Below are 60,948 nucleotides of genomic sequence, written 5' to 3'. Positions count from 1 at the left end.
AAAAGCCTTGCTAGTGTGTGAGTGACCAGCTCCCAAATTCCAGTCAATATCTGTAAAATTAAAATCTCCCATTATAAGACTCTCTGATTTACATATTTACTTATGTATATGTATTTGTTCACGTGCAGGGAGTGGCGCTGTGTGAAGTTTGTTGCTTTCGCGCTAAATGTGTTTCGAAACGAGTTGTCAGTTGATAAAACTTCATTCTCGTAATTTCTTCCAACTCGTTTACTGGTGTTCTGTGGTGTATGTCTGCTGAAGGAAATAAATATGGGAGATGCACCAGAGAAAGCGAAAGATGAAAAATCAGAAGATCCAAAAAAGGCAATACACATGTACCCTGTGATACGCGTGAGTGGAATATATGTATTTCAATTTTGTCTGTGTTGCTTTGGCATAGTACTTATTCATCGCACATTAGTTGAATTTATAAGTGTGTGCATGACATGTTTCATTTGTACAGTGTGCATTTATACGTGTGTGCATGACATATTTACGTCAATAAGCTGATTACCAGTTTATATAAATGCGTAATAAAAGTCCATATTCTGTTCATTAAGAATAATACTTTTACGACGATGCGTTTGTTTATATTATTTATAATCAATATAAACGAATGTGTCTTAAAAGAATGTGTTCTTGTTAAACAACGGAAGATGATGGATCAATCAGGCAGCTTCGTTTACTGGATAAATGGAGAATAGGTAAGTAATGGGTGCATTATGTTACACTTGAGGCGCATTTCGTTTCTGTATTCTACTTGAGAGTAATTTTGGTAAGGCAATGACCATGTGGTGGATGCCGAAAGGTGGGATTTCTGTAGAAAGGTAAAACTGCATTATTCAGAGATAACTACCAGTTCTTTCACCATGATTATTAGCTCTGCTATTTCCTTCATATACACAGAGGTCACTTGTACCACTTCAGCATTTCCAGGGACAAAAAACATCCACTGAAAATCTAGTGTTAATTTGACTTTTTCTTTTGAGTAATGCACAAATACCTGAAACTGTCTATAAATTTTAATTGGAATTAATGGTAAAACCCTCACAGCAGCTAACAACATGTTCTAAAATTTTGTTAGACTTTTTTGAGTAATATCCAAACATCCAAAACATACTTCCAACTTACTTGCAAGGGTTGGTCCATAAGTAATACCACTTTGCTCATAAAAGTAAAGACAGTGGAAGTTCAAAATTTTTATCATTTGTTAAAGAAACACTGGGAAGCATCATTAAGAATTTGCAGATAAAGGAACCACTAGGTGGCAGTGATCACACTGTACTGATGTGGGATTTACTTAAAGATATAATTACCATCAGGGGTAAAGGAAAGGGTTTTTGCTTCCGTAAATGTTTGTTATTTGGTTTTTAGGAGCATTAGCAACTAAGGCCATATTGCTCGGGGTTATGCGGTGGTCATTACCTGACCTTTCCGCATCCTCCGTATTTGGTGGTGATGGGCTCGAACCCCGGATCAAGAAGCGTGTGCTACGCACTGCTGCTCCTTCCCACCTGGCTACGGAGGCGCCCGCTTCCGTAAAGGTGAGTACAGTGGTCTCAGACAGTTTTTAAATTCTGTACAGTGGGATCAACTGACAATGTTACCAACAGTAAATTCTAAGTGGGAAGCATTCAAGGAATTAATCATGGATGCTACTAAAAGTTTCGTACCTATTAAGAAATATTGTTCAAGGTTTAGGCCTAAATGGTTATCAAATGAACTAATGAGACTCGTGACAGAGAAGAAAAATGCATGGGATGCATATAAATTATCAAGCGACTCAGAAGCCTATGGCAGATATAAGCTAGTCTGTAATCAGATCACAAAGGAGGTTAGGTTAGGCAGGCGAAGGGAGATTACGAAAAATCTTTGGCAAAAGATGCTAAGAAAAATAGCAAGGATTTCTTTATTTGTATAAACTCTAAAAGGAAGGGGAAGAATCTGATTGGTCCACTTTGACATTGATGGTTGATGATCCTGCTCAGATAGCAAACAAACTGAATGAGTATTTTGAATCTACATTCACACATGACGAGTTATTAAGGTTTGAAAATGGCAGAAGGTTATCATATTGTAGCAGGGTGCTTAATAATTTTGTAATAACTGACAGCAAAGTGGAGGAGAAATTGTTGAAGTTAAACATAAGAAAGGCACCTGGGGTGGATGGAATCTATCCAGTTATATTAAAGGCGGCGGCAAAGCAACTAAGCAAATCCTTAGCCATAATTATGAGAACATCCTTGGACTCAGGGGAGATCCCCACGAACTGGAGATGTGCAAATGTATCCCCAATTCACAAAGGGAGATCGGCGCCTCCATAGCCAGGTGGGAAGGAGCAGCAGCGCGTAGCATACGCTTCTTGATTAGACTGGGGTTCGAGCCCGTCACCACCAAATATGGAGGATGCAGAAAGGTCAGGGAATGACCACCGCATATCCTGGAGCAATATGGCCTTAGTTGCTAATGCTCCTAAAAAAAAACCAAATAACAAAGGGAGATCGAAGGGTGACGCGAGTAATTACAGACCACTTAGTTTAACTTCTGTTCCAGGTAAAATAATGGAGTCACTGGTTAAAGATGCATTGCAGGATCATCTAGACAAGACTGCAGCAATAATTCAGACACAGCATGGGTTTGTTAAGGGAAAGTCTTATCTGACAAATTTGATAGGATATTATGATGTAACAAAGGAACTGGATGCAAAAAATAATTTTGATATCATATATTTGGATTTGAGGAAAGCTTTTGACACTGTTGTGCATGGAAGACTGCTGCACAAATTGGAGCAGTGTGGCATTGGAGGCAAATTGCTGCTATGGATAAAGGGGTGGTTGACAGAGAGTGGTAATTAATGGGTGCTGCTCTTCGTGGACTAATGTTATTAGTGGAGTCCCACAAGGTTCGGTGTTAGGTCCACTGTTGTTTTGTATATTTATCAATGATATTGATGAAGGTATATCAGGCTTAATGTCGAAGTTTGCAGATGATACAAAGGTTGGCAGGGTTGTTAATGACAGTAATGGCAGTGTGCTACTGCAACAGGAACTGGATAATTTGGGCAGATGGGCTAAGAAGTGGCAACTGAAGTTTAACCTTGACAAATGCAAAGTACTGCATATGGGTAGAAGTAACCCCAGAGAAACGTACCAACTGTGTGGTACTACACTTAAGGTGGTAGAAAATGAAAAAGACCTGGGAGTAATTTTGCAGTCAGATATGAAGTTTTCTGAGCAATGCAGACAGGCTGCCAGGGCAGGTCATGGGGTTTTGTCAATGATATATAGGAATTTTGCTAGCAGGGAAAAGGAGGCGATTGTCCCTCTGTATAAGGCAATGGTCAGGCCACGCCTTGAGTACTGCGTGCATGTCTGGAGGCCTCATTTTAGGAAGGATGTAGATTTACTTGAGCGTGTACAGAGAAGGGCAACAAGATTGGTGAGGGGAACGAAGGGATCCTCTTACCAAGAGAGGCTTAAGTTCTGCAAATTGCAGTGGCTGGAAACTAGGCACCTGTGCGGTGATCTGAATTTCCTCCCCAACTTCCGGGGAGGGAATTACAATCCATTATTTCTAAGGTGAAAACGCCTGTTCTTCGTTTCCTACAGAGTGGTTCCGTGTACCATACTATGTGTCTGGATTGTCGGGGATGTTGTGTAGGTGAGGCTGGTAGAAGATTGAAAGATCGGGTTTCTGAGCATGAGGTGGCTCTGCGAACCGCTAATTTTGAATGCTCTGCAGTCACCGAGCATTATTGGGTTGAGCAGGACAATCTTGATCCCCAAGGGATATTGAAATTGTTGACTATTCACTTGATTACCACCAGCACTCATGGCTTGAAGCACTGAACATAGCCACCAATAATAGTACCATGAATTGCACAAGGGGAGTACACTTACTCCTTATTATAGAATGTACTGTATTTCAATGCGATGAGCGCTGGCAATCATCACGTGTATGTAATTCTGCTTTACCAACACCAGACTCATAATACGTGATCATGCCCAGCTGACTTGTGCTATTGTAACCATCAATATATACTGATGTACACCATCCACAGACTAGCTGATGAAAGGCACTTCGCTTCAAAAGCTACTATGTATTTTAACGCTTTTACCTTATTTTATTTTAATAAATTTATTTTAACCAGTTAGTCGGTCCTCGCAAGAAACTTGGATGATATAATGCAACCCTAGGTGGTAGATGACTCTCATCAACCGGTGAAATTCCACCACTTTGCTTATTGGAGGCTTGAAGTGGTGGAACCCATGTTTAGTCTCTAGAGCTAAGTTCCGGTCAACCCTTCCCTATCTCTTCCATCATGCAGTATGATTGATGACTTTTGAGGTTATGATGAATGTCGTGGCGAGATCCAATATTCCTTACATTTCGAGGGTACAGCTCTAAAACGGTGTTCACAGGCCAGCCGCTAGTTAGTACACCGGACTGAACCTATTGGTAACTCTTTAGGAGGCTTCCGGATCAGCTAGTGTATAATCTTGCTACCTCTACTCTGCCAGATAGTGACTGGAGGGAGTCCGAGTAGTGTGTATGCGGGGAGCATTGTCGAGGCCACGTTATGTCAAGGATCTGGGTATATTCTTACCACATGTACGCCATATCCAAAAATTTCATTACTTCATACAGCATGTCCCACCCACTTTTTCTTACTATTGAATACACCATGAATTGTCAAACTAATAGAACAAGCTTATCTGCGAAAAGATCTAAACCTCCCAAGGACTTCCTAATTCATTTCACAAATATACGTGGTCTCAATTCTAATCTCAACGATGTCCATTTCCACTTGCAGTCTGCCAAACCCCATGTACTTTTTCTGACAGAATCTCAGTTTTTGGTTGATTCATCTACTGCCCATCTCAGATGCCCAAATTATTCGCCGTATGATTCCTTTCGCCTCAAAGGTGGTACTTGTGCATATGTCCGTTCTGATATTCCCTGTCAGAGACTTGGCAATTTGGAATCTCCTCTCTTTGATCTTCTCTGGCTTAAAATCTCTCTACCTCAATGTGTCAAATTCATCTGTTGTCTCTACCGTTCTCCCAACTCCACTAATCACTTGGAGCTCTTTGACTTCCTCTCTTTGCAACTTGACTTTCTCCACTCCAACTTACCTAACAGTGAGGTAATTTTCCTTGGTGATTTTAATGTTCACAACTCCAGCTGGCTGCCGTTTTCTAGTCACACCGACCCAGCAGGTCGAGATGCTGAGGCTTTTGCAATTACTAATGACCTAGCACAGATTGTTCATTTACCTACAAGAATACCGGACAATCCTAATCATACAACCAATATGCTTGATGTTTTTCTTACAAACAACCCTTCTAAGTACATGGGCGAAGCGAGAGGTCCTTCAGTCACTTCAGATCACAACTTGGTGATTGTCTCTTCTCCAATGGAACCTTTATCTCATGGCTGTTCCCAACCTCGTGTTTGGCATTACAAGAATGCAAAATGGGATGACCTGCGAGACTTCTTTTCTTCTTTTCCTTGGTCGGATTACTGTTTCAAAACTTCTGATGTCAACGTTTGCTCAGATCGTGTCAGTGAAATTATTCTTGCAGGAATGGAATCCTTTATCCAACACTACACTTTAAAATCTCGTCCTTTATCTAAACCTTGGTTTTCCAGTAAATGTGCTAAGGCTGTACAAGAGAAGAATGTTGCTTATCGTAATTGGCTTGTTTCTAATTCTTCAGTTTCATTTTCTGCCTACACCAAAGCTCGCAACAATTGTAAAGCAGTTATTAATCAGTCCAAACTAGAGTTTGAACAGGCTAAGAGTAGAACACTTGCTTCTTGCCCTAATGGTAGCCGAGCATTCTGGTCTCTTGCCAAAGCTATTGGCCGCAACTTTTGCCCATCTTTACTCCCACCTCTGTCCAAACCAGATGGTTCTGTTGCCACTTCAGCCAAGGATAAAGCTGTCCTGCTAGCATCCCATTTTTCTTCCAGCTCATGTATTAATGATCTTGGTAAAACACTCCCACCATTCCCAACACGCTCCATTCAATGCCTCCTGTGGTCTTCCATCAAAAGGATATCAGAAGGATTTTGATGAATCTTGATGCTAAGAAAGCTCCAGGTCCTGATGGTATTTCTCCACTTGTTTTCAAAACCTGTACTCCTGAACTTACTCCTATTCTTTGCCACCTTTTTTCACTTTTTCCAAAGGTGTTTTTCCTTCTGCTTGGAAATTTGCTCATATCCAGCCAGTTCCTAAAAAGTGTGACAAATCCCTCCCATCCAATTATCGTCCCATTGCAATTACTTCTACTCTTTCTAAAGTAATGGAGAAATCAATTAACCGCCAACTCTTAAACTACCAAGAACCCTTTCGTGTGATCAACGATCACCAGTATGGATTCCGTCAGTGTCGATCCACTGGAGATATTCTGGCTTATGTTACCCATTTATGGACTAATTCAATGGAAAGGTTCGGTGAAACACAAGTAGTTGCCCTTGACATCTCAAAGGCTTTTGATTGTGTTTGGCATAAAGGTCTTCTAAACAAGCTTCCAGCTTATGGTTTGCCAACTGTTTTTAGTAATTGGTTATCCAGTTTTCTCTCTGATCGCTCACTGAGGGTGATGGTAGATGGCTCTCTGTCTTCTAACTTCTCCACTAATGCCGGTGTCCCCCCAAGGTTCAGTTCTTTCCCCCACTCTTTTCCTCTTGTATATCAATGACCTTCTTCCATTGACTGGAAATCCTATCCATAGTTTTGCTGATGATAGCACATTGCATTCAACTTTCCATTTTGAGAAATCTTGTCCTGCTCAGTGAGCTTCAACTTCTCGAAAATCTGCTACCAATTCTTTAAATGCCGATCTTCAGGTAATTCTCCAGTGGGGCAAAGACAACTTAGTTGATTTCAACCCTTCTAAAACTCAGTCTTGTCTTATATCTCGCAAAAAGGATTCTTCTGCTCCTACGCTTGTCTTTAGTGACACTCCGATTTCTAGGCAAAATGATATATCTCTTTTGGGGATTACCCTGACTTCTAATCTCTCTTGGCACAAGCACATTACAAATATTGCTTCCTCTGCATCTAAAAAACTTGGTTTTTCTCTTTCGCTCTCGGCGTTACTTTTCTTCCAAACAGCTGCTCACTCTGTATAAATCACAAATCCGCCCTGCCATGGAATATTGTTCCCACATCTGGGGTAGTTCCCCCAAAACCTCCCTCAGGCTTCTTGATTCCATTCAGAAGAGGGCAGTTAGGTTAATTAATGATTCATCTCTAATAGAGTCTCTCCACTCGCTTTCTCATAGATGCACTGTTTCTGCTGCATGCCTCTTCTACAGATACTTCCATGGGCACTGTTCTTCTGAATTGGCTTCTATAATTCCTGCTCTCCCTTTCAAAACAGTCCGAACACGTGCCGCCACCAGCCAACATCCATTTACTGTCCAACTTCAAACCCACAGAACCAACTTTTCATCTTCCTCATTTATTCATTCAACTGCCATTTTCTGGAACAACCTTCCTTCATACGTATTTCCTGAAAATTACAATCTACAGAAGTTCAAGTCCGATGTCAACAAATATCTTCTTTCGTCTTCTTAACCTCCAACCCAAGCACGGTACTAAGTACTATAGGTCCTAATACCTCTCGTGTTTGTGGTTCACATAAAAAAAAAAAAAAAAAACCGACACACAAGGCCTGTTTTCTAATACTAATATTAATTCAATTACAAAAAAAAAATTGTTTCTCAAGAGGTATTACTTGTGGGCTGTTCCTTATCTGTAGTTAACTTGAGATTTTATGAGAGGGAATAAAAAATTTTAAAAAAGAAAAATTTCTACTGGTACAGTTTTAATGAAATTCATGGTTGGCATGACAAATTAAAAAAAAAAAAAATTGAAATGTAAAATGGCATGAAAATTTCCCCTCTGATAACTGTGTTGTTACATGTAAATGAATGGGAATCTTATGCATCTTCAAAATTGACCAAAAAACATACAGTAAAATAGAAACAGTAATTAGTATTAATATTCATTTAAGAGCTTTGAATTTGATATTTATTTAGGAACATTAACATTTTATTAATAGAACGTTAATGTTTCTTTCAGAATTGTCCAGATTTTTTTGAAAGTCCAGTGCAAGTCTTGTTCCGAATAGTTCCTGGCATGCTTTCACATGACTAGGGTTGGGGGCAATATTTCCATTTTTTTGCCATTTATTTGTACAGACGATTATTACATTTATATACGTTAACTTTCTTGTTATACATATAAACATATACTATATTATATATGACCTGGTGCATTGCATACATGTATCCCAGAATCTAGGGTGGCTCCTAGGCAAAAGCCCATCTCCAACTAGTTCATCTGTACAGCCGTAGAACCTCTATGAAGTTGGCCTAAAAAAACGTGTAGTATAATACCACCGCCAATACAAGGCAGCTGGTGCCCTTCTCTAGGCCTGGGTTTACATTATCTGTTCGTGCCAAATGTAGGTTTATGTAGGAAGGCATATCAGAGGTATAGGCGGTGGGGGCTGAATGAGGCTCAATTTTATCATGGATGTTATAGGAATAAAAATAAAATTTATTATAGGGCTATTTATTGTGAGTAAATTAAAGGCTTGGAGAAATCTAGTTACTAGTGTGAGCAATACAGATCCTTGGGGATTAATTTATAAACTAAGTATGAATAAAGTAAGACCTGGAGAGATAATGAATACCGTAATTGTCAATGGAGTGGAAACAACTGATTGGATTACAACAGTGCAGGCAATAACATCGGAGTTGTTTCCTCATGAGGAAGAAGGGGGGAGACAACAGAGCAAGAAGGCATCAAGGACTCTAATGTAACATACCTTGGGTCTGTTGATATTAGCTTATTTACTTTAGAGGAATTGAGAGCCGTTTCTAAGAAAATTAACATTTCCAAAGCCCCAGGAATCGATTTAGTAGAGAATAATGCTGTTCTTAAAATGATTGAGCTTTATCCTAACATCTTGTTAAACTTGTATAATAAATGCTTACTTCAAGGTACCTTTCCTGGGATCTGGAAAGTTGGTTGGATCAAGCTGTTAGTTAAGCCGGGTAAAAAACCAAATGACCCAAGAGGGTATAGACCAATTTCGTTATTGGCCAAGCTTGGCAAAGTTTTTGAAAGATTGTTATTTTTAAGATTGAACCAAGTCATGGATAAAAATGGTTTGACCCTGCCTTATCAGTATGGTTTCAAGAGAGGGCATTCTACGGAGGATGCCATTAATGATCTCATGAATTTCACCAACCAGGCAGATGATAAGTATGTGTTAGCCATCTTTATAGATTTTACTGGAGCTTTTGACATGGTGTGGCATAAGAGTATTCTGTCTGCATTAAGGGGTATGCAATGTCCAGACTTATTGTATAGGACGATATAGAGTTATTTGTATTGTAGGAAAATTATACTGAAAGCTAAGCATCTACAGTTTAATAGGAATCTTTCAAGAGGGTGTCCTCAGGGGTCTGTATTGGGCCCACTTTTTTGGAACTTAGTACTTAATTTATGGCTAGAACAATCAATTGAAAATCTGCATAAGATTGCTTATGCAGATGATTTGGTTTTATGTATTACTGGTAAATCCAGGGCTGTGCTTGAAATAAGAGTGGCCCAGGTATTAGAAAGTCTAGTGTCGTGGGCTGATCTGCACAAACTATTGATATCTACAACTAAAACTGTTATGATGCTTCTTAAGGGGAAACTAAATTAATCGCGACTGCTAAAAGCTTTAATTAAGGGGAAGCAGATTCCCCTAGTATCTGAGGTGAAATATCTAGGTATAAGAATTGATGATAGATTATCGTTTTTCCCACATTTAAATTACTTACACGAAAAAATTAAAAAGTTTAGTGCAGCAATAATTCGATTAACACGGTCAGATTGGGGGTTGAAAAGGAAAGTTTTAAATTTATACTACAAGGCAGTCTTCTTACCCATAGTTGCGTACGGAGCATCAGTGTGGTACTTCAGAGTTACTAACGTTAAATTTAAACAGAAATTGTTATTGATTCAGCGCTCAATGCTTTATGTTATTTCTAATTTGTGCAGAACAGTCTCAACGAATGCTATGCAGGTTTTTGCCGGGCATTTGCCTCTAGACTTGTACATTGTGTATCAGGCCCTTTGTTATTACTTAAAAAAAGGCATAGTGGTTTCTTTCATGAATATTACATCTGATGGCACTATAGAGATAGCTAAAGCTAAGAAAAATGTTCTAACACAGTTGATTGGTATGCAACAGAGATGGGATCTTAGTGCAACTGGGGAGGTGACTAGATTGTTTATTCCAACAGTTAAATTTACTTATGATAGTAACAACAAATGGTTTTTTCCTTCTGTGGTAACATCGTTTATTTTAACTGGCCATGGCTCATTAAATTTTAAACTACATTACTTTGGTCTAGTCAGCTCTCCTTTATGCACTTGCGGTCAACCTAAGACTTGGAGTCATTTATTATATGATTGTAGTTTGTATGTTGAACATAGAGAAAGGCTAAAAGTGAAGATTGGTAATTTAGTTAGAGGCTGTGAAAGTGACCTTATTGCTAATCAGGATAAATTTCAAGCACTGCAAGAGTTCTGTGTAACTGTTTTTCAATGGAGAAGACATTGGAATAATCTAATGATTACTAATTAAGATTTGGTTATAAGCTAAGCTATACATACGATCTAGATTTGGTTATATACATTTTGATTATTTGTGTTTTTTTTTTTTTTCTTTTAGTTTGTTTATATTATGTGTGTGTATATATATGTATTTTATTTATTTATTTTTTTTTTAATTTTTTTATTTTTTTTGCTGGCTCTCAGGTGTGGGCAGCTTGGGAGCGGGATTGCTGGCACCCACCGGTATAGCACTACTTCCGGTGGGTGGGGGATTTTTGTGCATGAGGCACTTAAAATAGAAGACCAGGCCCAGCACCAAGTGAATATGGGCGGCCATTAGGGTCTATCCGCCAACGGGGAGCGGCTGTGCAGGTGACAGCTTCTCCCTGATGGCGAAGAAACCTTCCATACAGGTCTATTTTGCAGAGGTTCTGCACAAAGTCAACTTTATCAGGTGGAGATAGACGGAAGTCTAGGTGCCACCTTAGACATAATAATCTTCTTCTTCTTCTTTAATGCTGCCGAATGGCGTTTGCGACTTCGTTTTGATATTGTTCTCTGTCTAGCGCTGTGTGTAGGATTTGTGCTGTTGTCATGTGAAGCCAGGTGTTGATGTTATCTAGCCATGCCATTTTCGGTCTGCCTGGGCGTTTCTTGCCTTCGATCTTTCCCTCCAGGATGAGTGGGAGTAGGTGATATTTTTGTTGGTTCCTAGCGATGTGACCTAGGTATTTGCATTTCCTGCTGATGATAGTTTTGAGCAGGTCCCGTTCCGTGTGCATGTCCTGCAGGACCTGTGCGTTGGTTATCTTGGCTGTCCACGGAATTTTCAGCATTCTTCGGTAGAGCCACATTTCGAAGGCCTGGAGCTTTTTTGTAGTGGCTGATGTTAGAGTCCAGGTTTCTACACCGTAGAGCAGTATTGGCCAGATGTAGCATTTCAATGTGCGTAATTTGAGCATGATGTTCAAGCTTCTGTCGGTGAGGAGGGTTCTCCATTTGGTGAATGCCTGCCTGGCTTGTTCAATTCTGCTTTTGATTTCGGCCTCATGGTTCAGCTGGTCATCAATGAGCACTCCGAGATACTTGAAGCGGTGTATTTGCTGTAATTTTTCGTTGTTTAGTTTGATCGTGATTTTGCTTGCAGTCCTGCTGACCTTCATCACCTTTGTTTTCTTTTTGTTGATTCGTAGCCCCCATGCTTGGCTTTCTATGTCCACTTCGTTCAAGATGGTCTGTAAATCTTGTTCTGAATCCGCTATTAGTGCTGTGTCATCGGCATATCTTAAGTTATTGATGTAGTGTCCGTTAACTTTTATGCCGATGTTCTTGTCAGCCAGTGTTTGGTCGAAGATCATTTCCGAATAGATGTTAAAAAGAATGGGAGATAATGGACAGCCTTGCCGGACGCCTTTTTTTATTGGAATTGGGTCTGTCAGGTCGTTGTCATAGCGAAGCCGGGCTGTTTGATTCCAGTAGAGAGTTGTAATAAAGTTGATATCATTGTTTTCAAGCCCAAGTTTTCTCAGTCGGTCAATTAGGCGGTCGTGGTCTACTGAATCGAAGGCTTTCTCGTAGTCAATAAAACATATATACACGTCTTTTTGATGTTCATAGCACCTTTGTAGCAATATTTGTAAACAGAAAATTGCTTCTCTGGTGCCTAGTCCCCTGCAGAATCCGAACTGTGTGTTTCCTAGTGCACTTTCGCACTTACATCTTATCCTTTGCTGAATCACCTTGAGGAAGACTTTTAGCACCTGGCTCATTAGACTGATCAGCCTGAAGTCTTCGCATTTCCAGCTGGTAGCCTTTTTTGGTAGGGCCACAAAGATGGATTGGAGCCATTCGGATGGAATGTCGTTGTTGTTGTAGATTTGATTGAACCATTTCGTTAGTTGTTGGATGTTGCTGTAGTCTAGTTGTTTCAGCAATTCCACATGAATCTGATCAGGTCCACAGGCCTTGCCTGGCTTTGTTATTCGGATGGCATGTTCCACTTCAGATGTTAATATGTGGGATTGTCTTCCTGTGTTTGTTGTTGCGTTTCTGCCGGTTTTCTGTTGGTGCCGAACAGATTGTATATATATAGCTCTTCCAGGTGTCGAGTTTGGCTTGTTTGCTTAGTATAGGTTGATTGTTGTCCGTATATAAACTTGGGATAGGAGCCGGTTTGTAGATGTTTCCAGCTTCTTTAAGCTTCTTGTGCAGGTTATAGTTGTCATTTTTCTTGATTAGGCATAATAATAATAATATGTTCGTGCCGAATGCACAAGTCCCGCACCCACCAGAGGCAGTGCAATTCCGGTGGATGCCTATCTCGCTTCCAGAATACCCTGACCTTGGAGCAAGCGAATAATTAAATAAAATGAAATAAGAAATGAATGAAAAGTGAATCACTAGTGGAGAAAATTCCGCAAATTATCCTCAGTACCACCAAGAAACAGTAATTATTATATACAACACTTGTTTTAAATGTGCTCAATCTCAGAATTCCCGAGAATCTGGAAAACAACATATAATTAGTTTACATACAATGAACTAAGTTTAAAGGACTGTTCAAAGAAAGACCATCTCCAAATTCAGTACACAGCACCATCTAGTCTTTCTGCTAGAACTTCCAAACCTGCTGACATCTTGTCAATAGCAATTGACCTAAATCACCATTGATTAACATAAATCAACACAATAACAATTCACATAAATCTTCTGTTTCCACATTAACCTTTTGTCTTTTTGTGAAGTCAATTCCCAGGAGAAGCTCAAGTTCTTAGCTGAGTCCTCAATGTAAAGACAGTTCTCAAGAAGGTTTGCAGAGCTGTAAAGTTATCATGATCTTCAACTAGGATATTTATATTGGTCTCCAATAGGTTTGGAACCACAGACATTAAATCCACTCTAGGTTGAGAGTACAATGGACAGTTCAAAAGTACATGAATCCACTATTTACAAGGCTTCGAATAACATCCCAGTTAGAATATTTCATCTATTTTAACCATGATAAGAGTGACATCTATGTTGGATACACCATTCACAGTGGAGAATGTGAATGGCTTGTTGGGCAAGTTTTGCTCACTCAAGTTGTAGGACAAAATTAAATCCTCGAGGGCTTATCCTCTATGGTCAGTAAAACCGCTGTGCCAGAAGTTGGATTTGGCAATCAGATCTGCTGTTATTATAAGATTTATAGAAGCAAAATTAGTACATCTATTGTCCAAATGATAGAGTCAATTGTATGTCCTCAGTTGGCAGACAGTAAACAGATGCAGTATAAAAACTTATGAAAGGTGTGGAGATCATTAAACAGGTCACGGTGTCTATACACAGACCTGTAATGTTGGTAACCACCAGATCATTATTTAAAACAACTGTTGCACTTTTTGGAGGTTTGTCAAGTGAATGGCTAATTCTTGCCGAGGTTGGAAAACCCATAACTTTATGGGCCCCACCTCCTACCTCAACGAATGGAAGAGTTCATGTATGCAAATATGTCAAAGTTATTTTCAAATGCTGCTATTCTAATCTCACCCATTGCCACTCTTGAGTGCTGACCATTTATCTGAAGAACTTTTACACCCTCATATATAACATCACCCAAAATTGGATTCTTATCAGCCAATTCTGTCACTAAATTAGAACCATTATCACTCATGTTTTGCTCTACTGTCCGTAAGCTGTACCGCTTTCAAGTATTCTGAACACTTAGCATCCCTTACAGAATGGTTATAATCTCTACCACGTCTCTTACAGTTGATACATTTTGGAGAATCTTCTTTATTGTGACGCTCTCCATAGACATGACCATCCTCTGCACAGTGTCCACAAGGCAGCTTCTTGTGACCACCCTCTTCACAATCACAAGAAACTGCCTTATGGGAACAAAATTGGGCCGAGTGGCCATACTCCAAACAATGGAAACATTTGCTTACAATCATAAATCTACAGAACCTGTGTGATGTGAATCCAAGATAGATCCTATCACTCTCCAGAATATACCTCATCATACAAGGACTAAATCTGATCACCCAATTAACCACTTTTGTACCTGATCCAGAACTAAATCTGAAAGGCACCTTGTCTTTAACTTCATCAAGAATCCAAAATCTTAAGTTTTTAACGAATAGATCTTCAAATATATCCTCCTTAACATAATCATGAGGGACACCATATGTTAACATTGTTGGATCTGATAACTGAGGTTTCTCCATTGTAAGACATCTCTTTCAAGGCAGTAGCAGAAGAGTTCTATTAGCATCTGCTGAATTTTGTGGTCTCCACAAGGATCCCCTTATTCCTAAGGAGATGAATACCTTTTACTTTCATCTCCTTGTGGTCACACTTAATGACTTGAGTCACTTTCTGCTTTATGTTCTGACTCAAACTCAAAGAAGAGTGGGCCTGAGAATAACCAGATTCTGAGGGATTAGGCACACCTCTAGGAACTGATAAGGATCTATCCCGACTAGCACTGCCAGTCCCCTCTTTGGATTTTGGTTTATTCTTGTCCACAGGATCAATCAATTTGAGATCTTGCTGCACTATCTCTGCATAAGACTTCTTATGAAGTTCAGTATGGCAATCTAAAATTTGATTTATCTGACAAGCACTCTCCTCCAGATCCCTGACTCGTACCTTGAGGCACTCATTGCCCATGACAAAAGCTGTTGTCACCGCCTCCAAGTCAGCCCAGAGACCAAAAATTCTATTGGATGCTGGTTTTGTTATTTTACTTGATTCTTTAGACCAGGCATGTCAAACTGAGGATCCCCCGAGGGCCATATGGGTCACATTTGTGTTGTCATGAGGGCCGCACACAACAACTAAGTGAAGTCATTTAATAAAAATTATTGCAGTATATTTTTATTACTTAAACTAAGAAACATATAATGTGCATACAAATGGTTTAGCGGCTAGCCACATTCATGAATGCAAAGTAATGAAGTAGTTTAACAAAAGAAAAAAAAAAAAAAAATTACAACGGCAACATAGACTTGTATGCAACAGCAAAAAATACATCGTACAAAAATTACAACAGTTCAAAATGAACATTTATTTACGACTATTTTTAGTGTTTTGTCCTGAGGCTTGACACCTTGTTTTAATGACAATTTTTGCTACGTCTGGCTGAAATGTCTGTGCAGTTCCGACTTTCATCAGAGATGAGAGGTGTTGATCAGTCAGTCTTGTTCTCTGAGAAGTTTTTGTTGATTTCATGAAGGAAAATAACTGTTCACACACATAGGGAGAACCGAACATTGCCATAATCCTTGTGGCAAACTTTCTGAAGTTTTTAAACTTTTCAGGAAGGTATGAAAAGAAACGAGGTATCCCCACTTCAAGATGCTTTCTCTGAGTGTAGAATCCGACTGCATTTCTTCTGCCTTGGCAACATCAAAGGTGAATGGTCCTGAGAATAATGCAAAGTGGTGTTCAATAGATGAGAAATCATGAAATCTTTCCTGAAATTCTTTTGACAACAATTCCAGGTGACTGTCATACTTAGCAAAGCTAAGTACAGACTCAGTATTGGCAGTGTTTTTCAGCTCTTTGCACTTAGGAAAATGAACTAAATTTTCATTTGAAAACTGTAACTTCCATAAGCTTAGTTTTGTAATGAAGCACTTGATGTCATCGTACAACTGAGTGATGAGTTTGTTTTTACCTTGTAATTTCAAATTAAGATCAGTTAATTGTGCAGTAATGTCCACAGCAAAAGCCAGATCCTGGAGCCAACTTTCATCTTTTATTTCATCTGTATTTTCACCTTTCATCTCCAAAAACATAATTATTTCTTGTCTCAACAAATAAAATCTTTTCAGCACTTTTTGACATGACAAGCAGCAGACATTCTGTGTAGAATGGAACATCGGTAAATTGATTATCCATATCTAACCAAGTTACAAAGGAGGTTAGGCAGGTGAAGGCAGATTACGAGAAATCTTTGGCAAGGGATGCAAAGAAAAACAGCAAAGAGTTCTTTACTTATGTAAACTCCAGAAGGAACGGGATGAATCAGATTGGTCCACTTGATATCGATGGGTCAACTGTTGATGATCCTGCTCAGGTAGCTAACAAACTAAATGAATATTTTGCATCGACATTCACACATGAGGAGTTATTCAGCGAGGGGAATGCCAGAGGTGTATTCAACTCTGGCAGTAAGCTAGAGAATCTTGTAATAACTGAGAGTAAAGTGGAGGAGAAATTGTTGAAGATAAACACAAGAAAGGCACCTGGGGTGAATGGGATCTATCCAGTTATATTAAAGAAGGCAGCAAAGGAAGTAAGCAAACCCTTAGCCATAATTATGAGAGCTTCCTTGGACTCAGGGGAGGTACCCACAGGCTGGAGATGTTCAAATGTGACCCCAATTTACAAATGAGGATCAAAGGCTGACACAAGTAATTATAGACCTGTGAGTTTAACTTCTGTTCAAGGAAAATTAATGGAGGCACTGGTTAAAGAAGCACTGCAGGATCATCTAGACAAGACTTCAGTTATAGCTCAGACACAGCATGGTTTTGTTAAGGGGAAGTCTTGCCTGACCAATTTGATTGGATACTATGATGCAGTCACAAAAGAACTGGATGCAGGGAATAACTTTGATATTATATACTTGGATCTTAGAAAGGCTTTTGATACTGTTGCACATGGAAGACTGCTGCACAAATTGGAGCAGTGTGACATTGGAGGCAAATTGCTGCTATGGATAAAGGGGTGGTTGAGGGGGAGAAGACAGAGAGTGGTAATCAATGGACACTGCTCATCGTGGACTAATGTTATTAGTGGAGTCCCTCAGGGTTCAGTGTTGAGTCCATTATTGTTTTCTGTATTTATAAATGATATTGATGATGGTATATCAAGCTTAATGTCCAAGTTTGCAGACGATACGAAGGTTGTCAAGGACACTACTGACACTATGCTGCTGCAACAGGATCTGGAAAGGTTGAGCAGATGGGCTGAGAGGTGGCAAATGAAGTTTAACATTGACAAATGTAAAGTACTACATATGGGAAACAGCAACCCCAGAGCAACGTATCAACTCTGTGGTACTACACTGACAGTGGTAGAGAATGAAAGGGACCTGGGGGTGGTTGTACAGGCAGATATGAAGTTCTCTGAGCAGTGCAGACGGGCTGCAAGAGTAGCTCATGGTGTATTGTCAATGATATATATAGTTATTTTTCTAGACGTGAGGAGGAAAAAAGCTTACGAAGAAAGGCTTAAGTTTTGCAAATTACAGTGTTTGGAGACTAGGCACCAGCGAGGTGATCTGATAGAGGTGTATAAAGCCTTGAATGGTTTGAGCATTCTCAAAGCTGATGGGATTCTTCTTCTTGCTCAGAATAATCACCTGAGAGGGCATAAATTCAAATTGAGGAAAGACAGATGTAGGATAGACGTGCGGAAATTTGCCTTTAGCCAGCGGGTGGTTGGTGGAACAGACTTCCATCCCTTGTGGTGGAAGTTGATAGCCTAAATAAGTTTAAGGCTCAGCTGGACAGGTATTTTGAACGAACAGAGGGGTGAAGTGGAAGTGGGTTTTTTTTTTTTTTTTTGGCTGATGCTGCATAAGCTTGCTTTCTTGCATCAAATGCCTCTACTAATGCTAATCTTCCAACAACTGGCTGAATTGACGATGGTTGAGAGTATGGCCTCTGATATAGTTCACTGTCTTTGTGACTAAACTAAGCACATGATCCAATTTTAAAATCTTTGAACACAAATTTTGTTGATGAATAATGCAGTGAAAATGTGCAAATGATGAATCTGGATGCGAGTTTTTTATTTTTGTTCGTAACATGGCAGCAACACCATTATGTTTGCCAACCATATTCACAACACCGTTGGTAGATAAGCATGCAAGTTTACTCAAATCCAAACCATAGTCATGCAGAACCTGCTCGACTTTCTCAAAGATATCCTGGCTTGTTGTAGTGTCGTGCATGGGGATCAGTTCAATCAGTTCTTCATAAATATTAAATTCACTGTCACAAGCCCTGATGAAAACCACAAGCTGTGCTATTTCAGTGACGTCAACAGTCTCATCAATAGCAATTGAAAAATGTTCAAATTTTGATGATGTGGCCTTCAACTGTTGTTTCAAATCACTTGACATTTCATCAATCCGTTCAGCAACAATGTTCCTGGTTAATGAAATATCTTTGAATAAGTGTGCTTTCTCTGGACACACAATTTGAGCTGTTTTTACAAGGCATTGCTTTACGAAATCTCCTTCACTGTAAGATTTCCCACTCATGGCGATCATTCGGCTGAGTTCATAGCTTGCAGTAACGGAAGCGACATTCCCTTTCTCAGTTTTCGTAAAACAAGTCTGTTGTTGTTGTCTCACGTTAGCCTTCAATTCCTTGAGTCTTGAGACACGCATTGGGCCTTCATATTTATCGTAAGATCGATGGTTCGTTTCATAATGTCTTTTCAAGTTGTACTCTTTTGCCTTGGCAATGCTTTTGTTGCAAATTAAACAATGTATCTTTCCATTCACCGTTGTGCAAAAATACTGTAATTCCCATTTTTCTTGAAACACTCGCCTTCTTCGTTCAGTTTCCTTTTTCTCTTAGCTGGAGAAGCACTAGCCATTTTTAAAGATGATGATGTGCAATCTGAAAAATAATAAAATTAAATTAAAAATAAAATCACCGGTTAAAAAACTGAAACGAAATTTAGGCCAGCTTATGTATTGTTACGAGCGAGATAAACGGGTTTTTTAGCATTAGCATTAGTAGAGGCATTTGATGCAAGAAAGCAAGCTTATGCAGCATCAGCCAAAAAAAAAAAAAAATTAATAAATAAAAATAAAAAAAATAAAGAAACCGCTTCCACTTTACCCCTCTGTTCATTTAAAATACCTGTCCAGCTGAGCCTTAAACTTATTTAGGCTATCAACTTCCACGACAAGGGATGGAAGTCTGTTCCACCAACCAACCACCCGCTGGCTAAAGGCAAATTTCCTCACGTCTATCCTACATCTGTCTTTCCTCAATTTGAATTTATGCCCTCTCAGGTGATTATTCTGAGCGAGAGGAAGAATCCCATCAGCATTGAGCATGCTCAAACCATTCAAGGCTTTATACACCTCTATCAGATCACCTCGCTGGTGCCTAGTCTCCAGACACTGTAATTTGCAAAACTTAAGCCTTACTTCGTAAAAGCACCCCTTTGTTCCATTCACTAATCTTGTTGCCCTTCTCTGTACTCTTTCCAGCAGCTCTACATCCTTCTTGAAATGAGGCCTCCAGACCTGTATACAGTACTCTAGGTGTGGCCTGACCATTGCCTTATACAAGGGAATAATCACCTCCTTATCCCTGCTAGAAAAATTCCTATATATCATTGACAATACACCATGAGCTACTCTTGCAGCCCGTCTGCACTGCTCAGAGAACTTCATATCTGCCTGCACAACCACCCCCAGGTCCCTTTCATTCTCTACCACTGTCAGTGTAGTACCACAGAGTTGATACGTTGCTCTGGGGTTGCTGTTTCCCATGTGTAGTACTTTACGTTTGTCAATGTTTTTACCTCATGCTCGTTGGTTCCACTTTCTCACTCAGGCCGAGTGGTTTACCTTAATGAGAGAGGAACCTTTTTCACTTGTGGGCCGTGGAATTTGGATCAGGACCAGGTACCTACACCAATAAATTGGCAAGAATGCTAGAATTCGTGTCGTCAGGCAGCCGCGCGCAATCTTCAAAATTCTAAATTACCTAAATTAATTAACAAATTTTGTGAATCGCTACAGTGTCCTTTGTGCTGGCTGCAGGTGTGCTTGCAAAGGGCTGCATGCGGCCCGCATGTTTGACATGCCTGCTTTAGACATTTTCTCCTAATGCCCTCTTATCTTAGCCAATGCCACGTACACCTCAGAGGCAATTAATGATTCTACCAGGTTTAAACTATCTATAAAAGAAATCTTATGGTCCTTACTACAAACAGTAATTATATTATCCCCTACACCACTTGGGGAATCAAAAACTCCATAACCCTCACCATTCTCGTCTTTACTTGCTTGAACTACTTGAACGAGAGATGGCGGTTCATATCTTCATCATTCAAGGTCATAATTTTTTCCATATTTGTTTTATCAAGTTTCAGTTTGTCTTTTTCCCATATTATAATAGTTTTATGGGTCTTTGATTTCCTTTTACCTTTATTCCTTACTGGTGTCTGAGAAGATTCTTTCTCAAGAGACACCTGTCTTGTTGCAAAATCCACAGAAGGTGAATATGCTTCAAATTCCTGGGACCAAGTAATATCTCTGTCTTCTTCTGACATTATGTTATTTAGAAAAGTAATCTAGACAACAAAAACAATTAATTCCCACAGTCTATCAATATATGTCTATATAGATACTTTTCCTCACCCAGGGTGAAATCTGCATAAGAGTTGAAGATTTCCCCAAGGCAGGTTTGCAGATCTCAGCCCCTAATGTACAGGGTGCACCACAAAATTATGCACCAAATAAGTAATTTCGAGAAGTTTCTTTTCTTCAAATATAAGATCCTCAACCCCAAAATTAAGAGAGTTATAGCCACTTTAAGTTTCTTTAAAAGTAGCCCAAAACTAGCCCCATGTTAGCCTATGGGACTTTCACAAAATGTAAATATGAATTCAAAGTAATAAAACACTAATATGTCCACAGTATATGATCACATATAAATATTTAATGGCTTCTCTCTAAAGGTGGCTAACCCAATCCAAGGCAACAAGGTATCAAGTCTTCATTTGTGTAATGTTATTTCAATGGGACAATGTAAAGTCTATGGGAATTTTCACAAGGGAAAATCCTCTATGATAAGCTTATGAGGCTATGGTCTATATATGTGTTGCTATTAGAGACAAAATTTTCAAACGCCAGTATCTTGTGTGTCTCTTCAGCACCTGCAATAAAATTTTATCTTGTGACTCACCAATGTTATCTCAATCCATGTCATGTATTTAATAAACGTAACTACTCTTTAAACCATGCTTATACATCAAAAAAGAGGAGCACAATTCCATAAGCACTTAACACAACCATCACTATGCCACCTATCTGGGGGGGGACAGCCAACCAGGTGTCTGCTTCTCCCTAGCTGCAAAGTTGCCAGGTGCCGGCACTCAACACAACAAACAACATTTACAGACCGATGCCATGTACAGAAGATACAGTGGTGTCTTGGTGGTGGAGGGACCCTGGAGATCACAAACAAGAACAAGAACACACACACACACACACACACACACACACACACACACACACACACACACACACACACACACACACACACACACACACACACACCTGTGACAAACATTTCACACCAGTTAAATGTTTGTCCATACACACCAGGGATCTTAGTTCTTTCCAGCAAAACATACCCCATGTTAACCAACTGCCACCACCTGCCTGGATAGTGAGCACCATGCACGATGGGTACATAGACTCGTGTTGCTTGCACCACATGTGAAGGCATCCGTTGGCATGTAGCACCAGGTATTTGGACTCGTCCAACCAGCACATTCCTTTCCAGTCCTCTGGTGTCCAACCAGCATGTTGTTGATACCACAGTAGTGAGGAGAAGGTGTCTCTTGGGTTGTCTGCTGTGGAACTCCATATGTTTGAGTGTACAGCTCATCATTTGGGATATTATTCTTGCATTCCCCATATTGATCAGAATACAGCTCAGCAAAAGGGTAATCATATGAGGAAAGACTTTGATTATGTGAGCTACAGAGCTTGGCAACCAGGCATCTTAGAGGGTCATGAATAGGTTTATAAGGCTCTTCATTCATTCAGGCCATAAATTTAAATTACAGGGGAAGAGGCTTAGATTATAGGAAGTTTTCTTTTAGCCAGTGAATCAATTAGTGGAAAAGTTGTTTCCGCAGGTAGGCAGGGCTTGACAGTTTGAAGAAATTGAAAGTTAACTGGATAGTTCCTGTATGAGGAGGGAAGTGCATAATTTATATTTTGTTATCTACTCCCCCCCCCCTTTTGGCCAGTGCATCAAAAGTCTGTGACTTCCTTGCACTGTATGGCTAATACTAACACTAATATAAGAATTAGAATTGGCCAAGGATTGGTACCTGGACCAGTGTGGTTTTTATTTTCTTAAATGACATTAACAAAGGGATACAGGTATGATGTCAAGATCAGTAGAGTATTTAATGATCAGCACCAAGCACAGTTTCTTCAGGACGACTTAAATAGTATTAGTATTGTCAATGATACAAGAAAGCAAGCTTATACAGCATCAACCAAAAAAATAAATAAATAAAAAAATAAACCTTCGCATTTCATCTATCTATCCACTTCCACAACATCAGACGGAAGATTTTTTTCCACAATCAACCACCCATTGGCTACAAGCAAACTTCCACACATCTATTTTATAACAACCATCCTCCTCCAGTTTGAATTCATGTCCCCCTCATGTGCATAGCCTGAGCAAGAGGAAGAATCCCATCAGCATTGAGCTTGCTCAATCCATTCAAAGCCTTAAATGCCTCATTGGTGCCTAGTCTTCAGACACTGCAATTTGCATAACTGAAGCCTTTCTTAAGAGCACTCCTTTGTCCCCCCTCACCAATCTCATTGCCCTTCTCTATACTCACTCCATCACACTACATCCTTCCTAAAATGAGGCCTCCAAACCTGTATGCAGTACCTAAGATGTGGCCTGACCATTGGCTTATACAATGGAATAATCATCTTGTTACTGCTAGCAAAATATCTGTATATCATTGACAGAACCCCATGTGTGCTGTCCTGGTAGCCTACCTGCACTGCTCAGAGAATGTTATATCTGACTCCACAATTACCCTAAGATTTTTTTCATGTTCCACTACTGAGTGCATTACCACATTGTTGGTACATTAATCTGGGATTACTGCTACCCATATGCAATACTTTGCATTTGTCAAGGTTAAACCTCAGTTGCCATTTGTCAGCCCAACTGCCTAATTTTTCTAGATCTTGTTGCAGTAGCTTACCCTGATAACTGTCATTAACCATCTTGCCAACCTTTGTATCATCTGCAGACTTAGACACCAAGCCCGATATACCTTCATACATATCATTAAAAAATACAGAAAAAAAAAGTGGGCCCAGCACTGTGAGACACCAATGATAACATTAGTCCACGAAGAGCAGTTTCCATTGATAACTTTCTCTTATCGAACTCAAATGTCTCTATATGTGCATCAGTATCAAAAGCTTCAGAGCTTACACTTGAGAATAAAAACCTCAAAATAACTTATGTACTTTTTGGGTTTGAATAAAAAAAACATTAAAGGAAGGAAGAGATTTGGGAGTTATGATATGGACAATAGCAAGGAAAGCCCTTGGTGTTCTCTTGATGATTTATTGAACATTTCCTTGTAGAGACAGGGAGGTCATAACCCCACCGTATATGAAAATTCTAAAACTGCACTTATACTGTGTTCCGGTATGGAGGCCACATGCACCTAAAAACAGACATTGTTTCTTAAAAAGGGTCCAAAGGGTGCCTGATGAAATTGGAAAAATGGGTCCATATGGGGAGACTTTGTAGAGATTGGTAACTAGGGGCCTTAGAGGAGACCTAATTGAAGTATGTAAGGTTTCAAAAGGAAAAGAAAATTGAATGAGGATGAAATTTTCATTGTTATAAATAATTCCAGATTACAGTTGCTTTTGATACCTGCTGCTGAGGTTTATTTTAGTCCAAGTTTTTATCTTATTATTTATGCATTTCAGCCTGAAAGCTCTTATTGAAATGAATAACTTAAATAAGGTTGGTATACCCTTTGTAACCACTTGACTTTATTTTATATTTATAGCAATCAGATATGATAGAAGAAATGCGTGTCGAGACTATGGAATTATGTGTAACTGCCTGTGAGAAACATTCCACAAATAATGAGGTAAGCAGTATTTAAATAGTTTAGTTTAAATAGTTTCTTGTATCTTATTTCCATTTTTCTTATTAATTTAAATGCCATCATTAAATAAAATTTGAAACCAGGTCAGTTTTACTCTCTCCCTCTTTTTTTTTTTTTTTTTTTTTTTTTTAAATGTGAATACCCTAATTTTCAGGACATACAAATAGGAGGAAAGTTGCTCTGGAAAACAGAAGTAATAGCTCTACATCCTTCTTGAAATGAGGCCTCCAGACATGTATACAATACTCAAGGTGTGGCCTGACCATTGCCTTATACAAGAGAATAATCACCTACTTATCCCTGCTAGAAAAATTCCTGTATATCATTGACAAGACACCATGAGCTACTCTTGCAGCCCATCTGCACTGCCCAGAGGAACTTCATATCTGCCTGCACAATTACCTCCCAGGTCCTTTTCATTCTCTACCACTGTCAGTGTAGTACCACAGAGTTGATACGTTGCTCTGGGGTTACTGTTTTCCATATGTAGTACTTTACATTTGTCAATGTTAAACTTCATTTGCCACCTCTCAGCCCATCGGCTCAACCTTTCCAGATCCTGTTGCAGCAGCAGCATAGCGTCAGTACTGTCTTTAACAACCCTGCCAACCTTTGTATTGTCTGCAAACTTGGACATTAAGCTTGATATACCATCATCAATATCATTTATAAATACAGAAAACAATAATGGACCTAACACTGAACCCTAAGGGACTTCACTAATAACATTAGTCCATGATGAGAAGTGTCCATTGATTACCACTCTGTCTTCTCCCCCTCAACCATCCCTTTATCCATAGCAGCAATTTGCCTCCAAAGCCACACCGCTCCAATTTGTGCAGCAGTCTTCCATGTGCAACAGTATCAAAAGCCTTTCTAAGATCCAAATATATAATATCAAAGTTATTCCCTGCATCCAGTTCTTTTGTGACTGCATCGTAGTAGCCAGTCAAATTGGTCAGGCAAGACTTCCCCTTAACAAAACCATACTGTGTCCGAGCTATAACTGAAGTCTTGTCTAGATGATCCTGCAGTGCTTCTTTAACCAGTGCCTCCATTAATTTTCTTGGAACAGAAGTTAAACTCACAGGTCTATAATTACCTGTGTCAGCCTTTGATCCTCCTTTGTGAATTGGGGTCACATTTGTACATCTCCAGTCTATGGGTACCTCCCCTGAGTCCAAAGAAGCTCTCATAATTATGGAGAAAGGTTTGCTTTTACTTCCTTTGCTGCCTCCTTTAATATAACTGGATAGATCCCATCCATCCTGGGTGCCTTTTTTATGTTTATCCTCAACAATTTCTCCTCCACTTTCCTCTCAGTTCTTACAAAATTGTCTAGCTCACTGCCAGAGTTCACTTCACCTCTGGCATTCCCCTTCCTGAATAACTCCTCATATGTGAATGTAGATGCAAAGTACTTGTTTAGTTTGTTAGCCACCTGAGCAGGATTCTCAACTGTTGAACCATCAATATCCAGTGGACCAATCTGATTCATTCCTTTCCTTCTAGAGTTTTCATAGGTAAAGAACTCTTTTCTGTATTTCTTTGCATCCTTTGCCAAGGATTTCTCATAATCTGCCTTTGCCCTAATCTCCTTTGTGACTTCGTTACAAAGGAGATTAGGCAGGCAGCTTATATCTATCATAGGCTTCCATGCCACCCATTAATTTATATGTATCCCATGCATTTTTCTTCTCTGACATATGTCTCATTAGAGGCACCTCCGTAGCCAGGTGGGCAGGAGCAGTAGTGTGTAGCACACGCTTCTTGATTAGACTCAGATTCGAGCCCATGCCCACCAAATGCGGAGGATGCGGAAAGGTCAGGGAATGACCACTGCATATCCCCGGAGCAATATGGCCTTAGTTGCTAATGCTCCTAAAAACCAGATAACAATAACATGTCTCATTAGTTCATTTGACATCCATTTAGGGCTAAAACTTGAACAATATTTCTTAGTTGGTATGTAAAGCCTAGTAGCTTCCAAGATAAGTTCTTTGAATGCTTCTCATTTTGAATTTGCTGTTGGTAACATCATCAGTTGGTGCCACTGTATAGAATTTAAATACTGTGTCAGACCATCGTAATTGCCTCTACGAAAGCAAAAGCCCTTCCCTTTACCCCTGATGGTAGTTACCTCTTTGAGTAAATCCCACTTCAGCACACTGTGATCACTGCCAACTAGTGGTTCTTTTATCTGCAGATTCTTAATGCATGAAGAATCACTACTGATAATCAGATCAAGAGTATTACTCCCTCTAGTTGCCTCCTGAACATGCTGAAGTAGAAAACAATCATCCAATAAATCTACAAAAGCCTTGCTAGTGTGTGAGTTAGTGACCAACCCACAAATTCCAGTCAATATCTGGGAAATTAAAATCGCCCATTATAAGACTCGCTGATTTACTGGCCTACTCTATTTCCCTGTACAGTTTCTTATTATACTCATCAGAGTCATTAGGCCTATAGCACACTCCTACTCTCAATTTTCGATCTCCCAATGCTTATGTCATACCAAACTGACTCAACACTGCACTGTCCAGCAATGCAATGCAATGCAGTGCTGGACAGTGCAGTGTCGAGTCAGTTTGGTGGACACTGCACTGTTCAGCAATGTCAACTGGCTTCACTTCCTTGGATTTTATGTGTTTCTTAACTAATAGCATAATCCCTCCTCCCTTCCTGTCCTGTCTATCCTTTCTGTACACATTGTACTCCCCAAATTCCAGTTCTGCATTCCTTATATCTGTGTGACACCACGTCTCTGATATCCCAACAGTATCTGCCTTTGATGTTTTGAGCAATACCTCAAATTCATCAAATTTATTTACCAAACTCCTAGCATTGGTGTACACACAAGTATACATGCACCTGTTCCTATTCTTAGCTACCCTAACACAACCCATGTGTTTACTTGCACCGCAGTGACTCCCAGCAGTCTCTGAAATACCGTGCACCTTGTTTGACAGGCTGCTGCTCATTTCAATAGAAGCAGTGTAAGAATCATTTTCATCTCTGCCAGTGGCTATTGTTAATCTATTAGTCCTTGTATCCCCCCAAGCTAGCAGTTTTCTGACCCACCTAACACTGCCTCGTGAGTCCATCATAACGTGATTTGATTGTACAGTGAACCAATTGTAAAGTGGGTGTCCATTGTATTTTTAACTATTTATTGTTATTATTATCATCATCCACATGGTGCAAGGAACCCTGAGGCTTATGCTGCACCAGACAAAAAAAAAAAATTAAATTATGATTCCCAAGTTACTCTGAGAGAGAGAGAGAGAGAGAGAGAGAGAGAGAGAGAGAGAGAGAGAGAGAGAGAGAGAGAGAGAGAGAGAGAGAGAGGTATTACCAAGAAAGAGAAGAATGATGATATCCAACTTAGGACCCTGGGTGTGCCAAGCCCATACTCACCAGATGTGAGCCCCTTTACGTGAAACTTCGGATAATTGGGGCAGCTGCTTAATTGGGCCAAAATGCACTTGTCCCGATGTGTCTCAAATAACTGGAATCGACTGTATTACAGTGCTATATTTACTGTAATATTTATTTATTTTTTAGAAATTGAAGATGTTTAAATCTGTGTTAGAAATTTTTATTGGCTTTCAAACTTTTTTTTGTGTTTTACTTATCACACTGAACATTTTTTTTGAGTGCTCTGCCCCATCCCTATTTTTCCCATAAATCTTGTTGTTTTTAATGCATGAAATACCATAACGTGGAGATTTTTAGGAACACATGTACCGCATTATAGCAGAACTGACTGTAATTTATACCCCAACAACACATAAAATATGTTGTTTATAGATAAAATAATCTATAAAACATAAACACATGTTTTATAGATTATTTAATGAATAGTCATAAAACATCTTAAAATAAAAAACAAACAAACAAACAATAAATTAGCATTTACTTTAGACTTTTAAGTGCAGAGCTGATGAAATCAATGGTGGCGTAGTGGTGGTGGGACTATATAAAGCATCTGGTGTATTTTCAGTCTTTTGTCTTTTGATGCTACTGACAATGAAACTGTCCAAAGTGTACTGTTTTTGATTACCTTTTTTGTAGCTTCCTGAAGTAAGAAATGAATTTGTCTTCCATTTTGCACATCATGAGTGTTTCATGTCGGGAGGTGTTTTACTGCTTCTCTCCAGTGTCACTCTCCGTAAATTTTCTCTAACTGTTGTAACTCCTCTGTTGTTAGCTCATGCCCGTGAGGGTCAATAAGGTCCTCCACATCCTCTTCAAAACCTCTAGACCCATTGATTTACCAAGAGTGACAATATCATTTGTCAAAGTACCATCATCTTCAAATCTGTCAACGTTATGAGTAATTAAAGGCCAGATGTTTTTCCAGGCTGAATTTAAGCACCCGGTGGAAACATCATTTCAGTCACTTACAATCAGCCTCACACAGTCCAGCATGTTGAACTTTGACCTCCAAAAATCTTTGAGGGCAAGAGCATTTTCACCAGAGGTCGCTGCAAAGCAACTTGGGAACATTTTCATGGTGTAGATTTTCTTGAAGTTTGCAATCACTTGCTGGTTTGGTTGAAGCAGTGTTGGGTATTTGGTTGAAGCGGTATTGACTTGAACAAAGCCAAATTGTGCCTCAAGAGATTGAACAAGGTTGGGATGTTGTCTGGCACATTATCCAGCAGGAGTAGTGCCTTCACAGGAAACTCGTTTTTCTCAAGATTTTTTTGTCCTTCACTGAAGGACAAAAAACTTTAAGCTGCTGTTCATTGAAGACATATCCTGTAACCCAGGCCTTCTTGTTACTGCGCCAAAACACTCTTGCATACTTTTGTCGACCTTTTGTTGTTTAAATACTCTGGGAGTGTTAAATTGATACACAAACAAAGGCTTCAGCTTAAAATCTCAAGAGGCATTGGCACCCAACAGGAAAGTGAGTCTATTTTTCATAGGCTTATGCCCAGGTAAACTAGCCTCATTTTTAGTGATGTATGTGTCCCTGGGCATTCGCTTCCAGAAGAGGCTGGTTTCGTCAATTTTAAAAACCTGCTGGAGAAGATAACCCTCCCAATCAACAAACTGTAAGAATTCAATTTTAAAGGTCTGAGCTGCTTTTTTTATCAGCACTGGATGTCTCCCCATGCCTTTCAACACTTTTGATATTCGCCCTTTTTTTGAAGCACTCGAACCCGCCTCTGCTGTCTTTAAAGTCTTCAAAGTGCACAGCACTGCCACTGGTTGATGGAGCTTTAGGTTAGGATTGTTTCAGATTGTCATAGATCTGAAACAATCGTACGAGTGATGTTCTGCGCACTACGCATTGAACAGTAACAAAGATGCTAATTGGTTGAGAACAATCGTATGAGTGATGTTCTGTGTGCCATGTGTCTGAAAATTTCCATCCCATGTATCTTTTCAGCTATATCGGAAAGCCATCAGTATCTGCAAATATCATCAGTCCTTAAAATAAAAGACCGTATGGAAGGTATATCAGTTCCTGAGGATGTCGATGTTATTGTAAGTCGAGGCGCCAGTGTACTTTAATTTTTGCCTGCTTAAGTGACTGTAAAAATAGCACTTTGCAATCTTCCTTTCTAAATAGTGTTGGGCTTAAAATACACAGAATGTATTATACATATTTTGCATATGGTGCTTTAGCACTTCCCACATAGAGCATCCTGATTTTATGTAGAAGATTTTATTTCACATTAAAGTTACCTTATGTGTATAAAAATTGGTGTACATTAAAAGTGTAAATTAACCATTAATTGTTTCATTTTCAGAAAGCAGCCAAACTTATTAAAGAAACAATGGATAAAAAATATGGCACTGCCTGGCATGTTGTTGTTGGCGAAGCCTTTGGTCTTGAGGTTACACATGAAGTCAAAAGCCTGTTATATATGTTCTTTGCAGGCAATTTAGCTATTTGTGTTTGGAAGTGTTCCTAACTTATGTGATATAGTGGGAGGGGGATTCAGTACTGCTCTTAGCTGCCATATTTTAACTGTGATTATTTTAAGTACTCACTCAAGTTCCTACTTAAGTATAATAATTAGCATCAAACTTTACACAGCCTTCAGTATTGCTAGATATTTAGATAAGATTTTTTGGGATGAATGTATGCAAAACTTGCCCTGTAAGGTCCATTATTTCATGTAATGACAGAGCTGTGCTGGTTGTTTTGCATATTTAAAGAACTGATTGTATTTGGAAATAAATTTATATCCCGCCTACACCCTGGTGTGTGTGTGTGTGTGTGTGTGTGTGTGTGTGTGTGTGTGTGTGTGTGTGTGTGTGTGTGTGTGTGTGTGTGTGTGTGTGTGTGTGTGTGTGTGTGTGTGTGTGTGTGTGTGTGTGTGTGTTAAGCTTATGCTGTTTTAGTTAGGTGCATTATAGCACCAGATGCTTATGTGCCATTAAACCTTCATAAAACACACAGTTTTAGTTAGCAAAATAAGTATATGAGTGCTATTCAAAGAGGTTTCTGGCCTACCATATATATTTCATTTAAAAATAAATGATTGATATTAAATTAGACATTTAATGTAATCTAATTTTTAGGTTTTTTTTTTTTTTTTTTTTTTTTTTTTTTAAGAAGATAGCTATTCATTAATGAAATATATATATATATATATATTCAAAGGGGGTGTCATAGTCACCAAAAATGAACCCATGTATGGACAAACTGCATTTACAAAACATTGTTGTTCATAACCTAATTTTGGAAGTTTGTTGGCTTATGTTATCATATGTAGCAAAGGCATACTCTCATCATAAAGAAGAGAGTATAAAAATTTTGATAAAATGGGTACAAAAGATTTCAGTTTAGATTAGAAAAGGGTGAATTGTGCAAACACAATCTTTGCAAATTTTGCCCTGGATTCAACTAAGTTTGTCAGCTGATTAGCAACCACAGATGAAGCTTGGTTGTAACTATGAGATCAAATCATCCGTGTAGTGGAATCAATCAAATCATCCGTGTAGTGGAATCATGATCTCCATGCCATAGGAAATGGCAAAGGGTTCCATCACCCACCAGAGTGGTAGCATCATTTTTTTGGGAAAGAGAAGGAGGGGAGCAAATTCATTATCTTAAGAAAGATAAATCCTCTATGGGTGAAGAGTATTCTTCCTTGCTACTGAAATTTCATAGGGAGTTACAAGATGAAGGTCATGGGGGATTTAAAATGGCAACACTTAAGGACAAATAATGAATATAATTCTTTTGGTTGTAAGAAGACCAAGATTAAGAAGATAATCAGAGTACACACCTGCTTTAGATTATAATTAGTCTGTAAGGGGGGGGGATCTGTTACTGGATGTTTAAATATTACACTTGCAGCAAATGCTGAACAGCCCATTTTTGTATTTCAAAAATCAATTTAGTTATAAAGTAGTGTCTGAAGAAGTATAGGGGGAACATTCCATTTGCACTCAGTTTTTTTATATAACAACTGCACTTTTGAGCTCATATGAGTTTAGGGATGGTTTTTCCAGTAACCATATTAGAAAAATATGAATAGTTTTCTTAGAATAGGCTGGCAGCATAGTGAGAAAATGACTAAATAAATAAATAAAAAAAAATCTTAGCTTGCAATAGGACAGCTCACTTTATATTTCTAGGTGTTAGAAATGCTAATTGATTGTAATTGGGGAGGTAGTCATTTGACTTCCATACTGCATTTCCAATTGCCTATGCAGATTAGTTTTGCAAAATGACTATTCCACATGGTTTAGAACCAATATAGCACAAAGTTGCATTAGCCTTCAAATAATTTTATCAAGCCTCTTTATTGATAACAAAGTATAAAACTGCCATTCTCTGTTTAATCAGTCTTCATTATTTAATCAAATTCTGTGCAGTCATTGTTGACAACTGTGCACATTAGTTTTTGAATTTAATATATTTAGTAATCTCTACAAAATTTAATGTAAAATACATTGAATTTTTATAGATTATGCCATTAGGTGCACTCCCCCCCCCCCTCAATTCTTAACATCGATTGGGTTAGCACATGAAATTACCATTTATTTTATTACAAAAATTAACTTTGAATTAATTTTAATGTTTAAAAAAAATAATTATTAAAAAAAAAGCAAAAGATTACCCACATAATAAATTAGATTGTTTTGTGTTGGCTTACATGATTTTGGAATAAGATTTGAAGTTTTTTGATAATATCAGAATATGGTTTTAATGACAGGTTAGATGTCATAAAATAGTTTCTGGTACTATTTCATTGTTCGGTTTTTTGGCCGTAAACATAAATTAATACTTATTTTTATTTAACTGGAAAGTTGAGTAATAAGATTGAAACTCAGTTTGCGTTATTTTAATAATTATTGATAAATTCTTCTGTTACAAAAAAAAAAAAAAATCTGAAAACATTAAAGGTAGCTTTAGTATTATATTGATACATTATGGATACTTTATGAAGATACCCCCCCCTCCTCTTTCTGAGTGTATTACCCTCAAAAGCTTTGAATCAACAATAACAGACTGGAATAATAATTATATTCAAGTTCACAATGACAAATTAAAATTTTAAAAAAGTGAAATTTTTTATAAATAAATCATTTAAAAGCTAATTCTGCAAGAGCTTTTTTTTTTTTCTTCTTCTTTTTTAAGCATTTGCCATCTCTGCTTAAGATGCTATTGTTATTGGGGTGTCAGAAAACAAGTTTTCTTTCTGTTCTCCAAGTTGTGAAAAGAGTTAGTTTATTTAAATTGCCTAATGACTGGATAACATTTATTATAAATTGAAAAATCTTTCTTATATAATTTGAAAATGGATTCATTTAGTTTCATATGTTCCTCTATAAAATTAAAATTTTTGTTTTTTAAATTATGCTAAATTAAAATTTCAGTCAGACATTTTTAGGTCTGATATTACCTTGAATATTATTTCAAATTACACCTAACTCTCAGTTAATGTATGCTAACCAAACATTAAATTCCTGAAACTTATGTAAATTGCAGAGATGTGTTCCCAAATAGTTGCGAATAATAAGATATTTTTAAGAATGAAATATGAATGAATGTGGTTATGTATATATCTGAAACTAATCCTGTTCTTAAAAATTCATTCAAAGCAAGCTAACAGAGTTCCTTCTTTTTGTCAAAAAGATGTCTCTTCTGCCTTCATCACTATCTTTTTTCAGTTTGCATTTGTGCCTGAAACTCAGATTGGTTCTGAGTCTAAAGTGTTTTGCCATATCTAAAATTTTCTTTGTGACATTTCTTTAAAAAGCGAAAATGATCCCTTGAGAGCAGCAACATGCTTGGGATTGCTGAAACAATACTGAAAGCAAAATCAGAACCTTTGTTTTAGTTTTGCTTTTGGATTTATAAGGCATATCAGCTTCGTAAATAAATAAATTTTCTGTTTATACTCCAGAAAGATCCCAGGAATCAGATGTATGTACAGTACTGATAACATCACAGTGCATCAGTCACAAAAATGTATATAACTACATTTTATTTATTCATTTATCGTATGACTTGTATAGTACACACAGAATAAATTACATGACTCAAGAATGATAGATATAAAATTGAATGAAACAAAAGTCACCAATGAACATTTAACTTATTTAAATAGTCAATTGCTAATCTGTCACCATCAGGGAGTCTCCAGGGTTTCCTTCGTAGGCTCGCAAGGCACAATCCTCTATTATATGTTGAATGGTCTGTATCAGCTCTGCAGTTGGACATCAGGGAAGGAATTTTGTCCCACTTATGGAGAAGGTCTGCACATCTATTGTGGTGTGTTCATGCCCTGTTTATTGCTAGCCATATCCTACAAGGCTGGTCAAAACTAGGTAGTGCTTTTTGGAGGTATAAGGCATGGTATGACATCGAAGAGGAGAATTTTGTAATCACTCTTGCATCCAGGTGTCCAGAAGGTTGAAGTTGGTTTGTTGCAATGTTTTTGCCATCAAGATTGGTGGATGTCTGGAATGGAACCTGTTTATTCCTAGGTCTCGGATGTCAAAATTTATTGGTAGTTCAGGGTTGTCTATTAATTTTCTGTATTCTCTGATGAGAGCACATTTTCTTCCGAGATCTATTGGTGGAATATGGCTCAAGACAGGGTATCCAAAAGGTATGAGTGAACCCAATTGTTCCAGTTATAATGCGCATGGTGTTATTTATCTGTACATCCACCTTTTTTATATGGTTACTGTTAAGCCAAACTGGAGCACAGTACTCTGCAGCTGAGCAGACGAGACCAAGAGCTGACAAGCGTAAGGTCGAAGCAGAGGAGCCCCATGTGGTACCACATAACTTTTGCAGAATATGATTCCTTGTTTTCAGAAAGTTTTGCTGCAGTTCTTGACAAGTGTTCACTGAAAGATAATGTTCTGTCTAGAGTAACACCCAAATATTTCGGATTTTTGTTGTGTTTAAGATGGGCATTTTCGAAATTTATGTTCAGCTCTCTAGCTGCCATCTTGTTATTGATGGAAGCAAGATGCCTCAGTCTTGGCTGCACTAGGTAGCCTACACTTGTGAAAAAAATTTTCCCAGGGTGGTTAGATCAGCTGTTAGGATCCCTTCTGTTTTTTTTTTTTTTTTTTTTTTTGGTTGATTTGTGTCTTGTTGCTATTGCCCAATCGTCCACATAACCAAACGTTTTGAAACAAGTCTCAGGCATGTCTGCATTGTAAAGGCTAAAAAGTAATAGAGCAAGGACAGAACCTTGGGGTAGGCCATTGCTGAGTTTCTTTTTATTGCCCATTGTGTGTCCCATTATCACCTGGAAAGTTCTATTTGTGAGCATGTTATTAAGTCTAGCAGTTGTTTTGCAGGATATTGTACGAAGTATTTTATATATTAAGCCATGTCTCCAAACAGTGTCATAAGCTACAGTTAGATCAATGAAGACCACAGAGTTTTCAGTTGTTTTTGAAACCCTGCCTCGATATATGTTGTTAGAGAAAGGACTTGATCTACACAGCTTTAGTTTGGGTGAAATCCTGCTTGGTCAATGGGAATTTTTTCAAATATTTTGGAGCCGATCTTGTTGTAAAGTAACCTTTCAGGTAGTTTATAAGTTACGCTTAGTAGAGCAATAGGGTAGTAACTTTGAGGGAGGTATGCTGGTTTTCGGATGGCAGTAATTTTCGCATGTTTAAGAGGTTTTGGAATATCACCCATTTGTAGTATGCTAGAAAGGAAGTGTGCTAACCATATTCGTGCATATTTTCCACAATGAATTAGGAATTCCAGATAGATGCCGTCAAAAACCTGGGGCCTTGCCAGCTCTCATATCCTTAAGTGCAGCTGTGATCTCAGCATCAGAAAATGGTCTAAAATACTCAGTTTCTGAGGCACTTACATGTTCTCAGTCATTTGGAGCTCTAGAGGTGGATACAATATGTGTTGCAACGGCATTTGGTGTTATTAAAGTATTGTCACAGGCTATAGGGTTGCTATTTCCCAGCTTGCTTGGGAGAGACCATGCTTTCCTGCTGGACCTCTTGAAATCAATGGTCTCAACAGTTTGTATCTATTTTTCTCGGTGGGCAACATCGAGGCTGTGTAACAGCTCATCCGCTAATAGTACTGAGACAAATAGTATCAGTATGAAATGTACATCTTTGGATGTACAGTAACTGAGTGTTGGGTGTATCTGAAAGCTTACCTTTCTTTGTTCATCAAGGCTACTTCTAAAACATGTTTTAGAAGTAGCTACTTCTAAAACATGTTTTAGAAGTAGCACCTCAGAAAATAAAGGTTAAGCATTCAAATAATTTTAAATTAAAACAATAAATATACTGTAAATCTTGCATACAAATAATGCATTTAAAAGAACCTGAAATTGTGTTTCCACTGTCTTTTTTTTTTTTTAATCATCACTAATAGTGGGTTATTAGTTGTTCTGAATGCTGTCTGCATATCCATACCAAATAAAATAGTTTTAAGAATGGCAAGAGGAAGCCATTTTTGCTGTTAGTCAGAATGTGATAGGAATTCTTGATTATTCTAGTCAAAGCCTGTACTGACTAAAAGTACTACTGATTCAAAAATTATTCATCTTTTAATGACAACTCTGTTCCAGCCCACTTCTTAACCATGTAACTGATCAGTAGGTAACAAAAAAACTGTTGCCTATACTGTTACCCCAACTTTTGTAGTTATAGAAGTTAATATATGCATTCCTATCTGCTTTATTTTTTATTTTTAAATGAAATATTCTGTGTTGTATGCTTAATTTCACATAACCACGAATGACTTAATAACTCAGTTTTAATTAAAACTGTAAATATATTTACAAATTATTTATTGAAATAAAATATTAAATTTTGTTGTTTGTTATGTATAATAAAACTATACTGAAGTAAGACTGTGATATATAATTTATCAAAGTTTCTTTTGTTATGTTTGATTTTTTGTGTAGCTCTAATAGATTGTACATTATTTTGTAATAAATTTACATTTTTATTGTAATAATATTTTCTAAGAAATAAAAAGTTTTATTGCCTTCCATATTTAAATTAATATATAAATCTCACATATTATCTTTAAGAAATACTTAATATTTTATGTTGTGCTGCTTAGCTATTTCAATGATAAATTCTCCCACACCTATATTTCAAAGTGAAGTTGAGGAGTTCTTCCTAAAAGAGGAGGGTTTTCTTTTCATACATAAAAAACAATAAGATTAATAATACAATAAGAATAAGAGGATGGATCAAGATATATGTGTATATATACAAAATATCAATTAGCCCAGGTTGTATATAGAAAAACACTGATCTTAAGAATTGCAGAATCAAGAGTCCAAAATCTGTTTGATAAAAATGTAAATGTTAGTCAAAAACAGAAATCTATACAGAGGCAGTGCCACATATGTGAGTAAATGTGGTACTGCTTGTGGTACTGACAAGTGCACTATTGAGAAGGTTGAATATGATAATTCTCAGTATATTGCAAACTTAGGAAAAACTCCATGGAGTTCATTCGAGGTGTGCCATGAATTTAGCATCTTTTAACTCAAAGTATCACTCAAGTGGTAAAAGTTTTGGGAGCCACTAGTATAAAGTGGAAATAAATCCTCTCCATTTGAAGCAACCATTAGGCCTATCTCCTATAGGAGACAGTAGCAATTGTTGTGCACTTTGGTTTAAAGAAGAGACTGGCTTGAATGATGTATACATTATATTTTAAAAAAAGTTTGTAAAATTATGGTATGGTATACAAAAATAAAACAGTATTATCTCACTTTTAAAGGCATATCCTGACTATTATTATTTGTTAGGTATTAAAAAGGAAAAAAAAACTAGCAGTGGCAAATGATGCAATAAAGCAAGCTTATTTAGCATCAGCAAAAAAAAAAAAAAAAACCACTTCCCATTTCACCTATTCATTCCCTCCAATACTTTGTCTAGTTTTTCCTTGAATTTTATTTAAGCTATCAACTTCTGCATGTGTATTCTGCAACTATCCTTCCTCATTTGAATCTGTGCCCTCTCACGTGTGTGTGGTCTGAGAATGAGGAATCCCATCAGCTTGCTCAATCCATTTAAAGCCTTAAACACCTCAATCAGATCACCAAGCAGGTGCCTAGTTTCCACATATACTGCAATTTTCAGGGATGCTCTTGGTAAGAGTACCCCTTTGTTCTGTTTACCAATCTCTTTGCCTCTTTTTTATTCGTTTCAGCAGCTCTACATCCTTCCTAAAATGAGGCCTCCAGACCTGTATACCACACTGCAGGTGTGGCCTGACCGTTGCCTTATACAACAGGAAAATCACCTCCTTATCCCTGCTAGCAAAATTCCTGTATATCATTGACAAAACTGCATGAGCTGTCCAGCCTGTCTGCATTGCTTAGAGAACTTCATATCTGACTGCAGAATTACTCCAAGGTCTTTCATTTTCCACTAACCTGAGTGTAGTACCACAGATTTGGTACATTATTCAGGGATTACTGCTACCCATATGCAGTACCTTACATTTATCAGTTTTAAACTTCAGTTGCTACCTCTCAGCTCAACTTTTCTAGATCCTGTTGCAGTAGCTTACTGTCATTAACAACCCTACCAACCTTCATATCATCTGCAAACTTGGATATTAAGCCTGAATATGCATGCCCTCATTAATATGGAGGGGTGAAATGGGAGGTTTTTTTTTTTTTTTTTGGCTGATGCTGCATAAGCTTGCTTTCTTGCATTGTATGCCTCTACTAATGCTAATATCATTGATAAATATAGAAAACAACAGTGGGCCCAACACCGAACCCTGGGGACTTGACTAATAACTTTAGTCCACAAAGAGCAATGTCCATTGATTACCACCCTGTCTTCTCCTCCTCAACAATCCATAGCAGCAACTTGCTCTTAATGCCACACTGTTCCAATTTGTACAGCAGTCTTATGCACAATGGTATCAAAAGCGTTCTTGAAATCCAGGTATATGATATCAAAATTATTCTTTGAATCCGGTTCCTTTTTGACCACATTGTAGTATCCAGTCGAATTGGTCAAACAAGATTTCTCCTTAACAACCCATGCTGTGATTGAAGTATAATTTCTGTTTTACTTCTTTTATCAGTGACTCCATTATTTTCCCCTAGAACAGAAGTTAAACTAACAGTAATACTGTTTTATATTTGTATACCAAAATTTTACAAACATTTTTTTTTTTAATATAATGTATACATCATTCAATCCAGTCTCTTCTTTAAACCAAAGTACACAACAATTGCTAGTGTCTCCTATAGGAGACATGCCTAATGGTTACTGCAAATGGAGAGGATTTATTTCCACTCTATACTAGTGGCTCCCAAAACTCAGATATGAAGTTTTCTGAGCAGTGCAGGTGGTCTGCAAGAGTAGCTCATTGTGTCTTGTCAATGGTATACAGGAATTTTTCTAGCAGGTGATTATCCCCTTGGAGGCCTCATTTTAAGAAGGATGTAGAAGCTGTTGTAACGAGTACAGAGAAGGACAACAAGATTAGTGAATGGAACAAAAGGTTGCTCTTACGAAGAAAGGCTTAAATTTTGCAAATTACAGTGTCTGGAGACTAGCCCCCTGTGAGGTGATCTGATTGAGGTGTATAAAGCCTTGAAAGGTTTGAGCATGCTCAATGCTGATGGGATTCTTCCTCTTGCTCAGATAATTGCCTCAGAGGACATAAATTCAAATTGAGGAAAGACAGTTGTAAGGTAGATGTGCGGAAGTTTGCCTTTAGCCAGCAGGTGGTTGATTTCTGGAACAAACTTCCATCTATCACTGTAGAAGTTGATAGCTTAAATAGATTCAAGGCAGAACTAGACAAACATTTTTAGCGAGTGGATGGGTGAAATGAGAAGGGCGTTTTTTTTTTGGCTGATGCTATATAAGCTTGCTTTCTTGAATCATGTTCCTTTGCTAATGCTAACAGGTCTGTAATTACTCATGTAACCCTTTGATTTGCTTTTGCCCATTTCCAATCCATGGCAACCTCCCCCACATCCAGTGACACTACATGTTCACCAAAGCCAGTAATTTTACAAAAGAAGAGTCCTGCAGTAATTATTGTTATTTATTTATTTTGATAGGACTATCTGGGAAGCAAATCCATAAGGATATAATGGAGCAATGTGACTGTTAACCACTGTTGTTCATGACCTGATTTGAAAAATAATTGGATTTTGGGTACAATATGTAGCAAAAGCAGAAAATTACTCTGAAATGAGTACCAGAAGGTTTGAATGCAGACCAAAAGAGGGCAAGTTGTGCAAAGAAAATTCTTGCAAAATTTACCCACGATGATTTAAACAAGGGTTGGTTTTTTTTGTTTTTTTTTTTTCAGCCAACTGGTAACCATGGATAAAACTTTGAATCAACTATGAATCCAGTCCATGGAGTGGCATCGTGAATAATCTCTCAATTAGGATCAAGCTCAGTATTGGTTTTTAGCACAAAAGAGGAGGGTTATATTCACTGATTACCATGGGTCAATCCATTACATTTGAATATTATTCTTCACTACCACAAAAATTTCATTAGAAATTAAATGCCTAATGTCATGGAGATAAGCAACAATTTAGATTATGAATTATTGCCATGCACACTCTGTTCTTTAGATGTGCTTTCCAATTACTGTTTGCTGTGCTGAAAAGGGCAGTACTTTGAATACTTTGGGATAAATAATGATGTTATTCATGTGATGTTAGAGGACCAAGGCAGTGAGTTTTACATAATGGTCTATTAAATATGAGAAAATATATTCCCACAGAGGTGCAAAATTGATTCATTCTTTGCTTGTTCTGCTTTTTTCTATGATACGCCAATAACTTTTAAAATATACTCCTCATATTTAACTCTTTGGGCCCTTCCGATTTGCAACTCTGCCTCTGCATTAATCTGGTTACAGATTTATGCAGAATATTTTGCCCCCCCTCCAAATGCAATGCATAAAAATATGCACACAATATAAATGCATAACTTAAATAACAGAAACCAGGTTTCATATTGCACAAATATAAGTATGTATGCAATTTATGCTTAAATTGTATAAACCTTTGAGATCTGCTAACTACATCCCAACTGAAGAAGTTTTTAAGAATTATTCCAAACTTCACTGGGACTGAAATTAAGAACTTTTCAAACAACCACTATATCATGAACAGCACATACCAGGGTAATTACACTTTTATTTTTCATCTTAGTTTTTGCAAGTACTTAAGATTTGAAAGAAGGTTTTTAAATTAGTACAATTTACAATCAACAGTATCAATAAAAAAAAATTAAATAAACGTCCAAAATTAATTATTATTCAAACTATTATCTAGAAGAAAATACTGTGGTCTAAACGTTCATAACACTAAAATTTACAGAAATTTTTTCTGTGGCTTTTTTTTTAAGCATCATCATTAATCATGTGAAGCATTTTGGAGCAAATTCAGTAAAGGAAAAAAAAATTACCACCGCAGAACAGCACAATTATATATCTCAGTATTTCATTATCTAAAGGTTTATTACAAGATACAGTAACAACCTAATTAGTAACAAATGATCTTATAATGCTAATGCTAATCAAATTATTACAACAATGTCATATTGTTAGAATGAATCTGTATACAGCAGACAAAGAGAAACAGCAAGGAATCACGATATTCGCTGGCTAACATACCATATTTGGTAGACTATAATGATATGTTGCACATTTTCAGATGCGAAACATCAGAAGTATTTGCAAGTATTAGAAAAGTTGAAGGGCTATACTGAATTCCATACTGAAAACCAGCAACAAAATTTCACAAAATGCATGCAAAATAAAGTATACATTAATACAAATAACATTTCCAAATGTGGTTTTACAAATACTATCAAAATTCTAAGTATAAAATGAACTAATTATTTTGGCATATGTTGTTACTATATGCATAAGCAGATTAAGAAGGCAGCTCCTTATTAGAGATGAAGTGCTGGAATATAAGTATTATCTTATATAATTTCAAGCATTCTGCAGAGGCCATTATTTTGGTTTTAGACCTGGAATCCCACAATAACTTTAATCTGGTACTATAAACTAAGTTAGAAATTTGTCTTCTTGAAACTTTGAACCATTTTCAAGATATCCAAATGAACTGCAGTGGAGAGCAGAGCAAGTGAACTTCAGCTTAATTTGAGAGGTACCTTCTTTGTACAGAGACTTGGTATTAATCATTAACATACATCATATTCCAAAAATATGAAATGCATTATTTCATATTTTTAATTGCAATGTTTTATTGATTATTAGTTTATTAAAACACAGGTTCTCTATACTTTGTGCAGTGAGTAAAGGTACATGAATGATAGGTATAAATTGATAGCTATTTATGTAAGTATTTGTACTATAGTTTAATTCCATCAGAAATTTATAAACTGAAATAAATATATAAATGATATTCTTGACTAGGCCTGTTGCCTCTGCTGTTTCCCTTAAATGGCAACATTGGAAGAGGCAACAGACAACTTTTTCTTGGATAGGGAGAAGAATTAGGCACTGGCAAAATGTAGTTTTTATTAATTAAATTAATTTCAACAGGTTTCTTTAATATTTCTGCTAAAACAAAGGCATCTATGCTTAAATGAAAATCTAGAGCTTCCGGGAGAAAATCATGCAACCTTCGCATGTTGCTGGTTAATTGTAACACTGTGAAAAAAGTCCATCTGTCTTAGCAGCATATAAATCCAAAGCTTTTCCACATGGAAAAGAAGGATAGCAGTTGTAACCACTGTGCTACACAAGGGCTCCATTTTAAAATGAGGCAATGTATGCATTCGAATGTAGGACATTCAAAAAGCCATCAGACTGCTGCTAACTGAACATGTCATAGCTGTCATAACAACAAAATTCTTAACATTTCTTTTGATCCTCTAGTACAGTAAGAATTCTAGCTATATGAAATTTATAAAAAAATTTTTTCACTTTTATTTTTTCCCCCCTAATTTTGCTGAAAAAAATTAATACATTCAACTGTAAGAAACAAAAGTATCACATTGATATAGTAAAATCATGATACCACTAATAAAGTGCAAATGAAAATTTATGTAATAATCTACTTGTACATTTAATTTTTTTCCTAGCAGAATTTGTTCATTACATCAGTGTAGTTGGTGTTATATGGAGGTGACATGGATAATCTACACAGCCCTCTTTGGCTTTTTTCCCACAGATGCATTAAACTTTATAGTTTTTTTATATATGTGTATATATATCTTGTTCTTTATTATCTGCTGGCTCCGCATTTTAACTTTCTATAAACGGAGGTTTTCTGTAATAATTTCTTTGGACATGTTAAGAGCAATGTGCAAAACTAAAGCATGAACTGTGCATTAGCTGTAAGCTGTTTCATAATGATCCACGTTATTACTTTTTGACAGGTGAAATAATTTCACTATTCAGTACTAATTTGAATCAGACAGAAATTGAAAATGAGACCTTACAATGAGATTATTACAAATATATCCATTAAAATCCACAGCAGTGCAACTTCTAATGCCCTTCATAATTGTTATTAGATGTACCAAATTGCAAGAATTGAACGTAATAAAGAATTGAACCATTTATGTGCTTGATGAAAATACATAATATTGAAGCCCAAAAACAGACTGGCAAGTGTAAATATGTTGGCAATTATTTTAAAACTAAGTATGTACAATACATAATGTTAAAATCATAAATGTAAATTACTGCTTTTTTTTTTTTTCCTCTCGATCCTTGTTTCCTTCCCTTTTTACTATAAATGGAGTGCATTTAAAGTCATTTATCTGAAATACCCTTGGTCCTCAAGTGATTTGGATAACTGGCTCCTGCTGTAAAATATTACAGTTGCATATACAGAGGTTGAACATTTAATTTGTGGAATGGTTGCACCAACCTATTCTGGCAAACTGCCATTAGATGATTTTTCGAGACAAGCATTTGAGGATACTGCAATTTAAGTGCCACTGCTCAAAAAGCCATAATGATCACTCACAGACTTATTAAGAAAGTACTTCAAGAAGTGCTTTTATGAGTAGGTTCATTGATGGTGCAAATTGGAAGATTATTTTGAAAAAGAGCACCAGCAGAACTCAGCAATTACGGTAGATCCATTTCACAAATTAAATGATCAACTCACGTACTATATAATTCTAATGTATAATTCATTCTCTCTCTCTCTCTCTCTCTCTAAAACTATATTTTTTGGAAACAACTAGCATCAGATATCTTAAATGGCAAATTTGTAGCGAATTGTTCAATCTGTATCCCTAGAACGTTTTAATTGGCCACTGAACTTAGCATACAGCAATTCACGATGGTTGCACTATTTTCCTATTCTATTCAAATCCAAACAAAAACTGTTCAGAAGATATAAATATGTCCTTCTTTCATCAGACTAGCAAGCTTATGCTGAAACTAACTATATTTATATACAGATCAAACTCATTAGAAAATTCATAAGTTCTAATTTGCGAGCTGCAAAAAGAATTTATTCAAAACCCAGAATTCCTACTCTAGCATCCTTTGATTTGATGAAATGGTTTACTTTGGCTGATAACAAAGATACTGTTATTTCCATATCATCACTTAGTTTTAACAGATATAAAATTATTGATGCAATTAATCTTTGTCTATAAATACCACAGCTGGAACTGACTGATTTTCACTGATTGCAATAAAGACTGCATTCCACTCAGTTAAAATCAACACAGTGTACATAAATGATATCTTATTTTGTGTGTGTGTGTTATACTCATGCCTTGCTCAATTCTAACCCCCTCCCCCATACAAAGGATAAATGCTGATTGATACCAAAGTGTAAATTTCCTAAAACTATAAAAGATGTTTGATTAATATTTCTTCCATTTGAAAAGGCTTGGAAAAAATGTCTGCTTCCTTCTCTAATATCCTGGATTAGCTCACTATGGATTGCCAGGTTTTTCAACTATTTCCATTCTTTTGATAACCACTTTTTTTATATTATTAATGAATTGAAAGACAAAAAGCAAATTGATATAATTAACACAAGTATTAGCTCTGCTTTTAATTTTATATATTATTTTTTAATATCTGATAATCTTTGCCACTATGCTGAGAAAGTGTGTTTGTCTCTCTTTGGTCAATGGGTATTGCTATAAGATAGTTATTAAGAGGTATAAAAAGTTAGACCACTACACTTCATAGATTTTAAGTAAAAATAAAAAATGGCAGATGGGAGATTACCACATATTACTGCCAAAGTGTCACAGAGCCTTCAACCTCAGATTTTGGGACTAGATAAAAATGGCCATAGGACTGCCCAAAATCCATGCAGAATATTGTTCTAACTTTTGTACTTTTGACATCATGTTATATGTAGAAGATTCTCTTCACTTCCTTAACTGCAGTATTCCTTCTGGTTGTGTGATTTGTTAATGTTCAGATTTTACCTAATTTGATGATAAATTAGGAAAAATCTGAACACTTACAAATCATAACCAGGACTCCAAGCCAGGATTTGTTTATATGAAAAATCTATGGCAGCTGTTAAAGTGTACACCTCTTCACCTCCTTTACTTGCAGTAATCCTTCTGGTTGTGTGATTTGTAAATGTTCAGATTTTTCCTAATTTGATGATTAAGAAAAATCTGAACACTTAAAAATCACAACCAGGACTCCAAGCCAAATAGCAGAACTACTTGGAGATTTAAATTTGTTTATATGAAAAATCTATGGCAGCTGTTAAAGTGTACAGTGATCTTGGGATAATTTTTTTTATTCATTAAGTACACATCTACTAGATGTTGTAGCAAAAACAAATTTTCAAAAAATCTCAGCTTCAGAATGTTGGAATGCATATTCTATTCAGCTATTTACAACCAATATTCTAACCATGACTAGCCTTAAAAATGAAGCAGTAAAAGCCAATCCAATTCATTATTGTAAACTGTATAATACTTATTAATACTGCTATGGCCAATTGGTTGAATGGCAGATACCCTCAACACATTAATAGGAATTGACATTAACAGTATGGTAATGGACAACGGAGGTGCTTCACGTTTCTTCTTAAAGCAACCAACCAAGAAGCTTAATATCAATGTAATAAAGGTTTGGGATCAATCAGTTGAAAAAACTAGATCAACCAATATCCTTTATAATATCAAAATAAGTTTGAACCTACACTGAGTTTGGCTTTGTATTAGCAACACACATGAATAGATGTCTGTGATGCTGAGGAACTCAAAGTTGGGAGCAGCTGATTGTAATTTGCACACAGGTAATTTGAGTGTCTGAAGGAAGAATGAAGTTAGCATTGAGATCTTTCTGGCTTAAAATGTGGAAATGATTGTTGGGGCAAGATGTTCAGGTGCCAGCTTCTTGACAATGGCAAACATGGTTAAGTGCTCCTGTTCTGTGGTGTAACAAGTCTACTGTGACTTGCTCAACGGCAGTCAAAAAACTAGCCAAAGGTTGTCTTTGATAAGCATTGTGTGACTCATCCCATAACATAGCAGCAATACAGCAGTGGCCCAGCTAATCAACCCATTAAAACATAGGAATAGCAAGACCAACATCCACAAACTGTGCACCAGTTCTTAGCTCATATAGGCTATCGATAGCTGTCATGGGTAGCAATGCTCACTGCAAAACACAAGAAACTACACCTTGCTTGGGGCTTGTCAGCACAAGCACTGGACCACCATTATGTAGAAATCTGTCGCCTGGTCTGATGAATCCCATTTCCAACTTTGTTGTGCTGATGAGCATATCCACATTTAGAGAGAGCAACATGAGGCCATGGCACCTGGATGCACTGCACCGTTGGTGTTTGGCAGGATGGAGGTGGTGTTGTTGTTGTTATGGGTTGGGTACTGTTTTTGTGGCATGCTATGAAAACAGTCCCCAAATCTGATCACCATTAATCAACAGCTTGATAGGGATACCTACCTTTCTATTGTCACCGACAAAGTACACTTCTTCACGAAGACAGTGTATCAAGCCAATTCTGGTGTCCATCACAGCATAGATCTTATAGTACTGCCAAAGAGCTGAGTTACTTACTCAAAAAGGTCACTCCCACTGTTTTGCATTTTGTAATTGTCAAGGACACATGTTTTTGTTGGGCCTTGATAAGATAATTACACATACAGGCTAATTAAGGATTGGAAAACCAAGTGTTCAGAGGAAAGACAAAGACAACAAAAAAATGAAATAGTAAAACAAGATAGCTTAGCAAAGAGGCAATAAGAGCAAGTTTACAATAAATGTGATATGAAAATAATAATAATTACACTGGTCATTAAAATGACATTTAAATAGGTTAAGATTTTGTTGTCATTTTAATAACTACTATTCTTATATTTTTCTCATATTGTACTTATTGTAAGCTTGCCCTTACTGCCTCTTTGTCAAGCTGTCTTGTTTTGTTATTTCATTATTTGTTGTATTCATCACTCCTTTGAACACTTGGTTTTTCAGTCCTTAATCGACCTGTCCAGTTGAGTTTGTGTTGTGGGTAGCCTTCGATACAAATTACACAAATTCATACAAAGTACTGAATATATTTATGTGTACTTTCTGTATGTAAGGAAAGTAATATAGCTAAACAGAATTCATTGATTCATAATGAGTTCCCCCCCCCCCTTTAATAATATTCCACCTAAGCAAAAATATTCAAACAGAACAAATGTACTTTATCTTTTAAAACTAATTGTAAAATATGACATCTGATTTTTTCACCTAACTTGGTGTATGGAAGTACACCAAATTAGCTGATAAAGTTGTCTATCATACTGTCATTTAAATTCTGACCTGTATCTTTATTTAATAATTTGAAATACAAAGGAAAGTCAGATTTACTTCCAACCCAAACACAAATCCACTCTAAGAGAAGTTTTAAGGTGGATGTTGATTGGATGAGGGATTCTTTGGCACATTGGCTACTTTGGTCAGGGCATTGGTTTGCTCATATGGCACTAAATGTGATTTATTTTTATTGTGTGTATATATATATTTGTTTAAGTATATGTTCATGGCTGTTTTTCAGGTTGAAAACCCCAAATAACTCATAAGTTCAGCCCATATTTGAGGATCTACAAACATTTCTCCAGTCCGAAGGGATTAAAACCCAGTCCTCTCCAAATAAGTGGTGGAAAAGACCATTGTTAATGATTACCATCACTGACAATGGTCTTAGATGTAGCTGTCTCTCAGTAAGACTAAAGGAAAGAAGTTTAGATGAATGACATTAATATGAATAGATTTTTTATTTTAAGATCAGTGGTTTCAATAGTCTTTTTCACGGAAAAATTCAAATCTGATTGCAGCTCTAAGAGCTCATCCTATGTTTATTTTACATTTATGATATAAGTATTCAAAACTGGGTGTATAAACATGACAATATTAAACATAAAAAAACAGAGATTCTAAATTTTATTTTGTAAAGCCAGATGAAAAGCAGTTTGTGGAAACAATGAATATTAAGAAAATGAAAAAGTGACTGCTGCTTTTTTATTTTTAGATAGTAGGGGGGGGAGGCATTTGTTGCGTAATGCTGTTTTGTGTTGGCAAATTCTTTGAAGTTCTTAAAAACCATAAATTTTATAGAGAGAGAGAGAGAGAGAGAGAGAGAGAGAGAGAACATAAACTGTTAAAAACATGTTATTAACACAAATTGATGCTTAATCCAGCAGTGTTCACATCCCAGTTTGTTGCAGTAAAGGGCATACTACTCCTGTCAGATGAACAACTTTTTTTTTTTATTTATGGGGGGAAAAAAAAGAAGAAAAGTCCATGGATTTTTTGAATTCCTCTTGCTGTATACCAATATATAATCTTTTCTTAATCAATTTCAATACTTTGTGTCTTAATTTTTACTTTTTAAATTAAGAAAATTATATATATTACTTCTACTGACAGCAAAGAAAAGAAAGTTATAGTGTAAAATATACACATGAAATTAAGCGTTTCTTCCCCCCCCCCCCCATTTTCCAGTACAAATAATGGTTAAGAACACAATATTGCACATTTTTGCATATATATTAAGTGTGGATCCAGAAATAGTAGCAACTTTTATTAAGTCTGCTTAAAATTAAGAAAAAAATGTCACAGTTAAAAAGTTAAACATGAAACTATTAAGTACTTCAACGTTAGAGTTCATAAAATCATTCAGCATGCAAAAATTCAAATTGCCTTGTCAGCTTGTTGGCAAAAATGCTTGGTTTTTTTCCACTCTGTATTCTGTTTGGAAGATATTTTATGAAATAAACAAATAAATGATAAAACCATTTTATGTAATAAATGAAAGTGGATGGTTATTTTTTTCCCCCTCTTGCTATTTAAGCTGTTATCTGCCATGTATTTTCTGTCAAGTTGATAAAGAGTCTATCACCTGGAAAAACTTGTTATTTATACTTTATTATTTACTCTATTTTTATTTAGTTTCTGCTATTTGAGTGAGAAGAAAACTAGGAGTTATTTTACTTATCTTATACAGGGTGTCTCAAAAATATTGGTACAAACATTTAGGGGCAGTAGGTAACATCTAAAGGAATGTGAATCGCATAGGAACCCCTAACTGGAAATGTCACCGTAAGTCGGCACATGGCGCTGTTCATCAGTTCACGAGAGGGAAAATTTCTGGTTTACTCATTCTAGCAGCAGAGGGCAATGTACAAGCCGCTCAACGAATTTATGGAGAAAGCTTCCCAGACAGACATGTACCGGACCACCGTTTGTTTGAGCGTGTGCATCAAAATTTGTGCTATTATAGGTCATTTAGAGGTAACAGGAATAGTGCGGGCAGACCACTTCGACGCGAACTCCCACTATGGAAGAAAGTGTGTTGAATGCCGTCCAGAATAATCCTACTACCAGCACACGTGCCGTTTCCTCTGGACGATCCCTTACATCAGTTTCTTCTCCAAAGGGTTCAGTTACTGCTCCCCCAAGATCATCCTGCACGTGTGGCTTTTGCACAGTGGTTTCTCCAAGAAAGTGTTCAACAAGACTTGAATTTTCCAGCCTATGTTTTGTTCACGGATGAGGCTTATTTCACTCGGGAAGGCTTATTCAATCAGCACAATGCTCATGTGTGGGCTCATAACAACCCACATGGTGTGCGCCACCATGCGGCACAACATCGCTTTGCAATAAATGTGTGTGCAGGTATGGTCGGTGACTGCTTAGTCAGCCCATACCTGTTACCATCCTGCATGAACTCCGCTAAATATCGGATCTTTCTTGAACAAGTTCTACCAGGGTTACTTGACAATGTTCCAGCAAATGTGAGACGCAACATTTGGTTTCAACATGACTGGGCTCCTGCCAGTTATGGAAGGTGTGTTCGTGACTATTTGAACAGGCATTATGTGCATCGATGGATTCGCCGTGGTGGACCCGTCGCCTGGCCCCCACGCTCATCTGATTTATCGAACCTTGATTTCTTTCTGTGGAGGCCATCAAATCTATCGTGTATGAATTGCCTGTGGAGACGGAAATGGATCTCATGGTGAGACTCGTCTGTGCTGCTGCTACTGTCAAAGAAACTCCAGGTGTGTTCGACCGTGTCCGCCAATTCATGCTGCGTCGGTGTCACACATGCATCGTGTCTCATGGTGGAACCTTCGAGCATCTGTTGTAACATCATGAAATGCATCCATCTTGTACTCCATTGTTAATATTATGTCAAATAAATGTTTGCCACTAATTACGTAAGTCGTGTCATTTCTGCTTCTTGTGCCTCTGCTACTACTTTCCCGTGATGTTTCCGGTTATGGGTTCCTAATGTGATTCACATTCCTTTAGATGTTACTTGCCTCCCCTAAACGTTTGTACCAATATTTTCGAGACACCCTGTATATATCTGTATTATTTAATATTTTTAGTTCTACTGGTCATTACATCAGTAGAACTTATCTGTTTTAAATTTAAAAAATTGAGTTTTTATGCAGTTTCAAATCCAGTTATCATTAAAGAAGATCCAGTTTTTTTAAAATAAAATAAGTGTAAATACTGCCCCCCCCCCTCGCTTTTTTTTTTTTTATTAGGGGAAAGGGCCTTTAACTTTCTGAATTCAAATGGTTTTTTTATTTATTTATTTTTTTTTGGAGAGGGATTTTGGATTAATTTCTGGTGGTGATAATCCGTATCTGCAATCTGAACGAAATGCAGCAAAATTACCTCATGTTTGATTATTTAAAGCTTATAACAAAGAAATGCTTATGTAATTTTGGAATTTTTTTCCATTATTATCCTTGAACTGATGTCTTGCAAACTGGAAAGAACAGTTTCAGAACAATGGAAAACTGTGTGTGACGGAAGCAAAGAAAGGAACCCCTGCAGAACTCCAAAAAGAACCTTAAGAGAGGTGTGTATGTGTGAGAGATCTTGTTCATCTAGTATGTGAATTACATAGGGATTAACTGAAAGAATATTTATATAGCTTGAAACTGTATATAAAAAAATTCTTTATATGCTCTGCACTCTTCTCATTTGTGCAGAGCATATAATATAAGAGCATGCATTCATTTCATAAAAAGATATGTAAATACAAAATAGCTATTCTTTTATATATGTATAAAAGTTCAGCAAAAGTGTGCAAGTATAAAATTTTCTGAATTTTTAATTATTTCTGTTAAAATACAGTAACAAAATCACCAATAATCAATGGTCAGTATTTTCTAATCACAGTGGAAGTGCTGTCATCCTTCAAACTATCACATGATGCTATGGCAAACGTATAGTTGCCATCCTGACTATAATAGAATAGTTCTTAATATCTCCCAACAACAAGAAAAAATTCTTCCCTTAAGTGCCAGCTTAAGGAAAGATACCTTTAAACTATGTTTAGCTGAAGAATTCGCATGTACATTTTGAACTCAGTAGTGGATTTAAAACAATTTAAGGAAATTATACCTGGAAATGAGGCTGATCATGATTCACTTTCACCATGGCATACCAAGAAATATGAATTTGGATAAAATACATTAAAGTCCAAAACAATATTATACTGGCCCCCAATAGTCATTAATTCTGAGTGTTAGCAGAACAATATTACTTTAAAATATTGTACCTACATCACTGTTAAATTACAGAAGCAGTTTTATATTTGCTTTAAATGTAACCTGCATTTACCATGTATTTCATACATTGTAAATGAGAACCAATTTTTTACTTACATCAACTGGCATTCAGTGAAATAAGTCACTCTTAATTCCAAACTTGTGCAAGAATAATTCAATATTTTTAACATGCAAATTAAATTTTACCAATTACCTTAGTAGGCTAGTAGTATTATTTTCTCTAATTTCTCTACAAATAAGTAGCATAGACATTACACATCCTAATCAGAAGTCTTTTTGATAACAGAAAAACTGATCGGCTATGATTCCCATTATACCTTTTACCACTTTATTATGTGCAACAGTTTAACCCAAACTTCATTATCTCCATCATAATTGATTTAAATGCTGAAGTTAAGAAAATTTATTATTATTATTTTCTTACTATAAGTTAAGTTAACCTTATAAAGAAATAAAAATTAATACTCTACAAATTACAAATAAATGTCAGCATCGCCCTCAATCAACCTTCATTTTTTTTACACAGTATAATTAGATTAGAAAAAAAGGAGAAATAATGTCTGACTGTTTATCACACTTTTTCAGCTGTTATGTGATAAAGGGCAATCAAAATGAGGTGAGGGAGGACAGTCCCAACGCTCGTGTGTACCTGGTCCCAAAGTTGTAATCACCACATGCACTGCCTGCAGTTTCTCATTTTTGGGAGGAACAGGACATATCTTGTAAGATACTTCATCATCTGGACGAGGAGCATATTCACCATCGATGCTGCAAGAACAAATACAATTATTCCTAATGTGCAACACAGTATACACAAAAAAAAAAAAAAGAAAGAAAAAAAGCTTTTTGCATAACATTTTTTTATTACACACAGAATATAAAGGCATATATATGTTTAATATTCTTAGTTAATGACAATATCATGAACCTTACATATATGCAGGGCCATACACTTGGGCCAAAGATTGAAAAAGTCCTTAAATACCAACAAAGGATGGATGATTTGAGGTTTTATGGCACATTGGAAACTTAGGCCATGTTACAAATCCAAGTTTAAGACATAAAAGAAAGTAAGAAAAGTATATGGCTAAAAGAAAAAAAAATCGCACAAAAGTTCAGATAAAACAATTGTTAGAATTGTGTCACAAGACACACATAAGAGGGTCATTAGCCCATAGTAGAAAAAAACACGAGAAGACCATGTCTTTATGATTCCTGTATTACATTCTTTATTTGTTTATTTACAGTCTGTTCATACCATAAATCTTGAAATTGGAAGTATAATGTATTATGCAGTCTGTATAGAGGTCTGACAAGCCAAGATCATATGTGGGTACTACTGATTAAACTGCAATATCAGCCAAATCATTTCCTTAACAGAAGTCAAATTCATGTTCATAGAAAGAGAATATATCTTCTGCTGAACCTGAAATAGAACTGGATGAGTAGTGTATCTCATTGCTGATACAGTTTATAACTAATAATACTACAGTAAACCCCCACTATTTGCGGTCGCTGATTTAATATAAAATTTAAAAAATGCGAATTTTAAAGCGCCGTGAACATTTTCCGCCATAAAAAAACATGGACGTGGCTAAAATTATCTTTCCCGGTCAAAACAGTGTTCAGTGGGTGGGGAGAGGGGGGGGACAAAATCGCGAGCGTAGATGTTTCTCGCTAATCCTTGTTCAGCACGTGTTGTGTGCTTGTCATGGAAGGTTTCGTCGTTTGTTTTTAATTTATATGCTTATAAATTGAATAAATTTATCAATTTATAAATTGATATACTTACAAAAGTGATAAATCTACCGTTTTGCAGTGTAAAACAGACTTTCGAGTGTGTTAACAGAACAAAGTGACTTTATTGTGGACAAGTTCTTTCTAACCCGTACAAAAATATGGCTACGAATAACGAGAAATGTGAATGTGGAATTATCAAAGAAGGTGATGACATTAGCGAATAAAATTGAGTTATTAGACAAAATTTTTAATGGTGAAAGTGTCTCCTCAGTGGCAAAACATTATAAAATCAATGAGTCAACGGTACGATCAATCAAGAAATCGGAAGAAAAAATCCGCCATAGTGTATGTGAAAATGTGCTAATTGCTTCAAAAATTCTGTCACTCATGATGTTAAATTAGAAAAAATGGAAAAAGCTTTAAATCTGTGGATAGAAGACCGAACTCAAAATAAAATTCCATTACGTTCACTCATCATTCGTAAAAGGGCAAAACTTTATCAACACTTTAGCGAAACTGGTGATAGCACTGGCGGGATAAGTTTTTTAGCTAGCAAAGACGCTGGTTTGAAAGATTTGTTTGAAATTTCTAATAAATATTACATTTAATATTAAATTGTTTCTTATTTTCATTTTGATGCCTCATGCTTGCATTTCACTATGTATTGTCTATGTACATATAATACATACATAAACAAAATTTTAGACTAGTTTTTCTTATATATTTCATACTTTGGAATGGAACCCCTTTATTACTATGGGAGCCAAAACTCAGTATTCGCGGCATTTCTCAGGAACGTAACCTCTGCGAATAGCGGGGGTTTACTGTACTTTGAGCCGACCGGGCTAGCCGAGTGGGTAAAGTACCTGCCCGGCAACCCAAAGGTCGCGGGTTCGATTCCCGCCCGCCTCGGGCTTGGATCAAAGTACTGCAAAAACCTTGGGAGGTGCAATATGGCCACAGAAGCCGATGCGCCAACAACTACCAAATCAAAAAAAAAAAAAAAAAAACTGTACTTTGAACTATGTGAAAGTTTCTGTTTACTGTCTTGGGTCACTGTTGCCCCTCCAGCTTGAGCTTATACTCACTTTGGAAACTGACATTATCCCAGAGTTGACCTAAACAGATCAAAAGAAAGAAAAAAAAAATGCAGAGTAGTTATTTTCTTATTTCTTTACTAAATTCCTGCTTTTGGGCTACCATGGTGGAACTAGAAATCCCTCCCTACCAGACTGCTCCCATGTGATCTTTAACAACCATACCAAATCAGCCATTGGGCCCCCTCAAACTACCCCCATTGTGAAGAGGGATCTAGATATATAATAGTTTTACCACTGAACTCAATATAATAGGATTATATTATACAAATAACAAAACTTGTTTTCAGTTGGAAGTTTGCTTCCACATAGCTTGGCTACTCATTTAATAAATTATTTAAAAGTTAAAGATCTGGGAGTTACCTTTACAGCTGGATATGGGTTTTAAAAACATATCAGGAATATATTACATCAAGTGAAAAAACAAATTGGCCTCATCAAAAGGCAGACCTACAGATTTAAGAGATCCTGAGTTCTCTGTGCTCTTATTCAAAGTAACTGTGCTCCCTGTACTGGAGTTCGTTGCTCCTATATGGAACCCACACTACACATATTTGATACAGCAAATTGAATCCCTGCAAATTAAATTCATCCACTATCTTTCCAGACATAATCCCATATTTTACCATGGGATTTTCTATCCGAATCTCTGCTCTTACTTCAAGCTTCAATCTTTGAAAACTCTGCGAACTGTTGTGGATCTAAAGCAGTTTTATCACATCTTCACTGGTTCAACCTACCTGCTTGATCTTCTTTGCCATATTTATCTTTATGTTCCAGCAGTGGCTACAAGAGATCTACTTTCCACATCAGTAACTCTAGGACAGCGATTTCCAAGAACTCCTCCTTCAAAAGAACTATGACACTAATGAACAAATATGATCTGGATATGGCTATGGACAAGAAAGTTTTTTTACAGAACTATCTGGAGCAGGTTAATGGATGTGTACAAGGTGGAAGTTGTTCTTTTAATTTTGTGTGTGATGCCTCCTGCTGCTGCCTGCTTTCTGAGATTCTCTTCAGGATACTGGACTAATGATGTCGTGAATTCCTTTGATTTCTTTGAATTTTTGCAAGAAAAACAAAAAAAAAAAAAAATTGCCCTAACATTTTTATTTTTGAGTATTAATATTAATAGCATGTTTATAGTGTTCTTTGGGCTAACAGAGCCCAGTAATAAGGATTATATTATATGATGATTATATTTATATGAATTACATCATTAAAAAATAAGTTGTGTTGAAAGTCTGTGATTGGTATAGTTAAAAAGTTGTTAAAGTAGGCGCTAATGCAGTATACTCAGGGCCCTTTAGGGTAAGGCCAAGTAGACACTGGCCTAGGACTGCCAAGGTTTAAAGGGTGCCAATGCCCCTGCTCCTCCCAAAAACAAAGCCCACAAGAAAAATTGTGTATTACAAACACATGAAAAAAAAATTTTTTTCATGTGTTTGTAAATAACACATGAAAAAAAAAAAAAAAAATGTTAAAACAAACAATATTAAATTCAAAATTAAAACTTTTAGGAGTTAGTTTTACTTTACATATTTTTAAACAATGTTTCAAAACAGCCTTCTACCATCTTAATTTGCAACTGCTATATTTATTTATGAGACTAAATAGGGTCAAAGAAATTTAATTGCAGATCTTTGTTTTTTTTACTTGCTGAAATGTTTATTGTTGAATATTCATATTATAATATTATATTCTGTGCAATTTACAGGTATAATACTGCATTGCTATGCCTTTTCAACAAAGACCATTGCATATTAGAACAGTAAATTTATTTTTAATCCTTCGTCGCATGCAATGCTTTTTTGTAATGAGACTGGGCACAATTGTGTCTAAGAGACACATCAAGTTGTTTGGCCAGTGTGAAGCTTCCAATCATGCGAGAGTGTAAGTTCTTCACAAATGTATACTTCAATATATTCCCCATGTATTTTGTGCTTTTCAGTTCTACTGACAGGGTATTTTTGAAAAAATATGCCATTCTAAACCTTGAAATTGGACCCCCATCGTGTCCATTTATTACATCATGGGGAATAAAGTAACAGCAAAACTATATAAGTGGTCAAATTTCAAAACCGCAGGGGGTAGAAAGGTGTCTCTTCAAAGATACTACCTTTAAATAGACTAGTGGATTTTTGTAAGCTTCTGTTCGTGCAGTGCCATCTTCCATCTATCCCATGCCTTATTTTACCTGTTTCTTTTTTCATGAGGTTATTACCTGCAGGGCAGTAAGGCATGTTGTTTATAACTAATTAAAACAAAAAAAAAAAATAACTTGGTAAGCTTCCTCATCGAGTAGATTCTATTAAATTTGTAAAAAGCATTAACCCTAAAACCTAAAATTATTTAAATATTTATAAGTGTTTAATGAATGTTATTTAATATTATTTCGTTTCCTTTTTTTATTAATTTTTGTTTTTTTTTTTCATTTAATTTTTAGTTCATTTAAAAATTAATGAGATTAAAAAAATATTGGATGGGAATTGAACCTGCCCTTCAAAAAACAAGTCTTGCCATTGTGTTTTATTTTTTTCTAGTGTTGATTAATTACCAAAAAAATTTTTAGAAAAAAGAAACTTTCTGGAGTAGAAAATCAGAAAATGATGCATTTATGGATAAATACAAAGGTGATCTCACAGAGTTTTTTTAAAAAAAATCAAGTGAATGAATGTAAGCATCAACAAATAAAGCAGAATTCTGAAGTTAACAACAAGCATCATAAAGATCCTGTAGAAACTGTAAATCTAGAAAGTGAGAAAGTATTGAGAGTTACCAAAAGAAGTTCAAGTTCAAATATTGAAAGCGCAGATAAATTTGAACAAACTTCTATTCAGCAAGCTTCACAGGATTATGAAGATGTTGGAAAATGGCCTGAAAATATGAAATCCATGACAGACTTGCTAATAAGAATTGGCCCAAATCAAAAAACAGATTATAGTCAAAGATGATTGGACTGCAGGAAGTTTTATTTTAGCCAGCGAGTTATAAATTACTGGAATAAGTTGCCTTCATGGGTGGTAGAGGTCGACAGTTTGGGGAAATTCAAAGTCATCTGGATAGTACTTTCGGGTAAGGGAAGCGCATAGGATGATAGGTTTAATTTCCTTTTTTTTTTTATTAATTATTATTATTTATTTATTTTTTTGTTTGTTTTAATCATTGTTTTGTTCCGTTTTTTTTTTTTTTTTTTTGGGCTGGTGCAGCATAAGCCATAGGCTTTCTTGCACCATGTGGCCATTACTAATACTAATGATAGAAACAGAAAATTTGGTCCAACTTACTACTATTGAATACTTCCCAATGACGAAAAATATCATCGCAATTGGTTGGTATATTCCAAATCTAAGGATGCAGTTTTTTGCTTTTGCTGCAAATTGTTTTCTGAAATAAAAGTTGCACTAACATATGAAGGTCTGAATGACTGGAAAAATATAAAGTATACGTTAAATGCAAACTAATAAAGAACACTCGGGTGCTTATAACACCTGGAAAGAGTTCATAAAAAGAATTGATAGCTCTGCAGAAAAAGATTAATGAAAATATTAAACACTGGAGGAACATTTTAGAAAGGATTTTCTTGATCATAAAACTGCATAGAACACAAAATTTAGCATTACATGGAACATCCGATGGGTTGTATGAGGATAATAACGAAAATATTTTAGATTGTCAACAGAATATGCCAGTAATGAAAGAACACAAGAAAGATAAGTAAAGAAACTCATCAACATTATTTGGGTAAAAACATTAAAAATGAAATTATAGATCTCTTAAACATTGCTATTAAGGAAAGTATGTTAAAGAAGTTGAAAAAATACGAATATTATTCAATAATTGTCGACTGCACATCTGATCTGTCACACACTGAGCAAATGACAATAGTAGTGTGCTTTGTAAATATACTACCTGCACCAAATCATAAGAGAAGTTATGGAGATCTGTGAGCATTTTTTAGGATTCATAAATATTAATAATAGTGCTGGTAAAGGACTGACGGACAAAATATTTGAAGTTTTACAAAAGTATGATCTTTCACTGAGTGACTTAAGAGGTCAAGTATACAACAACAGCTCAAACATGTGTGGAAAGCATAATGGTGTACAGAGTTGCATATTGTCGTCATACCTAAGAACATTCTTTGTACCATGCTTTTTTGCATTCCTTGAAATTTAGTAATAAATGACACAGTTGTGTTGAATCTGTGTAATTTTTTTGATACTGTACAGCATCTTTACACTTTTTTTCTAGTCATCTCCACAAAGGTGGAATACTTTAAAGATATGTTAAAGGGTTAACCTTAAAAGCACTTAGTTATACCAGATGGACCAGTCATCTGGAAGCAATAAAACCATTGAGATACAAACCGGAAGAAATAATAGAATCTTCAGAAAGTTTTTTGAATGTGCAACAACAATTGCGACATCAACAATAGCAAAAAATAAATCTGAAGCAAGTATTTTATTAAAGAATATTGCAAAATTTAAATTTATTTGTTCATTAATTATTTGGTATAATGTGTAAAGCAACATGAATATAACAAGTAAAAAGTTTTAGAAGAAATCAGTATAGATTTTACAAATGCAAATTTTCACAATACTGACTCGAAGTATCCTCAAGATTGCAGAAGTGAAAAGATATGTATCAGAAATGTATCCTCAAGATTACAGAACGTTTGAAAATGTCATAAAGGAAGCAGAAAAAATTGCAACCATATTGGAGATTGAAAAAGATTTCGAAAAAACCAGAACTCTAAGGCAAATGGTCATGCTTACATATGAAAGTAATGATGAAACTGTAACTGATGAAAAAGAAAATTTTAAATTTAATTTCTTTTATAACATTCTAGACAATGCAATAAATGCTTTAAAGGATCATTTTGATTTAATGACGAAACATAATTATAAATAATATATAAGTAAATGCAAGAGGATGGATGACAATGAACTTTTAAAAAATTGCATGGACTGGGAAATGCTTCTAACAGATGAAAATGAAAAAGATATATTGTGAAGAGATTTATTTAATGAAATAAGATACTTAGTGTTAGTAAGCTAGATAATCTTGTAATAACTGAGAGTAAAGTGGAGGAGAAATTGTTGAAGATAAACACAAGAAAGGCACCTAGGATGGATGGAATTTATCCAGTTATATAAAAGGAGGCAGCAAAGGAAGTAAGCAAACCCTTAGCCATAATTATGAGAGCTTTCCTGGACTCAGGGGAGGTAGCCATGTACTGGAGATGTGCAAATGTGACCCCAATCCACAAAGGAGGATAAAGGGAGGCACAGGTAATTACAGACCTGTTAGTTTAACTTCTGTTCCAGGGAAATTAACGGAGGCACTGATTAAAGAAGCACTGCAGGATCATCTAGACAAGACTTCAGTTATAGCTCGGACACAGCATGGGTTTGTTAAGGGGAAGCCTTGTCTGACTAATTTGATTGGATACTATGATATAGTCACAAATTAACTGGATGCAAAGAATAATTTTGATATCATATATTTGGATCTTAGAAAAGCCTTTGATACTGCTCTACAAGGAAGATTGCTGCACAAATTGGAGCAGTGTGGCATTGGAGGCAAATGGATAAAGAGATGGTTGAGTGGGAAAAGAGAGAGAGAGTGGTAATCAATGGAAACTGCTCTTCATGGACTAATGTTATTAGTGGAGTCCCTCAGGGTTCAGTGTTCGGTCCATTGTTGTTTTCTGTATTTATAAATGATATTGATGATGGTATATCAGGCGTAATGTCCAAGTTTGCAGACGATACAAAGGTTAGCAGGGTTGTTAATGACACTGACAGTATGCTGCTGCAACAGGATCTAGAAAAGTTGAGCAGATGAGCTGAGAGGTGGCAAATGATGTTTAACACTGACAAATGTAAAGTACTACATATGGGAAGCAGTAATCCCAGAGTAACGTATCAACTCTTTGGTACCACACTGACAGCGGTAGAGAATGAAAAGGACCTGGGGGTAATTGTGCAGGCAGATATGAAGTTTTCTGAGCAGTGCAGATGGTCT

The 60,948-nt window shown here is 36.6% G+C and overlaps 2 protein-coding genes across 2 annotated transcripts in view; one reads left to right on the top strand and one right to left on the bottom strand.

The window, feature by feature from the left end:
• Window positions 1–226: 226 nt before the first annotated feature.
• LOC150086338 (dynein axonemal light chain 4) lies at window positions 227–30,532 on the top strand. The gene is made up of 3 exons (XM_090371311.1): window positions 227–351; window positions 24,458–24,541; window positions 30,328–30,532. Exons 1-3 carry the CDS (start codon window positions 271–273, stop codon window positions 30,490–30,492), a joined length of 330 nt encoding a protein of 109 aa, XP_090227437.1. The 5' UTR covers window positions 227–270; the 3' UTR covers window positions 30,493–30,532.
• Window positions 30,533–51,602: 21,070 nt separating this feature from the next.
• LOC150086337 (calcium-regulated heat stable protein 1-like) overlaps window positions 51,603–60,948 on the bottom strand; it is a 16,901-nt gene continuing 7,555 nt past the window's right edge. Inside the window, exon 3 of the mRNA XM_090371310.1 lies at window positions 51,603–52,846. Coding sequence (XP_090227436.1) covers window positions 52,660–52,846 — 187 coding nt within the window. The 3' untranslated portion in view covers window positions 51,603–52,659. The remainder of the gene's footprint in view (window positions 52,847–60,948) is intronic.

The sequence above is a fragment of the Mastigoproctus giganteus genome, chromosome 4 (assembly GCF_048544385.1).
Source record: "Mastigoproctus giganteus isolate SK-2022 chromosome 4, ASM4854438v1, whole genome shotgun sequence".
Taxonomy (NCBI): domain Eukaryota; kingdom Metazoa; phylum Arthropoda; class Arachnida; order Uropygi; family Thelyphonidae; genus Mastigoproctus; species Mastigoproctus giganteus.
Note: the sequence above shows the minus strand (reverse complement) of the source record. Positions and strands in the feature narration are given on the sequence as shown.

Bases quoted from the DNA above. Each gene is read 5' to 3' on its own strand.
- LOC150086338 (XM_090371311.1), top strand. From the start codon at position 271: ATGGGAGATGCACCAGAGAAAGCGAAAGATGAAAAATCAGAAGATCCA. The intron at 352-24,457 runs GTGAGTGGAATA...TTATATTTATAG, and splicing joins ACATGTACCCTGTGATACGC to CAATCAGATATGATAGAAGA. The intron at 24,542-30,327 runs GTAAGCAGTATT...TTTCATTTTCAG, and splicing joins AACATTCCACAAATAATGAG to AAAGCAGCCAAACTTATTAA.